At 32.4% G+C, this 72089-nt stretch overlaps 5 protein-coding genes and 1 long non-coding RNA gene across 12 annotated transcripts; 2 read left to right on the top strand and 4 right to left on the bottom strand.

Annotated features, from left to right (window-relative positions):
• Nucleotides 1-30342: 30342 nt before the first annotated feature.
• Nucleotides 30343-32782, bottom strand: LOC112287026 (protein BPS1, chloroplastic). The gene has a single exon (XM_024529620.3). The coding sequence runs from the start codon at nt 31954-31956 to the stop codon at nt 30880-30882; it is 1077 nt and encodes a 358-aa protein (XP_024385388.1). The 5' UTR covers nt 31957-32782; the 3' UTR covers nt 30343-30879.
• Nucleotides 32783-49735: 16953 nt separating this feature from the next.
• Nucleotides 49736-52464, bottom strand: LOC112286488 (UPF0496 protein At1g20180). 2 transcript variants are annotated; one of them, XM_024528414.3, is made up of 2 exons: nt 52061-52202; nt 49736-51159 (listed from the first exon to the last, which is right to left on the bottom strand). In XM_024528414.3, exon 2 carries the CDS (start codon nt 51028-51030, stop codon nt 49933-49935), a length of 1098 nt encoding a protein of 365 aa, XP_024384182.1. In that variant the 5' UTR covers nt 51031-51159; nt 52061-52202; the 3' UTR covers nt 49736-49932. The 2 variants fall into 2 exon arrangements, with proteins under 2 accessions (XP_024384182.1, XP_024384183.1); XM_024528415.3 differs by having other exon boundaries at nt 49914-51159; nt 51536-52464.
• A 2553-nt stretch (nt 52465-55017) lies between these two features.
• On the top strand, nt 55018-57396 carry LOC112286955 (UPF0496 protein At4g34320). Of its 2 annotated transcripts, XM_090253099.1 has the most exons (4): nt 55018-55156; nt 55380-56106; nt 56431-56922; nt 57084-57396. In XM_090253099.1, the coding sequence occupies exons 2-4, from the start codon at nt 55657-55659 to the stop codon at nt 57318-57320; spliced, it is 1179 nt and encodes a 392-aa protein (XP_090109225.1). In that variant the 5' UTR covers nt 55018-55156; nt 55380-55656; the 3' UTR covers nt 57321-57396. The 2 variants fall into 2 exon arrangements, with proteins under 2 accessions (XP_090109225.1, XP_024385204.1); XM_024529436.3 differs by having other exon boundaries at nt 55054-56106.
• Nucleotides 57397-57516: 120 nt separating this feature from the next.
• On the bottom strand, nt 57517-58209 carry LOC149988363 (uncharacterized). Its single transcript, XR_016504735.1, has 2 exons — nt 58013-58209; nt 57517-57665 (listed from the first exon to the last, which is right to left on the bottom strand). It is a non-coding gene; the product is annotated as an uncharacterized LOC149988363 (long non-coding RNA).
• On the top strand, nt 58179-62270 carry LOC112286956 (uncharacterized). Of its 4 annotated transcripts, none has more exons than XM_024529441.3 (7): nt 58179-58318; nt 59044-59485; nt 60010-60127; nt 60453-60718; nt 60888-61179; nt 61476-61535; nt 61796-62270. In XM_024529441.3, exons 2-6 carry the CDS (start codon nt 59315-59317, stop codon nt 61496-61498), a joined length of 870 nt encoding a protein of 289 aa, XP_024385209.1. In that variant the 5' UTR covers nt 58179-58318; nt 59044-59314; the 3' UTR covers nt 61499-61535; nt 61796-62270. The 4 variants fall into 4 exon arrangements, with proteins under 4 accessions (XP_024385209.1, XP_024385208.1, XP_090109227.1 ...); XM_024529440.3 differs by having other exon boundaries at nt 58235-58371; XM_090253101.1 differs by having other exon boundaries at nt 58262-58522.
• A 3823-nt stretch (nt 62271-66093) lies between these two features.
• On the bottom strand, nt 66094-69975 carry LOC112286924 (uncharacterized). 2 transcript variants are annotated; one of them, XM_090253098.1, is made up of 3 exons: nt 69181-69975; nt 66661-68753; nt 66094-66346 (listed from the first exon to the last, which is right to left on the bottom strand). In XM_090253098.1, the coding sequence occupies exon 2, from the start codon at nt 68414-68416 to the stop codon at nt 66926-66928; it is 1491 nt and encodes a 496-aa protein (XP_090109224.1). In that variant the 5' UTR covers nt 68417-68753; nt 69181-69975; the 3' UTR covers nt 66094-66346; nt 66661-66925. The 2 variants fall into 2 exon arrangements, with proteins under 2 accessions (XP_090109224.1, XP_024385102.1); XM_024529334.3 differs by having other exon boundaries at nt 66661-69975.
• Nucleotides 69976-72089: the final 2114 nt, after the last annotated feature.

Genomic DNA, 72089 nt, shown 5'->3' with positions numbered 1-72089 from the left:
TCTAAAAATCAAAAATTAAAATAATTAAATAAGCCAGACAAGTAACTTGTAGAATTTAAATTTTTATTATCTTGTATTCATCAACATGTATCCTATTTAAATACTCTTGTTGATAGGAAAGAGAAACATAATAAAAATAATTTAAAAAAAGAATACTTAGTTGAATATTATCTCAAGCAAGACTTTTCTTTTCTTAGCTTGTTATATGGAACAACCTTGTGTGAGGGTGGCCTTAAGTAATATTCAATGCAAAGGTATTTCATTACTGATGTGAGTCATTAAATCAACTCGATAGTTGTTTTAACATAAAAAGATGCATTTAGAGTACTTAGAATCATAATATATAGTGAATAGTATAGAAATCTTTAGACAAATAGAAAATTAGAATATTAGTTGTAGAATTGGAGTCTTAGTAAGTCATAGAGATAATTATTTAATTTATTTAGTATTTTTTTACTTATTATTGAGTATTGAAGGATATTTATTAAGATAAATATTTATATTAGCCTCTTATATATATTTATTGCTTATAAAAAATTTTAAAAAATTTTAAAAAATTTAAAATAAAAAAAAAAAAAAAAAAAAAAAAAAAAAAAAACTATTAATATTAGTTAGTAGCTAGAAGAAGCATGAGAAAGAACATGTCTTTCTAATTATTTACATAGAAAGTAAGATTTATAGTCAATTAAAATTGATTTTATTGCTATAAAAATCATAAAGATAGTAAAGTATAGTCTCAAAGTTATTTTAATATTATAAAAAATTTATACAAATTTTTAGAATTTATTTAAAATTCATTTAGAATGTTTTAGGAATTTTTACAGAAATTTTCAAGACTTTTGTAAAAATAAATTTTACCACTTCGTAATCCATTATGAAAAAATGGAGTAAGATTTGAAGGCCACAAAAGGTTCCTAAAATAATTAGGTATTTTAAAATACTATAATAAAGTCAGTAATATAAAATTATTGATTTTACTAATAGAAAATAGGAGGACTAGCAACAAGTGTAGTCCTTGTAAGAAGGGAGGTGCACAAGTTCCATATGGGTTGTAGCACCTTGAAGGTAGTTAGGAAGATAAGACTAAGGCTTTGTGGCCTCTCTTAAAGACCCATATATACTACTTGTGAGCTTTGGTGAGGCTCAAACTCTTCATCTCTTAAACAAGTTATCTTTGAAATAAAAATTATTTATTTAATTTTTTATTTATTTACTTATTATTTTAAATCTTCATAACTTATTCATAGTAATTTGGATTTATATATTTCTTATATTATTAAAAAGCTAAAAAAATATCTTTCTAAAATTTTTTTTATTTTTTATTTTTTACTTTTTATTAGATAAAAATTCAGTGAACAAATTGTAACTAGTTGTGATTGTTATTTTACTTAGTCTAAAATAATCTAATCAGAATAAACTTATATAGGAGAATTTGAATACATGAAAAGACTATCTACATGAGTTTTCACTTTAGAATCATACAATTAATTATCTCTTGATCAACTAAAATATCCAAGAATGCTATATGACTTCCACATTCTATCAAAGAAAATATTACAATTGATAATTTTATCTTATCTATTCACTATCTCTTCTCCTTTCTAAACTTATGATAATAATAGGTAATACTATACTATCTTAAAAGACTCTATGAAACATTCCACAATCCAATCATTACAATTTTCCAAAACTAATTATCATTCCCAATAATCTAATTCACACAATTCCAAACTCCACAGATTTTTTTTTGAATCTCAATATTTAATATATTATAATTCTCCCAATTATATCCATACTTCACAAACATCTTTAATTATTAACTTTTCAATCTTCCACTGATAATTCAATATGTATTAAATTTAATTTTTTATTTGACATCATCTAAATCAAATCTTTTTTTTATTCTAAAATTTCATTTCACGTTATTCAAATTCTATCTATTATTCTTCTTATGTAAGAAAACAAAGAAACAAAGGGGTAGTACCAAGCTTACCCTGACCTATGACTATCACAATCTAACTCTTTCTACTTCTTCTTCAAACTACGTATGTTTTTCCTCAAAATGCCAACCACTACATAATTGATGATAATTACTTTTTCTGGCTACATCATCCATCTTGCCTTCTAAACTATCTATTCATCAATTTACTAGCTTCTTTTAATCCTACATACTATATATTATAAAACAAAAAATATCTTATCCATTTTATATAGCTCCACTCTTAAGTGTGCAGCATCCTCGCAAACACAGAATTAATAAAAATAAACTTCTTCAATATAATCCTTATAAAGTTTCTAACCCTTTGTCTTGTTGAATTGATCAATCTCAACATTCTCTGTAAGTGGTTCCACTAATTCCGGTTCTAATCATAAGTCCTCATCCTCCTGCGATACTTCTATCAACTTTCTCTTCAATTGCGGTGATAAGTCCTTATTATACGCTCCCAATCCACGAACTTGAGCCTCCAATTACAGAATCTTAACATCTTTTGCTTCTAAATGGTGTTGCTAATGCCTCATTTTTTTCTTTTAATTTATCAATTATTGAAAAGAGTAGAGTAGATATTTGTGACTGACCAATACCGACTAAATCACCTTCCAATTTTGTCACTAAAGCCTTCAAGATTTCAATTTCTGTCCATAATATTGCCATTTCAATATGATACTGCTCACCTAATGTCCGCTTTTCCTATTCTAGTAAAGTTATCTTTTTTCATTCCATTTCTAACTGATACTTTGTCTTTTTTCATTCCAGCATTGATATACTCCAAATCTAGATTAGGTCTTACCTTTGGTCCTCCATGATATGTTGAATGCATTTTTTTTATTTTTTTTAAGCTTCTTATTCCTTTCCAAATTTACACTCCAATTACAACTTGAATTTTATATTTTCTTAGATAATTCAATCTTGTTGCTTAGTTTGGTAACTTTGCTCCCATATTTCTTTCCTACTTACCTCCAATTGTTACTTTAAATTTCTTTTTCCATCTAATTTACTCATTCTAAGCTGTAATTGAGAAATCAGAGTTAATATAACATCCTTGACATTCACTCTTTCCGATATTCTACCTTGTGAAAATGCTAACTGATTGATGTCTATCAAAACTGAAACTTTAGCTTCTATCTTCATTACCAAACAAATTAGAACTTGCTTTGGTAGAATCTTTGGTATAGCTTCCTCTCTCAAAGAGTTACTTGATTCTCTAATTTTGTGCTTAACGACCCCTAGACTAGCTATCAGTGCCATTAAACTCCAAATACTTTATTAAGGCACTAGAGAAGGCATATTTTCCTCTCTTACTAGCGATATTTGACTCAACATATATACAATCATTTAGTGCCCATAATTGGAGCAAAGTAAAGATGCAAATTTTTTCGTCTTCTGCCTGGTTTCTATCTCCGCATGGATTCTAGTAGCTACACAAGCTGCCCACTTAAATACTATACCTTCCAGCATTCCTACCATAGCAAACAATAGCCATTTAGACATGTACATGGTATGTCGATTTAAGCCCAACTTCTTCTGAACGAAACGCATCTATTCCATAAGCTCTTATATAAGTGCCTCCGCCTTTTGTCAACCTTGATTTTTCTCAAATGATGACATGCCACCTTTAAAATAGCTTTTCAATCTAAAATCACTAGACACTTTAGCATCCACTGTAAGTTCACCAATTGAGTGGTATAATACCTTTTGTAAGGTAGTTTCATTAATCTCAATAATATTCTCCTTGATAAGACTCGTACTATCTTTTGGATCATAATTGATTATATATTCTTTCGATAATTCTACATTAATTGATACTAAGTCATCAGACCTTCGCAAAAATTGGTATAACTACGTATTTCTAAAATCTCTCTACTTTTTTGCATTCCAACAGAATTCCAACTTCATTGGTTCCATATTGATAAGAACCACTAGGAACAGTGACTTCAAACTCCTCTTAGCTCTAACATTACAGTAGCTTTCATCTTTGTCCATAGTTCTCTTCATTCTTTCCATTGATATTGTGGAATACTTGCTTCTCTCACTCCTTGCTTATACTGACACTAAGTTCTTCTTTATTGAAGTAAACCCTATATTCCAAGATGGTACGCTCCAAACAACAATATTTGAAATATTAAAGAAAACTTCCACAAAATGCCCTACTCCTAACCATTTATTTGAGGTAGGGATCAAGAATCCCTAATCTTGTGTACCATAACTCTACTTCTGATTTTTCTTACTAGTCGATATTAGGATCCAAAAATAACCATTAGCCATCTTTATTATTCATCATATACTATAATTATAGATAATCTATCATTAACAAATAAGCCTTTTTTCTTCTAATTTTTTAAACTTGTCTCAGATTTATATATAATAAAGTTGTAATTGATTTTCGTTGATTTGTGTAATAAATTAGGTATCCATAAAATCTTTCAATTGAACTCAACTATTAGAAAAAACTTCCACTATACAATATAGTCCATGCCAATAAACTTGAAATTTCTCCAAAAAATTGTTAAATTCACTATCATAAAGAAGTACTATATCATTGGATAGAAAAGATTTGAAATATAATTTATTATCATAATAATTCTTATATTGATGTTATGTAGCTTCCATAGTCAGAAGAGCCATAGCCCTAATTTCATTCAATTTTTCCAATTCTCCTAATCAATATTGGAGGGATTCTTTCTTCCTAAGATGTTCATTTAATGTAATTCTCAAACTCAAAACTTCTAATTCAATTAATAATATTGTATCTTGCCTGTACACAAATTGAAATGGTATGAAATTGGTAGTTACTTTATATATAATATGATATGTCCACAATGCTGCAAACAACTTAGTATTCTAATCCGTTCCTACACCAGACACTGTCTTAGTTAAAATTTTTCACAGAATATTTTTGGTCTTTTCAATCTATCCATTGGCTCGAGGATGATATGGGATTATTTTTCAATGTTTGATCTCATATTTATCTGTCAAAGCTGTAATCATAGAATTAATAAAATAGATTTTTCAATTACTTACCAATTCTTTGGCATATCCAAACTGAGTGATAATATTCTTATATATAAATATACCTACTATATTGACATTATCAATTTTTGTTGCTACCACCTTAGCCCATTTTGTTACATAATTGATTGCTACCAAAATATATCTTTTCTGACCATTACGTGAAGTTGGAGCAATTGGTCCTACAAAATCAATACTCTATTTCTCAAATGGTGCTTGTGCCAAAATTGATACTAATGACATGGCAAAAGTACCAGTAAGGCAACCAATTTGTTGAGAAGGATCACAATGTCGGATATATTGGTGTGCATCCAAAAACATTGTTGGCCACCAATATCTAGCCATTAAAGCTTTATGAGTAGTACTTTCACAAGCAAAATGTCCATCACAACTATCCAAATTGTAGCCTTCTTATATGGTACATACTTCATTTTGAAAGATATAGTAGCATGAAATTCCATCCCTCCCTTGCTTATACAAGGCATTATCAATCATTATATATGGCACATTTTTTAAAATCAAGCATTTTTTAAGTTTTTTATTATATATAAGTAAAAATATTTGAAATATTAGATATTGAATCAATTTACTATATTTGGATATAATCATGTCAAAAGCAAATAATTTTGCATCAAATAGGGCATCATTCATAGGCTCATTATCTAATACATTGGATAAACAAGACATGTGGTCTACATTGGCATGTTTCTTTTTTAGTCTGATAATGATAGTAAAATTAAATTCTTGAAGTAATAACATCTATCAAGTAATTCATCCACTCAATTGAGATTTATTAAACATATACTTAAGAACATGGTAGTCGACGTGAAATACAAAATTATAACCAAGCAAATAATTCCAAAATTTTTGAACAAAATAAATCATTCTCAAAGCTTTTTGTTCAGTCATAGTATAATTTTGTTCAGTTGCAATCAATTATAAAATAGCATAATATATTAAATTATCCAAATCCTTTTCATCTTTTTGACTCAGCATGGATCCAATAGCAACATTAGATGCATCTACATAAATATGAAATAATTTCGTTTAACAAGATGCAACCAATACTGGTGTAGACACCAATTTTTGTTTTAATTTTTTAAATGCAATTGTACATTCTTCAATCCAAATTAGACTAGATGAAGGATATTTACTACTTAGCCATAATATGACTACACTGCTTCTCCTGGTACTATTTTACTATTCATTAACCTTTCCTAGAGATGTTTTTTAAATCCAATTGGTCAAAAATGGGTTAAAAATATATTTTTTAATGCCTTCCAATTAAGAAACTAGCCCACAAGCTAGTGGTTATACCATTCAAATGTTGTATCTTTCAAGATTGCTCGTAGCCACCTCAACCAAATATCTTCAATTCTACCATTATTGGCTATACATGCAGTCAAGAATAAAGACAAATGTTGATCTAGATCTACATTTGGAAAACCTCTAAAAGTAAATAATGGAGCTATACTAATTATGCAATCATCTAGTGCACTCATTTGGACTGTAATTGGAATTTTTGGGTTCCCTGTTGCCATTAAAGATGACAATGTTTCACTTAATTTTTTATTAAAATAAACATTACCTTCTTCAACTATCTTTTTTGGACTTTTAGGCCTCCTTAATTTACTGTTATTATCCACAAATAAATTTTTTGATTGAATTGGAGGTGAAAATGATAGATTTTGAAATACGCTAAATTGGCTCTTATTGACAAGCAATTTATGCCATTCTAAGGAATCAGTTTTACTAAAATCGGTTGTATCCACTATTGAAAAAGTACCCAATGGAGTATCCAATCTTTTTGTACCTCCTTCACTTTTAGTTAATAGGCTCAAGAGATACACTAGATTGTTGACAAAATTTTCTACGAGTATTGTTGCCAGTTTTCTTAATAGTATATATGACTGAAATATTAATGGTCTTTCAAGTTTTTGGTATGCTAAGATATGCCGACAAGCATGCAACTATGGTTTAAGCCAACTTTGTGGATGCTTCTTTTTTAAATTATGTTTTTGCTCGTCTCGCAATAAATTTCTTGTTTGCGCTCACTCTTGTCTTACTTTCAACTGGCATATTTTTTATAGTACAATGTTTTCATTCTTATTAACCATAATTTTTCATCATATAATATTAAAATTTCTTTCCATTTCTAATCTAACTATATATTTGGCTTTACTTTCAAACTAACATCAATTTTGTAACCTCTTTGTGTGACATCTACAACCACTTATTCAGTAATTAATTCCTAATACTTAATACTATTGTCAATTCTTTGATAGTGGTGCCAAAATGTGATTGTTTTTTTACTTACTCTAGACTAATCTAATTGGAATAAACCTATATAGGAGAATTTGAACATGGGAAAAGACTATCTATATGAGTTTTTATATTAAGGTCACACAATTAATTATCTCCTGATCAACTAAAATATCCAAGAATGCTATATGTCTTCCACATTCTATCAAAGAAAATATTGCAATCGATAATTCTATCTTATCTATTCACTATCTCCTCTCCTTTCCAAACTTATGACAATAATAGGTAATACTATACTATCTTAAAAGACTCTATGAAACATTCCATAATTCAATCATTGAAATTTTCTAAAACTAATTATCATTCCCAATAATCTGATTCACACAATTCCAAACTCGATAGATTTTTTCTTGAATCTCAATATTTAATATATTATAATTCTCCCAGTTATATCCATACTTCACAAACATCTTTAATTATCAACTTTTCAATCTTCCACTGATAATTTAGTATGCAATAAATTTAATTTTTTATTTGACATTATCTAAATCAAATCTTTCTTTTATTCTAAAATTTCACTTCACATTATTCAAATTCTATCCATTATTTTTCTTATGTAAGAAAAATTTATCTAGTTGCATTGCCAGCCACCTTATCATTTGTCAATGAATCAACACCAAAAAAAATTCTAAACGATCTTTTTAATTGATCACTGACTAGATTAAAAATATAGAATCTTAAGTATAGGTTTTATTCTAATCTAATACTCATAAGTCCTAAAAGAAAGAATAGATGAGTATTTCTTTTGCTTCTTCTTTTTAGGTTCTACCTTCCAACTCCTTATTCCTTATTCCATATGTATGCGCTAAAATTTTAAATAATTGAAATAATTCATAAATGCTAAGAAATTTACTTGAATTTTTTTTTATCATTATTTTTTTTTTCAATACCAATTTTTCTTCTTCTAGCTCCTTGCTCCTCAATCCACAAGCTATATTAATTTAATAAGAATTTAAAAGCTTAATTAATTGTCTCTAAAGAACTTATCTTAAAATGTAGCCTTTAAACTTGAATTCTTTTCTTTCTTCTTCATTTTTCTTTCACTTCTATTTCTTCTTTACTATACTTTTTTCTTCTGAATATTTTTCTTGAATTATTAATCAAAAGAATCTTGAAATGTTGATAAAATATTCTTCATGTACTATGCCTATGAATACAAGGGATATAATGGATAAAAAAGATGATTAAATCCATCTATCACTAAAAAATTACCGCCAATAAAGAATTTACAATTAAATAAAAATAGAGAATATAAAGAGTGGAGAAAGTGATTAATTCCTTCAACTATTATAAATAGGCCTTCAACAAGGAATTAACAAAGAAAGAAAGTAATAACCAACTTTGAAATGAGCTCCACCTTTGATAAAGATCCTTGTCTAATCTTAATTTAATTCTAATCTTTAAAATAATTCTAATTCTTTAATTAAGCATCTTTTTACTTTACTTTAAAATTCTTCAAGCTTCCTCTCTAATTTGAATTCCTATACATAATAATCCACAACAACACTAGGAGATTGTACTAGCATAAGATAAAGTAATTTAAAAACATACAATAATTAAATAATTTCCTTTCAAGCAATTCTAAGACTTATAAGATCTCTTTTCTAATAGATGCACCAAAATATGAGCTAAAATAAACCTCCACTAGTTAGAAGTTTATTTTGGTTCATAAAAAATGAATTAATTATGTGAATTCAAAAATCATAGCTATTAACTAAATTCTAATCAAATCACTCTTATTTTTTTGACTAATCCAAGCAATGAAGCCAAGGCTCAATTATCAATTCACACTTATATTTAATCAATCATTTAATAAATTGTATGAAATAAAATTTCTTTTTAATAATATTTTTATTTATTATTTTATTTTAATTATTATTTAATAAAAATTAATTTATTGATAAAAATTCATTCTTAAATAATAATTTATCTAAATATAATAATTCATCTAAATATAGAAATTTATTTAATTAATTTTTATCAAATTTAAAATTTTCTATTTGACTTTAATTATTCATTTTATTAACCTAATTTAATCCTAATCCTAATTCATCTATTATAAATTGATCTTAATTTGTAATTTTATTCTAAGGCTATCACTTTGGATGATTTTGTAAAAGAGTGGACATATTGAAAGGCACTAGATTCTACTTTGAAATGAGAGACTACTGATTTTTATTGGCTACAATTCAACAAGTTCCAATTCTTGGAGATAAGTTTCAAAACCCTCTAAATCCTAACAATTCTTAAAAATGCTACTCCAAGCATTTGAATCTTTGCTTCTAATTGCACATTGGAAAACACCATACATCTTGAGTACTTCCTCCATTTCTCTTGATCATTTAGATATGAGATTTCTTTTGCCAAAATAAACAATCCTTACAATTGCCTTTTATTTTTCACAAAAAAAAAAAAAAAAAAAAAAAAAACATGAGTCCATAAGTATAGCAAGCAAGTAAAGTTTGCTTCAATTTTTAATACCTTAGGCCTTGAATATCCAACAATAATCTCTCACAACTATGCCACAAAACCAAAAGGCAAAATAACCAAAAAGAAAAAAAGAAAAATAAGGAGAATTCAGAAAAACAACTTCTACTCAAAAAATCACAGTTCCAATCATTCCTTCACTTTAGGTAGATGTTTAAGTTCTCCTTTAATCAAGCGCTATTGACATTGGATTTGTTCAAACCAGTAGCACTCATTACTAAAGCTTGGATAGAGCAGTAACCAATGCCACTAAACCATAGTTTTTTGCAGACTGCAATTCAAACATTGTCATGGATTGCCATAGACCAGTCAAAATGAAGTCTAAGGCCATTGAAGCTAATTGCATAATCCTATTGTTGCCTTCTACGTTGTTGTATTATATGAAGCCTTACTTGAGAATGCACCAAGCACTTGGCTATAGAAGGTAGAAAGAAAATTTGAACAATAAGATTCTAACTCTAATAAAATCTTAAATAATTCTAATTAAGTCTTAACAATGGCAATCAAGCTTTAATCAAATCCAAAGAAACCTTAAAGAAATTACAAAAGAAGTATGAAGAAATCATAAAGAAATTTTTTAAAATTATAAAAATAAAATCCTAAATATATCTTCAATAAATTCTAAACAAATCTTAATTTAATTTTAGTTAAAATATTAATGATTCTTAATTAAATCATAAATAAAATCCTAATTAAATCTTAAATAATCCTAAACAATCCTAAATCCTAAACAAATCCTACATCCTAATCAATTCTTAAATCCTGAACCAAATCCTAAATCCTAGGATAATTTAGAACCTCAATATTTATTGATTATATTATTAATCTTACTTAAGATTTTACACACCTTTCAAAAAATAAGTTAGAAATAAGCAAACAAAATTTGAATAAGATAAAACTTATCAAATAGAAGATCAATCCTAAATTCCACTCAAGTATTGACCGGCCTTCTACTCCGATCAAATGTTGAACTTCCAGTGCCAATTTCTCCTTCAATAATTATTTAATTGCTACCAAAATTCATCTAAATTTTTGAAAATGAAGTCTAAGCTCTATAAAAAAAATTCACTTCAATCCAATTGATAGACTATTAAAGATCTTAAAAATACTCACTAATCCTCAAACTCCAATTTCTGACACCTCAACCTACAAAAATCTTTACACACTTCAATCCAACTATTTGATTGACTTCAAAATTTGCATACACACTAATAACTAAAATACCAACACATTGTTTGAAATTCACCTATACATACACCACAAAATCAAAAGACTTTCAATTTTATAAATATAATTTTATTTTTCAAAATCAAATCCAATTAAGAACATTATTAATTTTAAAAATCTCCCAAAAATTAAATATTAACTTGATTGACACAAAACTAATGCCCAAAAATCTCTTTATAAGTTTTCTTTCAAATTCCACTCTTTAATCTACCAAAGAACCTTAAAGTCGCTATAGGTGCATGGTTTTGTACCTTGAGATTTGATTTTGACCTAGGTTGACAATTGGTCCTCTCTAGATATCAATATTTGATAATTTGAGGTAATTTTTACTTAAATATATTTTTAAATTCTTTTAAATATATTTATATTAATTAATTTTTTTATTTATTTTGATTTGAGATATTTATGCTTTTATAAAGCAAATAGAAGCCTCTTCTCTAAAGGTAGTATTAATACTAAACCTTTTATAACCTTCCTATCATTTATCCTTCTTTTTTTATCACATCTTTCTACTAGGTTCTTCTATAAGAACATCTATGTTTTTATTTTTCACTATATAGTCATGTTACTACATGACAGGAGATACTTATTGTAAGGAGCAACCTCAATTCTACGTTGGCAATAAGATATGATTATTTTGTCATTATATTAAGACTAACTACCTTTGTGATAAATTGGATTATTATAGGCTTGAATCATTTCTTATTTGTGAATAAATAAATCCAATTTTTTATTAATTACATCTATTGGAATTTATAAAGATTTATTTTGTATTCCAAATATCTTTTTTTTTAATCATATAAAGCAAAAAATATCTTGAAAAAAAGACAAATGCCACCTCTTTCTTTAGAACTGGATAATAATCAAGAATTCAAGATAGAAGAAGTTTTAGACTCAAGGTGGTGTTGAAATAGATTGGAATATTTTATTCATTGGCATAAATATGATATTAATAAATAAAAATGGAAGCAAGAAAAGAATCTTATAAATACCATAAAAAAAATTGATATTTTTTATTGATGACATCTATCAAAATCAAGATGAAGAATAGTAAATCTTTGCTAAAAAAAAATAAGATCCAAAGAAGATAGCAATCTACTTTCTATCCTTATTTGTAGTTTTTGTATATTTGTGGCACTGAGGAGATAAAAAAATCAACAATCAGCAAATTTAATTCAAGAGGTATTATTTATTGATTTATTGGATAAGACATTACAATTGTCACAGCCTTAAAGATGACATAATAGACATGAAGATCCTCAAAAATAATATTTTTTTTCAAATAGATGATAAGATATAATATATACAATATCACAACTTTGGAAGAAACTCTCAATATTTGGTGATTTTATTGGAGGTAGAAATGACTCATTATAATGTTCCAAATGTTTTATTTGAAGGAGGTTATAAAAATCTCAATAATAATCAAATAATTTTATGGTTTTTTTCTTTTTTAGTATGAGATACTATCAATAGCTAAGAGGATCTATCAACCACCTTTGAAAGAAATAAAGATTAAAATATGTCACAAATATAATTTGCTACATCTTAGACTTCTTCAACATATAATGGTCGTTCTTGGTGGAACTCATCTTTAGAAAAGAAGAAATATCATGGACATACATATTTACCTAGATAAGAAATATTAGATAGAAGATAAATATAAATGAATTTGATATTATCTTGTGGCAAAGCTTCTTAAAAGCTTTATAGATCTATATTTGACTTTATAAATATTTATAGTTGATTGATAGATTAGAAACTTGGCCAACAAATTAGCCATGTGTTTCACATGTCGGTAACTTATGATATAAGCTAATGATATGACATACATATAGAAAACTTCTCTTGTAAGTTATGACATATGTCTTACAAGTTGGACATGTATTGGAGGTCGTATAGAACATTGTTACATAGCTTCTAGTTAGATAATAGGTATGGAGGCAAGAGTGAAGCCTTCTTTACTTTTTTCAATGTCTTTCTAGTCTTTAGTCTTATTTCAAGACTATCTAGTCTTCTTTTCTTTTGTAGTAATTATTCTAATTTAATATTATACAATCTTTGAGTGATTCTTCAATCTTTTTGAATAACACAAGAGTGTATTGATCTTTTAGTTCTCTAAGATTCATGTCCTTGGCAGGTCCATAAATATTAGATTATAGCACCTTAGATGTAAATAGGAAGATAAAATCAAGACCTTATAGCCTCTCTAAGATATCAATATACACTACTTGTGAGCCTTCATGAGACTTAAACTTTTGATTTCTTAGGCAAATTACTCTTGATATAAAAATCATTCATTGAATTTTTTATATTGTTTACATTTTATCTTTATACTATCATAATTTATTTATAATAAATTAAATTTATATATTTTTTTATATCATTGGAGAGATAAATATATATATATATATATATATATATATTTTTAAAATTTTATTTTATTGTATTTTATTTTATATTGGATAAAAATTCAATGAAGAAAGTATAATTAGTTCTATAATATACAATTGCTTGATTGTACTTATATGACTTATTTTGTATTTTTTTTCTTTTATTCTTATTTATTACTTCTTCCACTTTACACCACTAATTATAAGCAACTTTTAATTAAGGACATCTTATAATTGAAATGAGAGATGATTTTTATTCTCTGTTTTGCACATATGCTTTTATTAACAAATAAAGTATATCCAATTTATTAACATGATAGATAATAATTATAATACAATTCTTAATTATTATTATTAATATTATTAATATTATTATTTTATCTTCTTGGTTTTTATATGATTTAAAAATCTTTGATCTTAGATTCTAATCTTTTACAACCTTCAAATTTTATTTTTTTATATATGTGCTTATATAATATCTATTTAATATGTAATTTAGTTTTATAAATATGGCTTTAAAAAATTAATAATTTTTATATATTATAACAACTTATTTATAAAAAATTAATTTTATCTTAATATAAAGCATCAAATAAGAAATTATAAGATTGATATTTTAAAAAAATTAAATACATTTCTTTTTATAAGATAGTAATTTAATTGTACTTAAAATATAAAAAATTATTTATATCCAATAGCTAATTTTTTTAGCAATCTCAATCTTTACAATCACAAAGATCAAATAAAAACTATAATGAGATTAATAAAAAAAATACAAGAATAATAAATTATATAAAAAATAATAATAATAATAATAATAATAATAAGCTTATAAATATAAAAGTACTAAAAGAATCTATTTAAACCAATTCCTAAATAAATTTTGTTGTAACGAATAATTACTCAAGTATAAACAAAGATAAAATTTTAAGTTCTTAGATCCTGAAGTCAATCAAATTTCTATCTATTATAATAAAATTAGATAATTCACATTATAAGTTTTATTTTATTTTGATGCTTATTCTAAAAATATATTTAAATAGTTTTATAAATAGAATAAATTCGTAATAAATAAATCATGACAAATAACCACCAAAAATATTAATATATAATTTAATAGATTGGATTTTTTAATATGCTATCATATTCAATAAATAGATATCTCAAATTTCTATTGATTTGGATTATGAGGCACCAAACAATATTAACTTGATAAATCAATGCATTAAAAAATGGAATTGACTTATATAATATTTATATATAGATATTTTTATGGATAGAGAGAATATAAATTTAAATAATTTGATTGTTGGTATAAAAGAGGTATGTTATAGAAAAAATGTGTCTATAGAAAATATTAAAGTTGATTTTGAATTTAGATAGCAATTAACTTATTTTTTAAATACTAAATAATAATTAATATTACTTCTTTCTTAAACTAGAGAATATGATATTATTCCAATATTTAGAAACTATTGTTAGTAAAAATAGAAGATATAAATACAAATAATAAAAAAATTCTAAATTTTTTTATTATCATTTTAAAATTAATCTAATTTAATATAAAATAAAAATATAAAATAAAAATATGCATAAAATATAACATACAATAAAAAAAATTTGTAAGTAGGCAATAGAAAAATACCTTTTAAAAGAAAAAAAAAAAAAAAAAAAAAAAAAAAAATCTTAGATATCTAATAACATATTGGATATTAAATCATGTCTAAAAAGTTTTTGAATCCTGTAAACTCCATCATAGGATTTCATTGTTTATATAGAAATAAGTACTTAGTATCAATAAGCAATATAAATTTGGTTGGTTTTATACTTATCTTTTGCTATTAGGTTTGTTATAAATTCATGGTCTAAACACCAAACATACATTATATCTATCTTTTTATTTATTAAAACCTTAGATATATCTTACTTAATGTCAAAAAAATCATATACTAATAAATAATCTTAAAATACAATTATGTAGAACATATGTTCAAAAACTTTTTTTGGTGATGATTGCCTAAGTTCCTAAGTCCTTGACTTACATCCAAGTAAAAACACCTACTTTTAGTTACTTCAAAATTACTTTTGTTGATCCAACCTAAATATTTTGAGATATTGTGTCTTCTCTTGGGCTACTCTCAACAGCCATTGACCAGGGATGACCATATTAAACTAATGCATTGAAATTGTTTTTCCCTGCCCAAACTCTTCATTCCAAATTTCATTCTTCCCAATACTCAATGTGAGGATGGATTCTCTATGGCCATCCAAAAAAGGAATAACTGAAGAGGTAGTCAGAAAAGGGAATGATGCTGAAATTAACAATGAGAATATGTATTCGTGTATTCAGCAACGTTTCATTATTATTCAGCATATGGGAATATTTCTGAAGTTGTAGAATACGTTTCTGGCAACGTACAAGTTTATCAAATAAATGAAGCGACTAAAAAAATGCTTATTCTCTGGCTGAGTGTTGCATTGACTCAAAGCAGTGCTGCCAGGAGACTTTGAACAAGGCCAGGAGCCAGTGAAAGCAATCTTATGAATGGGCTCTATCAATGAACGAGTAGCTGAATGAGAATCTCGCAAATGCGCATGCGGTTATCACCATCAGATACAACCTTGTGAAGCAAAATGTCAATATCGCGGAAGATGCTGGCATGGGCTGGGAGAAGGCGGAGGCATGAGCAGTGGCAATGAAAATGCAACTGAATGTGGCTCTACAGCAGAATTTGGCTGCTGAGGATCCGGTTGCGGTCTTGGATAGAGCTTTGAAGGAGTGCATGGAGCAATTGAGGCATGTGAGAGAAGAGCAGTAGTAGTGCATCCATGACACTAAGGTCAAGAAGACAAGCGTGAGTGATAAACTCTGCGCAGAGTCGGAAACAAAGTTGGCTGAATCATCCTATTTTCTGGCCTTGAGACGAATCAGATCTCCTGAAGTCACAACTAGAAGTGGCAGACCTTAGCCACACATTGCAGGTAGAACCTTGATCAAATCCTAATTCTCAGCTCTTCGGGTTTCAATTTAATTTCATGGAGTTGCCAAGAGAGCCACAGTGGGGTGTCCCCAGGAATTAATTTTTTTTGTATGTATCATTTGAACAGGAAAGCATTACATAGTTTAGTGGAGCAAAGGGACGAGCTCAGATCAAGATCGAAATGCTCCAAGTAAGCATTTTCAAGCTGTTTCAAACTCGTTGATAATATGCTTCACTTAGAGATGAAACTAGACGTCAGTGTCGACAAGCCAGTGAGGGAATGTGGATTGAATGATTCGTCCTAGTAGCGGGTTTAGGTTACACTAGAAACTACTTAGAAGGAGGACTGCAGGGTCATTTATGAAGTGCATGCACTCAACATGTAATTCGAGATTCGGAGTGACGAGAGGGAGTACAAACTTCAGGCTGTTGACATGGCTTTCTAGCAACTCCTTGAGATTGCGAAGAATACTGCGAAGCTAGAAGAGAAATGATATCGACCGCGTCTCCTGGTTCGCACAAAACTGCCAGGTGGGTTCCTTTTCCATCGTCATTGTAGTCATCAGACTCCAAGAATCTGGTGCTGTGGGAAAGTGGGCAACTGAGTACTTAGTGTTGGAATATGTGAGAGCTGGCTTTTAGGCATCACCAGGCTTTATCAGTGGCAAAATCCTTCAGGAGATGCATAGCTAAAATGATGGATAGTATTCGTCGTTATCAGGAGGTGAAAGAGTTGGTAGCAACACCTGCATGAAGCTGAACAATTTGTGCTATCGATAGAAATTATGCTCGGTTTCTTCAGACCCTGTAGCAACCCAGAGGATACGCGTGGAAGTTGAGGGCAAGGTAAAGGAAATACTTGCATAACCATGAGGAGCTCCAAAAGGCTCATCTTACGTGTTCCAAAACTGCGATCCGCCTCTCAGTTGTGGAGGAGGAACTCAACAGAACCAAAATATGGTGTGGTGCTTACCTTCGTCTGACGATTTAGTCCCAATCTTAATGAAAATGTGTGTACCTTCAAATTTATGTGAACTTTCATGATGGGCTCTCGTCTGGAAGACTTCACAAGTCAAGTTTTTATCATGCAGGGTCAACAGAAAAAGTGGCTAAATTGGAACCTCGGAAACAAGGAATTGGCAAAAATGATGTCTTCTCCGGCATATGACGATGTTTCCAAAACTTGCAGCTCATGAACGACTTCGCTCAGATGAAGCATTTGGCAATGACATAGGTTTCGATCGGATTCGGCAAGGCCACAAGAAAAAAACAGTATTGGTGTCACAAGAAATGGATACAAAACCAACACCCAAAGAAGTGCCAACACACCAGCAAGACTTGCGTTTGAACGAGTCTCAGACACCTAGACACTGTGAACTGGAAGAAACTACCAGGATCGCAAGTTGAAGCTCACCGCTTCTGAGAAGCAGATCGGTGCGTTGCTAAACCGATATTGCCAACGAGTCAATTTTTATAAGACTGCAAGACCAGCTGAACAAAGTACGTCTTGAGCAAAATAATGTCAGAGATCAGGCTTCAGCAGCAAGTGTATCCAAGGGAATTGTTTGCGTACACCACCAAAGACACCCTCGTCAAGGTCATAATTCTAGATTGGTGTACCATTTAATTAGAATACTGAGAATGAGTTTTCGCTTTTGTTTTCTGTTGAAGGCAGGATATTGAATCCCGATATGCTAAAACAGGAAAAGGATCTGGATGTATTTTTCACATTGATTTTGTCACAAAACGGGGTTATACCCAATGCTTTAGATTAATTTAGTATAAGAGCCGATTTGGATGATATAATTGAAGAATTGGTTGATTTCTCGTCATTAAACCCTACCCTTTAAACTGCAAGACAAAGTGGTTGCTTTAGAATGGGAGTTGGCGCTTTAATAGTGTCATCGCTCTGCAACAGTGCGTCAACAGCATCTCCACCGGTATTTGTCATCACAACTTTAATGGAACCTCTATTTGCGGCCTCACATTTTACTTGTGGTTACCTATACGGTGCGTGAAAGCTTACTGCTCACAGCTGCTTCCTTGGGAGGGTATTACAAAGGAGGGCATGCTTTCAATGGGGAAATATCTTGTCTCACAGCACAGGACGAATACGATGACGGTATAAATTCCAAAAGGTGATGCGGGTCACAACTCATCCACTTTCAGTGCTTTCCGTTTTGAAAGCTGAGAAAAGTAAATCTACCATGTGGATTTCAAATATGTGTTTCTTTCAAATGGCACTCAATGAGAACCTACTCCCACAATTGTACTTTATGAGGATAAATGTTTGTGATAAATGTTCATCAAAATGAAGAATTAAAATAGATCCATTTTTATTTTGTTTTTAATGAGCACACTGAAGTTGGTAGTCTAAAATAAATTAGAGTACCCTAAGGGCATTGCCACTATTGTTGCCAATGGCCATGTTGGCTGCCTTTGCCTTAGAACAATCCCCACCATGGCCTATTCATTGGCCCCAGCAAGACCAACCTCAACAAAATAGTGTTTTCTCAATAGCCTACTTTATCTTGCTATGGCCAAGGATCAAGCTTAGAGTGGGGAGTGGGGTCTTTATGGAACTAGTATTAAATAGGTAGGTGACATCAGGTAAGGCTTTTGTCTACCACACTGCTCCATAGTAGTCTCTTAGATGTAGGACAAGAACAAGTGGCTTTTTGGAAGGAAGAGGGCTTGCAATGGGGCCCCAAGGGAGCCATTGAGGGACATGCATGTGATGCCGAGCATGGCTTATATTGGCCATCCTATCCTATGGCTAGAGATTGCCCTTGGGCCACCTTTATCAATGTGCTATAAATCCATGGCATACATCCATTGACTATCTCCATTGGTGCCAATGAGTGGCAATATCCTGAGGTAATGAGAGCATTGCCAGAATAACAAAAGTGATGAAGGTGCTCCAAAGGTATTTAAATACAGATGCATCATCTCACAACAATATTACATGTATAAAATACAATTAATCTCTAATTGTTATCTATAATTGATTCAAGAACCTTCTATGAGCCATTAATCATTATTATTATTATGCTTGAAAGACTCTCTTATATGTATAAATCTAATAAATTATAAAAATAGATATCAAAAGAAAGTTTCTATATATGAAAGAAGGAAGTAAAAAAAATCTTCCATCTAGATTTAATTATATAGATAGTAATTTATAACTTGATATTCATTTTTAGGATTAAATATATAGTAGTTTGAAAAATCATTAAATAATTAAGAATATCTTGATTGATCGCAATATAAAAAGACAAGGCAAGAAACAACAAAAAGAATAGAAAAAATTAGTTTTAATCTTAATCAAATACTAAAGAGTTATTTGAGGTCTTAATAAGGAATCTAAATATGTAGATTCTATCACTCTACCATTTTTAGAGTTCTCTTCATCAAACTCCTACTTTGATTGTTTTATATCCATACAAAAGATGGCTAAGAACATAAATCTCATTTATTAATAAATTAGGTTTATTTTGTCTTTGAAATTACATTTCTACACATCAAGAGTCTTTAAGATATCTTTATCTTATGGAACTCTAAAGAAAACTTAAGTACTTGTCTAACAATTTGTTGTCTCAATTCAATTTCCAAAAACTATAGTATTAACTTTTAACTTTAGAAAAGAAAAAATAAAATAAAATAAAAATAGAATCAGTTATAAGAACAAAAACAAATGGCTTAAAAATAATTCTACTTTTATATTATTAGTATAATTTTTATAAGAATCAATATGATTTAATTTTCTATCTTAAGACTTTATAGAAGATTATAAGTCCAAATATAATACTAATATCTTTTGAATAAAGCAAGATGCAAAAAAATTTAATTACTTGTATTCAAGGCATTTTAGTGCAATTCAATCTTTTTTTTGTTGTATAATTGATCTACTTTTTATAAAGATCCACACTTATATTTTATTCCTTCTATATTAGATGTGGGAATAGTTTGTATTGAAAGCATTTGCTAGAAGTTATGCCAAAGAATTTTAAATAAAATTTCTAATAAAAATTAACTACATATTAAAATTTTGATTTATTTTTTAGCTCAAAAATAATTTAATTTTTTTTTTGCCATAACTTTTTTTTAATTAAAATCGTATTTTTTATTAAATAAATTAAATAAATGGTTTAAAATTGATTATTTTGGTACCATTATTGTAAAATTTATCATTTTTGAATGATACAAAATTATTAGTTGCAGCTTCTAAATAATTTAAAAGTATCTAAAACATGCAAACACAAAACTCTTTCAACTTATATCTCCACTCTATAAACTTTTTTTGTTTTTGCATTGCATCCTTGTACATATTTTTATTTTTATTTTTCTATGCACACACAAATGTTATTTCATTTTTAATTATAATTTAAATTTTTAAATTTTATTTTAGAACTAATTTGGTTTTTATTACACCATGTTTTTTCTTTAAATTATTTTGTTTGTTTTTTTTAATAGCTTTACTTTCAATATTGCTTATTCATATAAGATTATTATTTATTTTTATATATTTTTAATTTCTTATTGATTATTTCTTCTTTGATCACTTTTAAATTTTTCTTAATCTTGTTATTACATTGCTTCTAAAAACTATTTTACTTTGCAAATCTATCACCACTTATCAAGTTCTAGTTTTGGCTACATCTTTTTACTAGATCTCATCTTTTTTTGTTGTATATTTTGATTTAGTTACTTCAAAAGTCATTTTCTTTGTTTACAAAACTTTAATTTATTTGATTAAAAACTTATTTTTATTTGTATGTAAAACTTCTATATATTTTGGTTTTTTCACAAGTGATTTACTTTCAACGTAAACATTTTCTAATCACGTTTTCTAATCACATTTTCTAATCACATTTTCTAATCACATTTTATTAATTTAGCTTTGTTTCTCAATTTCTCTTTCGTGTAATATTTAAAAAAAAAACAAAAAAAAAAAAAAAAACAAAACAAAACAAAACAAAACAAAACAAAACAAACAAACAAACAAACAAACAAACAAACAAACAAACAAACAAACAAACAAAAAAAAAAAAACAATCCACCAATATTTCTTTTAGATTTTATTTTTTTCTGAAAATGGAGTTGGATCGTATTGATTAAAATTTATAAATTTTTTGATATAGTTAAAAATTCAATAAACATTTACTATTATGAATAAAAAAAATGTCAACTTATTTTTCAAACATATTAAAAATTGCACATGCATTGCAAGGTTTAGTATAATTGCATAAAAAAATAGAAAGATCTAATTTGAAGATGTATAATATATCAATAATCTTAAAATAGAAATTAATGATATAAATATTTTAAATAAAAGAATTATATTAGTAATTGGAGCAAGAAGCGACTAAAATTGGTATTCATTGAGATTTCAAAAGGATTAGAAAAACATTAGTTTGATATAGAAAGCATAAATTCAAAATATTATCTTATTGATAATATTTAAAGCTTGATATCAAAAAAAAAGTCTTAAATATAATCATATTAAATTTTATTTATTTCACTTAAGATTAGATAAGATTTGATGAATATAATTTTAAATACAAAAAATAGATTTATGAAAAAAAAAGAAATTAAGTTTTAACATTTGAAAAAAATTAAGATTAAAAAAATAGAAATCATCAATAAAAAAACAACTTTATGAAATGATATATTTTTTTAGGATTGAAAAAAATCGGATATAATTAAATAAAATTTTAATAAAATACTAAAATATATTTATATACTATCTAGCTAAATAGAAGGAAATAGAAAGAAATATCTAAATATTTGTATATATTTTTAGTATAAATATGCTAGTTAGATAATACTTTCATCAAAAATCATTAAGAAAATTCACTATATGTAGATCGGATTTATAAATGTCTTTAGATACATGTGGTTCTAGTAATTTCTTTTAGATTTTTTCTAATATACATATATCATGTTTTTTTAAAAGAATTAAAGTGTATTATAAAATAAAAAGTATCTTTTATTATATTAATATTATTTTATTTCTAAATCATATCAAATTTATTCCTTATTCTATAATTAAAATTAAATTTCTTATTTTATCATAATTATTAATACTTATGTGTCTTATGAATCATAAAAGTTATAGTGGAAATATACAAAAAAAATTAATAAAATATTTACTTTCAATGTACGAATTTAAGATAAATTTATGAAATAAAAATAAATTATTAAACTTACAAATGTTATCTTTTTAATTTTATATTTCTTTTAAAAATAAAATTATTATCCAAAATTATGTACAATACAAGTAAAATCAATGAAACTTACTTGAATCTTAATTTTATGATACTATTATGTATTTGAAATGTTGTTAAGCATGTTAAAGCATGTATTTATAAATATTTGTATTTTATATCAATTAAATATTTTTAATTATCTTTTTTTCAAAAAAAATATTACGTATTCTATCTAATTGTATATAATTAAAATAAAAAATTATTCTATCTAAAAAATTAAAAAAAAATTATGAAATTTTTGATAATTAAAAGATTATTTCAAAAGTTGATAAATTACAAAATTTTATATTATGTTATTGAAACTTTTGAAATACTAATCCTTCATTTTTTTCTAAATCTTATTTAAATATGTCAAGAAGCCATATTAATATAAAGTTAACTATAACTTTTATATTGATTTATAAAAAATTATTTTAAAGATAATATTTTATGTTTTAAAAGATAATTATATGTTTTAGAAGATCAAGCCTAATTCTATGCACAATATGCACAATATAATTTTTTAGGAATTTATTAGTTTGATTAAATCAAAATTTTAGGCTATATATCTAAAGATTATAGATGGTGTTAAATATAAAGAAGTTGTGAAAGAATTTGCACAATCTTATGATATTTTCTTTATAATAAAGACTAAATGTTTTTTATTTGTTTTAGAACAGTCATGGTCATTTTTTAAATAAATTATATGAAAAACATATCAAATTTAAATTATTGAAAATAATTAATTTAATAATAAAATCTTAATTAAATCCTAAAAAAATTAATTAAAATTCATATAAAGAATTTTTTTCAAAATATTATTTGAAGTACTCGAAGACAGATATTGTAGGCCTTTTATTAATAATTATAAAAGAGCAAAAGACTATGACTATAGATTAGAAGTTATACAAATATCATGTGTAGAATTCTACATTAAAACATATTATCATAGAAGAATATATTCAGAAGTTTAATTTGTATTAATTTCATACTTAAAAAAATCTTTAAATTATCTTTTTTATAATGAATTCAAATAATCAACTTAATAAGCCTTATAGAATTCATTAATTATAATAAATTACATTTTTTATATCTATTCTTGGTAATATAATGGTAATAAATTTATAGGATTAAAAGCCACAAATTGGTTTATTTAAGCACAAGAAAATCTAAAAAATAAATCTAAAAACATGAAAAACTTCTTCTAAAATTTTATAAAAAAATATAATATTGGTGAATTTTTAATAAGATAGTTAAAAAAGTAAACTACACTATTGATGCTTTGTAAGATTGAAGGCTTTTAAAAATAATTAAAGATAAAAATATTTTAAAAAATTTGAAAATTAATCATATTCATACAAAACTTCAACAAGCAAAAAAACAAACAATCAAAAGAAAAATAAATAAATAAAGCAATCAAGAATAGATTTATTTATAAATTAAAATGATAATAAATTAATTATTTTAAGTACAAAAATTTAAAAAGACTAGAAAAAAACCCAAAATACAAGAATGATCAAATATAGCTTTAATCTTGCTTCTATTTTTACTAGCTTATAAAAATAGCTAAGCAGAATCTTTTTAATGATAATAAGACTCGTAAATAAATCTTTTAAGTTTTAAGATACTTCTATAGTAACTTTGAAAAGGCATAAAACTTAAATAAAAAATAGCCATATAGCAAATTTTTAAAAAATCTATAAATATAATCTACATATAAAAAATAAAAAAACAAAAATCATAATTGTTGAGAAAGATGTTATTTACCTATCTTGTTTCCATTTAATTCTATTTACTAAAATAAAATAGAAATTTATTCTTAAAAAATGATTATAATAAACATTGTCTTCTTGTCTTTGTTTTTTATTATTTTTTCTACTAAGAGAGTTTGTTTAAAAACTTATAGTTATAGTAATAAATATTTTATTTAAAATATATAAATTTTTTGAGTTGCACCAAAGTTGTATTAAACATACAAATCAATTTGTCTTTATTCATTTAATTTAATAATAATAATAATAATAATAATAATAATAATAATAATAATAATAATAATTCTATTATCAAAAAATTAAAAATATCAAAACTAAAAGAATTTAGCATTTAGATTTTCATCAAATACAAGAAAATAATTTCTAGACTTGTAATACAAAAAAAAAAAAAAAAAAAAAAAAAGAAAAAAAAAAAAATGATTATCTACTTTCATAGAAAATATAATTTAATTTATTTATTCATTTATTTATTTAAAAATAATAAAAAAAAACTTGTATAAACTTATCTTATTATTTATAATTTTATATTATTAAAAAAATACTAACAAAATAATCAAGAATAAGTTTGACAATAATGACATGTTTTTAAAATTATAAGACAAATTATAGATTTATAAAAGACATTTCAATCTATAAAACAAATTAAAACATATTTTAATTATGAAATATTTATAAAATTCTAATTATGCATGCACCATATGGAAAAAAAATGAAGATAAGATAGAACATAATGTATACTATAATTTTAATATTTTTACTAATTTTAAAAATAATTATACTAAAATTTAAGATTTTTTATGTTTTATACGAACTAAATATGTTCTATAAAGAATATGTCATTTTTTTGTTAAAACAATAAAAAAATTAAAAAAAAAAAAAAAACTATTATTTTCTAAAATATTAGAAAAATAAATAAATAAAGTAAACCAAACATATTTTATAAAATATCTTAATATTAACTTCTACTATCTTGTAATATAATAAATCCATGATAGAAGTAATGTAGTATCTTTTATAGAAAAAATATTAATTATTTAAGATAGATAAAATTTTCTAAAATAATATTTATATAAGAAGAATATTTAAAATAGGATTTTTTTACTAATTCATGAAATTTCAATTACTAGCTAAAACTTGGCCAACAAAGAGGCCACATGTCGACATGTTGACCACTTGTAGTATAAGCTGGACATATGGCACACACCTAAGAAACTTGCCTTGCAAATTAGACATGTGCTTTACAAGTTGGACACGTATTAGAAGTCCTATAGCTTGTCGCCACATAGTTCTTAGTTACGTAGTATATATAGAGGCAAGAGTGAGACCTTCCTCACTATTGTCAACTCCTTTCTTGCTTTTAGTCTAATTTCAAGAGTCTTTTGTTTTCTAGTCTTTGGCAATAGCCATTCCAGTTCTTCCTTGAATATACATATTTTCTTCTATTTTGTCACTTTTCTTTTGACACAAATTCTACAAGTTTATATATCTTCTTCAAGTTTGTGTTCTTGACAGTATCTTAATTAATCATATTAATATTATTATAAAAATCAAATTATACATACTTAAACTTAACTATTTTTTTGGTAATATTTTTTGATTCTTCTAAATATGTTACATACAAAACTATGACAATAATAGTTTATTAAGATAACTCAATAATATTTTTAAAATTATATATATATATATATATATATATATATATCTTTAAAATTGAGGAAAAACTTTGAATTAAAAATTCTAGTTAATTATCATTAAAAACAACATCCCAAGGTATGCTATCAATTTCAGAAATTAATTTAAATCCAAGATATTTTTTTAAACATTTGATTCTCATCAATTTACATACTAATTTTATATGTGCTTTGATAAATCTCATAAAATAGAATTAGATATTTATATCATCAAAAATTTAAAAAAATATTGTAGATATTATTTTTTATTTAAAATATATTTATAGATTTTAATTAATATAAAAATTAAAAACCAAATCCTATAAATTTTAATTCAATTCATTTCAATTTTTTGTAAATTAAACAGACATAAAAATTAATTTGAAAGATAATAAATAGAAAATAAATTTAAAGAAAATTAAATATTATTAAATAAAAATAATAATAATGGTTGGAGTTTTTTGTAATGTCTTAAAAGCTTGATATAAAAAATCAATTGTCAATTTTATGTTCAGCATAATTAAAGCTGAATTTTAATATTAGTTATAGAATTCTATATATTCCAATAATTAAATAGTGGTGACAATAAAAGTTTTAAAAAGAAATCAATAATTTACTTGGATCATCTATTGATAAGTAGCTAAAAATAATTTATTTGAAAATAAAATTAAAAATTAAAATAGATTTATATCAAGAATAATAGCATCATTTGTGTATTTTAGGTGTAATGCTATTGTCTTAGTTTTTATAATAAATTAAATTTTGTCAAAACATTAGCACACATAAGCAAATACAAACATATAATTTTTTTAAAAAGACATTTATAAAAATAGTACATAATTTATGTATAAATAAAGCTAAAAACATTATTTTTTTATTACCTATTAAACATATTCTATTATTTGTATAGAAATATTTATTTATTTATTTATTTTTTTATTTATACTTAACTTATCATTATACTATTATGTATTTATAAAGTTTATAAAATAACTATTATATATAAAACGTAAATAGAAATATAAATTTTAAATAATTAATTCCTTAAAAACTAATAACTTTCAATAGTAAATAAAAAAATTAATAAAATGACTCCAACTAGAATCTAGATATCTAAATTTTGTTGTTGTTTTTATGGTTAACAATCTTTGATAACTAATGCATTTTTTCTAACAAAAAAGATGACAATAATTAGTAGGAAATTTTTATTATATATATATATATATATATATATATATATATTCTACTTCTTTGCTTCAAATCCATCTTCCATATCAAAAAATTGAGAGAATTTTAATGAATATTATTTATAATCTATTTCATAAAGGATATTATATTTTGAATGATAAAAGTTTTAGTAGGTAATGTTTGGCATTCTCTATTTTGTGCTTAAAATAATTAGCCAAAGTTCTCCATAATTTTAATTTTGATCTTATAAGCATAAAGTGCATGTACTTTTTTCAACTATTTACATTATTTTAGAACAATTTATATCAACAAAATACAATAGGCATGACAAGACTTCATATCATATAATTTTTGTGAGCATATTTAAACATTAAAATTATGTTTTATCACTTTTTAACATGCTTATCCTCAAAAACTATAGAAAATTAATATAATCCAAAATATTTTAAAAACAAATTAAAATATTTCTTAAATAAAACAAAAAATTCTTTGAGCCATATGTTCCACAATAAAATAATTAGTTAATTTATATCATTGAATTAAGTAAAGTTAAAATCAATTGATTCAAAATAAAAATAAAATGAAAAATATAATATAATATAAAATGTTTTCTAGGTTCAGGAAGTGATTATAGAAAGATACATGAGGTAGAATCCCACATCAATTCCATTCCTAAAAATGTTTTCAAAGTATATACAAGAAGGGGTGGGGATGCATGGGGAAGACCACCAGCACATGGTGGGTGTGGGGGGTCCTTTTGTTCCATTGCGAAGCAAAGGACACATGCCTGCCTGCCTGCCTGCCCACAACCCATTTTGGGCCCCATTAATAGATTGATAGAGTGGAGATGGATGCATCCATGGCTGGCCCCTCCCTCAGCCACCACCACCACCACCATTCACACTTGCACCCACTTGCACTCTCTCACTCTCACAAAAGAGAGAGTGCCACTCACAATGCAAAAGGAAGGATATGAAGAAGAGTATGAAGAGTGTGAGGAGGAGGAGTATGAGGAAGATGAGGCAACCACCACCCAACCCCACCTTCCCTTCCCTTCCCTTCCCCCTGTGCCCGACCCCTTCCACCCACCAGGGTCCTGTTACCGTGTTATCATCCATCTACCATACATCCATTCATACACATCGAGGAGGACTTTCTCAGCGTGTAATTACACACATGATTGCGTCTGTAGTTGGTACGGAGGAGTAATCGTGGAACAAGGAAGGGTACCCCCACCACCGTCACCAGGATAGCTAGCCATGAATGTTCGGGCCGACTCATCAGGATTCTTATTCTCCCTTGGCAGGGGGCCATCGTCATGCACAGGGACACGAACAGAGAAAGAGATATTATTATTATTATGTCAAGGGAGAAGAACCCCAACAAACAAACAAACAAACACACATACACTGATGCTGATGTGGCACTGACCCCCCGATATTGGGTGACACGCTGGCACTCTGATTCCCTCCCTCCCTCCCTCCCTGTTCAGCCATCCAGCCAGTCAGCCAGTGCGTGTGCAGGGGAACGGTATGTTCCCATGACTTGGGTGTGGTGTGGTAGTTGTGATTGTTGTTGTTCCCATACAGGCTGGCCCTTGTATAGCTGGACACAGCCTGCTTGCTTGCTGTCTTCTAGAGGGGGGCATGCACTCTACTTACCTAGTCTCTTCCCCTTTGCAGTGCCCTCTCACCACCCAAGCAAGGTGAAAATTGAAACACATGTGCTGCCTGACTCTCTGAGTGTGAGGAATGTTTTTGGTCATGTGTTCTACCTTCCTCTGTTTGTTTGTTGGTTTGTGTGTATGTTTCTGTTTTTCTTTTTTTTGGCATGAAAATTTTAGACCTATGTTCTGCTTTCAATGTGTGTGCCAACATGCATTGACTTCCCAAAAAGGTTACCACCTACTATTCTTCTTTGGGTGCCCTTGTGGTCCCCATGAGTCCCCATGTAGTTGTTACAGTACAGGTTGTTTTTGACAATAGCAAAAGGTTTGAACAATATGTGATTTTATTTTTAATCTAGCAACTAAACAATTAGTCACATTTGTGTTTGTTGTTCCATCAGCAAAGGACTACTTGAATGGGCAGAAGTACTTTGTAGTATCTTCATGTGTAGTCTATCAGAGCCTTAGTAAATAAACAAATGCAAACCAAGGAAAAGATTACTGGTGATTTTTGTCAAAATCTATAAGAACCAGTTGTGAAAAAATGTGTTTCAGTTCCACTTACAGTCTCCAACGTAAGCAGGTGATGATAGCAGTCAGTTGGGCATCTTGCTGAAGAGGCTGGTTCAAACTTATGATGCCTGTTTGTGAGATGTGGCTACATTGTCCTTAGATCCAAATCCATAGGTTAAATTTGACCTCTTACTTGGTTGCTCTGACCTTTTCCATTTTTGTACACCCATAGACACACACGAATGGAATCCTATAAGGATTTAAAAAAATTAACCCGACTTTGCTGGAAATGGAGCCCAAGTATCTAAAAATGGGAGTTCCTGCCTCCCAAGCTCAATGCAGAAAAGATGGCACAAAGAGAATTAAGATGCCAAGAACGGAAGCTGAAAGTGGGTGCATGAGGATTGAGATGCAATTTCACGAGCCCTAGACCCTTCATTTCTCTGCTATCAGCAGAGGCATTAATGGCTGGATGCAGACTGACAGACAGACGGTTGCTTCTTCAGCAAGCTAGAAGTGTGTCGTGATTACAGCATCTCCACTAGCTTGGGAATTGTCGAACTCTGAAGAATTTGGAATAATTTTCAGTAAACGCCTTCAGAAGAACTTGCGATTGACTAAGAGGCGTCAATCCACAAGTGCTCATCTTTTAACAAACCGAAATTCCATATAAATTCCAATTCGTAAGGACTTCTTCGAAAAAACCCTGACGAAAGCCTACACTACGAAGGCATGAAAAATCATCTTCCAGTCAACATTGGGCAGATAGCACTCATTTCAAATCACTTACATACTAAGAACACGAATTACACATAAAAATCAACAATCCACGTTCGATGTTAAATGGTTTTAGAAGAAACTCAACGGTGAATCAATGGTCTATGTTGATTAATATTGTCACAGATATGACTACCATAACAGCCAATCTGTCACATATTTTACATGAATTCCTCAGTTACCTACCCTTACAAAACTGCTTGTATGAGTAATTCAGATCTGCCCTCTGCTATAAGTACATGAGATCTAACATCTTTCTTGCTGCCTGCGTATATGCAAATCTACAAAGAAGCCAAGGATCAACACAGTATACGAAACCTCGTAAACGAGAGCATTCAAGGGCTGGCCGAAGCCACCCTTACTGTGTAAACTTCTCTGAATAAGAAGAAATGGGCTGACGCAACTTCGGAAGATTAGCCGGACCAACTCGATACGACTGTTGCGGGACAGACCCGATGATATATTCATAGCCTCTTTGCGCATGAAAACCGCAATTGGAGTTGTCGCGTGAAGACTCGTTCGAAGCCATGGAACGAAAAGCCACGGGTTGTTCGTAGTCCTTGCATCAGGATCACCACCGCTAAACACTTGCATCACATCTATGGCACCACCACGAGCTTTACGTTTCTATTTTTCCTTCGCGCTACTCAAGAGGTCAAGAAGCGCAATTCGACTGGCTATGAGCAGTCTGAAGAGCTCGTTGACGCATTCCTCAAGTGGGGCCAAACCTCTGCCGAGATTCTGAGACGTACACGCTAGCTCCTCCACTAAAAAGCTGAGCTGCTCGGAGTCTTGGGTGTTGGTGAAAAGACTCCTCTCGTTCACTTTCTTGTCCACAACCTCATACAGCCTTCTCACAAGGACGTCTACATTGTCAAGTTCACGCAAAAGAGCAATTGAGCCCTTATTCTTGCGCTTATCTGTCTCCTCCTTCACTCGCTGCTGGAGGCTGAGAAGGGAGGAAGCCCATAAGCATTGGTTGGACACATGAAGATTCACTAGAGGTCGCTTAGGCTTGCAAGCAAGTGCAATGACAACTAAACCGCACAAGAAAATGGTCGTAACCTTGGCACCATAAATGGCATTTAAAAACCCGTTCCCTTTCACAGCCTCCATAACTTTAGGATTCACAAGTTTCTCGCCCATTGTACGCAACATAGAACTGCAACTCTCAAGCTTCGACCTCGCATGGCCTTGCTTGTATTCTGTGTCTTTCATTTTGATCGCAGCCAAGCAATCGTGGAGAGCGTTCCTAGCACGATAAAAATTGGCATCCTTGCCACATTCCTTCACCTGTAGATTTCGAATGGCAACTTGCACAAGCATCTGGTACTGCTCAAGCTCTGAAATTCCCTCCTTCAAAACGTTGCACACGTCCAGGAGCTTCGCGCTATCATCCAGGTACTCGTCCACCCATTTGTCGTCACGGTTAGAAAGGGGAAATGTCAGGTTTGGAATGAGGGCCTCAACGCTCGAATGCGTGCTAAGAACGACCGATAACGCCTGTAAAAGCCAATCAATGCTGAGGAAGCCAAGTTCTTCTCCAGCTTCTTTCAAGGCGTCGAACTTCTCGACTAATTTAGTTTCGAATTCTTGGAGCACGGGATGCCGTTTAGGTGACCCGCTGCCAGAACGATTCAGAGAAAAGTGGGGGATAACGGCACCAAGTGACCAGAACGAAGACGAGGATCCTTGTTGCATCATCTTGAAGTAGCAGTATGAAACCTGTACTCTACTTAATGTTCTGGGCCGGTGGCCACCAAACAAATAGGTAACCTTCTTGAGGAAATTCTCTAAGTGGCAACGGACGTAGAGAGCGAATGTCTCAGAGTTTTGCACACCACATGAATCAAATAGAAGCAACAGAGAACTGGAAGCATTGACATACAACAAATCAACAAGGAAACTGTCGGAGACGAAAATTTCCTGAACACTGCAACTAAAGCTCCTGCTCTGCGAATGACTCGCAACCACCGGTTCAATGCGAACAATTCCCCTCCCTTGTATCCGCCAACGACGTTAATAAAAATGAGAAAGCAAGATCGAAGGTGCAACTCCACTTTCTTCACGCTCAAACCCAAACCCGCCGCCAACTTCACTCAATTAGAGCACAAAACAGAACGCTACCCCAACCAAACCTTCCGATTCTACAGGCAGGAGGTAAGAGGGCCTGAAGCACACACGAAAGATCGGCGGAAGAGTCTTCTTGACGCCGCCTCTCTAACCTGCTCCGACGAACTCCGACAACCTTCCTCTCTCACTGCACTTCTGCTTGCAAAGTTGGAGAAAACTTGAACAAGAGAAGGAAACTCTTGACTACTCGTATGGAAGCAAATAAACCAGACGAGAGAGAAGACCAGCACAAGGGCGAGAGTAAGAAAAATACAACAACGGCAACGATGAGACGAGAAAGGACTTATGATGCGGTCTTCTTCTTCTTCTTCAGCTACAGCAGCATCATCCTTGTAGAGAGCGCAAGCAACAAAGAGAATGACGACGAGTAGTGTGGACAAGGGGGGCATGCCCTGCCTTCTTCATCTATAGAGCCCTTTGTCCAGATCTCGGACCATGTCCTGATCCAGGTCTCGTCTCTCCCTCCCCAGTTCACGTTGAATTGTCGGTTACACCTTAAGCGAGTCCACTCGTTACCAGTTTTTTTTTATTTTTTTATTTTTTTTATTTTATCATGAGTGTATATCATTCTTAATTGTGGGTGAATAGCTTTATTTCATGATTCCATTGTCCCCTGCCCCGGCTATAGTCACCTCCACGCAATGGCCATTTTGGCAGAGCTCAAGCTTTTGGACTCTATCTTTGCCTACTTTTGTCTTCATTGGATTTGTATCCGTGTGAGCAACCCTAGAGCTTCCTTTATTTCTAACAGTTGGGTTCCTGAAGGACAGAGCTTGGTGTTTGAACGAGGGTAACGCTTGGCAAACTCGAAAGCCAATTTTGAGAATGGTCATACTACTGTTATTAATATTAACATTAATTAATTCACTCATGTGGACGAGGGGTTCTTTTATATCTTTCATAACTTTTATCAAATGTACATCTGAAGTTTTGCTAAATCATTGAGTCATTCAGTTGTAGATTTCCATTGTACAGAGATTTGGTTGATGTTTCAGTAAATCATTTCCTTAAAACCATATAAAAACAAAGTTGTTCCCAAAACACACACACGCACATATATATATATATATATATATATATATGTAATTCATAGCAGAATTTATTTATTTCTACATCTTGAACATTAAAAACCATTATATATATATTCATGGCACGGTATATCTTAAGTATAGGCTTTACATATGGTGCATGCAAGTTATTGGCACTTGTAAACGCCAATTGAATGCCCCCATCTTTATTCTTTTTTTTTCTTCTTCTTATATATATATATATATATATGTAATTCATAGCAGAATTTATTTATTTCTACATCTTGAACATTAAAAACCAACTGTCATTCAGCACACAATGATGTAAGAAGTCTGTGAGTGTGTGTATGTACATGAATAAATGTGAAGGTCGTGAATGAAAACATTCTTCCCCACTGCGGGAATGAAGGTCGCAATGCTTCCGATTCTGACGACGATAGTGTGAGTCGGTCAGCATAAGAGGCACGAATGTGAACGACGACGCTGCCACCCCCGCCCACCTAATTGTGGCAATTCTGCCACTGACCCATTTCTGGTAGTTCTCAGGTCCACCTACAGCATCGCCTGGATCGGAGCAGACCCACCACCCATTCTTCTCCCACTAGCAGTAAAGTTCCACGAGGAGAAGCCACAAGAACACACATTCGCTTGAAACGGATGCTTCCGTTATGTAATTTCTGGCAGCTTCTTGTTTTCCATTTGTGGTGGGTTTCCACTGTTCACGGTACTCCCACTCCCACTACGTCCACTCGCTTTTTAAAGCCTCTAAGGTCTACAACGCACGTTTAAAAGCTTCCATCCGCCACTGAGTAGATATGTATATATTTTCATGTACAAGAATAGGACTGAGTCAGCGGGAGGTCAAATTATGAGGTGAAGTGGTAGTGGTGGCGTTGCGAATGACGATGATAAAGTTTCCAGACAAGTGGGGATGGCCGTCAGTGTCTCCTGACAAGCTAATTCGGGGAGGAGAGCTGTTCAGCGGCGGTCCCAACTGCACAGCTGCTCCCAAGTTAACGTGAAAACATGCGCAATTCCATCGATTCCCGGTCTCAGGGATTCATATGAATCGATAAACTTACCGACTGGGAGGGGTGGGGGGCAGGAGGGGGAGTGGCAGAAGCTGCCAACACCAAGCAGCCGCTGGGTGAGCTGGACAACGATGAACGTCGAATCCGCCATTTCCACACGCCATTCGAATCATGGTGTCCAAAAACCACTTTCCGACAGCCGTGCCGATTTCTCGATGCATTCGCCATTCCATCAGGGAGTTACGAAGTGGGACCCGCGCGGATGGCGTGGGGAAATCCCATGCCCCTGCTTCAGCCAGCCAGTCTGCTTCAGTCATTCATTCAGTCTGCTTCCTGAAGGCGGCATGACAGGTGCCGCCAACTCACCGACTGGGACTGCGGTAAGGATGGCTGAACCGAGAGGGGAGGGGGGATGTTACGGTGTAATTGTTGTTGTTGATCAAAAATTATGTTTGGAATTTGTTGCTGGAGATGGGTGGCATTCACATTCCTCCGCCTAGATCCTGGCGTGGGGGCTCTTCACTGGCCTTTATTGTTAGCTAGTGAGTGAGGGGTTCTGTGTGTTTGTGTTTGAGATTTTTTTAGTGGAATGTTAAACAGACCCATGCATTTACTGAATAGACCCATGCTTTTACTAAATTGACCCATACTTGATGGAGAATATGGAAATGATGATGAATGTGATTGGTTATTATTGGCTGCATATGTAATAGTGTGGAAATGAATATAGAGATCATTATATTTTTTCATGATGGTTAGAATACGTAGGTTGATTTAGTAAAAACATGGGTCAATTTAGCATTCCTTTTTATATAATAATTATTTTTATTATTATTTTATCAAGTTGAGATGGGGCAAGGTTTGCAAAGAAATCATAGTACCACTCAAGATCACTCTTCTTTCTATAAAGGTTTTTATTGAATGAAGGTTATTTTGCATGATTGTACTGGATTTTTATTCCCTTTTATTTTGGCATTAAAAAACATCTGAATATTGGTTCAAACTTTGATGCATAAAAATTCAATTGTGAAGGAGAGTCAAAGGTGGAGAATGAGTTAGATTTTAATTTATAATATAAATAAATAAACTGCATCTGCTCCAATCTCTTAGTATTACAGAATTTTATCTATGTGTCTTTTTTGTACTTTATTGTCACTTAAAATTGATGATTCATTAGTGGCCAAATTGGTAAAGCTTTGCAAGTAAATAATCAAATGAAGATTATATATATATATATATATATATATATATTATTTAGACACGTAAATGATATCTTTTTATAAAAGAAGTTGGGTTTTCTATTTCTTTCATGCAACTGAGCTTGCCTTACTTGCAGCGTTTGTTGAACATCTATTCTTTCATCTGTTTTTTCTATTTTTGGTTCCGTTTGGTGATCAAATTTGACACAGAATTACATTCTATTTTTACAATTTATCAAAAAAGATTTAGATTAAGGCCTTTGAATTGAAATTTAAAAAGACCTTGTTTATGAAATAACGTTGTAATTTTATTCCTTCATAAACTCATCGTCTTATAAAATCAATCTAGTTGAAATCAAATACCAATATAGTATTTTTAAGAATTGTGTTTAAAGTACAGTAACATATTTTCAAAAATAAAATACACAATGATAAAAAAAAACAAAACAATAAATAAAAATCATGGATAAATAGTAATGATGTTATTAATAATCAAACTTGATTTTAGTGGTATTTCTAAATTTTCTTTGTGGTTGGTTAAATAATTATTTAAGTAAAATTATAAAGAAAAAAATATAATAATAATAATAATAATAATAAAAACCTCATAAACCAATCAAGAATTTAAGTTTGTATTTGATAATACTTTCATGTTTTATACATTTATATTGTAAATCACGAAATAATATAATTTAATAAGTTTTAGAAAAACATAACTTAGAAGGTTTAGTTTTTTATGTTTTAATGTAAAATCTATGTTTAATAAAAGCTATTATTTTTTAGATACTTACAAATTTTTGCCATGTCTTTGTAGTCGATAGTTGTTAGTTAAAATCTGAATATAGAAGTTAATAGTTTGAAAAGTTTTACTAAAAGCACATGACAATAAACAAATAAAATTAGAGGTGCATAAAGCCTTCTTGGATTTCATCATTAGTCCTTAATAAATGATATTTACATTCATCATAGACTAAACTACTAGTAAGTTTTATGAATATTATTGTTCCTCAATAAAAATAAAATAAAATAATATAAAAATTAATGATGCAAACTTGTGAAAAATAATTTGCTAATAATGGAGATTACATAAGGTTTCTTAAATGACACAGATTTAAACAAAAGTCAAAAAATATATTGCATGAAATCAATGTCTTGGATAGAGTTCTACAAGAAGAACACAAAGCTACAATAAAAAATAAGAAATAGAAACATCCCTATCCCTACAGCATAAATTCAATAACTCTAAAGTGTAAATGAAATGTCACACTTTTAAATTTTCATTTACCGCATAACCAATTGTGTTCATAAGAATTTAAAAATAAGTACACTTTATTTATGTTGTTTTAATTTCTTTAAAGTGCATACATTAAAACCTTGTGACATAGTTGATTACAATATTCAAATGAAACTTTTGAACAATTTTTTCTTCATATATATATATATATATATATATATATATAAATTATTTTTTCAAAGCTCTGATTTTGTTTAAACACATGGAAGAAAGAGTAAAACCTTGTTGTAGTGAGGCATACCAAATGAATGAATTCGAATAAGAACCCAGATCCTTTTACAAGTTATCTTGCACATGATTATTTTATTAAAATTATTTTGCATTCAAGTCTAATGATGACCTGATTGTAGACTCCAAATTTATTTATTGCTCTGCACTTATCATTGCTCTCTACTACTAGATTAAAGAATGTCAACGGAATAAAATGAATAAAATAAAGATGTTTAAAAAGTCCTACCAATAATAATAATAATAATAATAATAAACCACAAAATACAACTTCTTGCAGAAAAACCAAGTTAATTTTCTAGCACTTTTCTTTTCTTTTTTAACTAACATGGCGAGCTACCGGTTATTGCAACTGTATTGTTTTACTTGCCATTGGATCCTCAATTACAATAAAATATAGTGTGTAAAAAGAGGGTGTTACGAAGGCTTTAAGTACTGATTTTAAAAAAACAAAAAACAGAAATAAACATAAATAAATAAATAAATAAATAACGAATGACACATATTATTCAAAAAAAGAGAAGTAACAGAAAGAGAACCCCAATTGAGTAGGCCTACCATCCTCTGTGTACCCATTTATGAAACATCTTTGCACAATCCAATGCCCAAATTGAATGGTTCAATTACACTCGGGTCCTCCATTGAAGGACCGTTTATTGCATGTGTCGGAAACCTGAAGTACCGACAACTGTTTTCCAGATGTAACAATGAAAGGCAACTGGGTCAAGGGGCATAATCATCCTGCCCTAAAACAGGGGCTGCAATGCAACACCCTTTGTTGGTGGGGATCAGACCCAGAGTCTAGTTCACGTAATAATAGGAAACCCCACTTCACAGCAGTTGGTGCAGGGAAGTCTTTCATCATATTTAATTTAAATATAACCCTACGAATGAAATGGAATCAAAAACAGTTCCTGGAACTAAAATTCCGTCCTCATATCCAGAATTGGTTTATTTGTCCTGAAGTGTTTAGCAGGATGAATGACACATTAAAAAAATAAAAATAAAACGAACGTTTCACAGTAAACGATGAGATCTTTGAAGAAGGTAAGGATTGTCGCAGCGAGATTGAATGTCTCGCTGTTTTTATGGTCTATACTTGAATTATGCATCATGAATTGTATCAGTTTTTAATTTGAAATAATCCTGATCAGGTTTGAATGTATTGGTACATTATGTTGAGAGCAATTACTTTACCCATCCACACTCCTAACCAACTCAAAAAGTCTTTTAAAAAGTGAATCACAACAATGTAAAAATTCAAGTTGAGAATTCGAGACTTGAGAAAAAGGCAAGGTTCAACTCATTCTAAGTCACAAAATACATAAGCCCAGGCACTTTTTTGGCTTTGTTCATGACACCTCAGAAGCACACGGTGGTTAAATTCATTTTGCATTTTCCCCACGATGTTATGACCTAATTTGGAGCTGGGCGGGCTTGGGGTCCCTTTCTCGTTCATCGTGTATGAGGCTCCTGGTGTAGGGTAGGGTGTAACCAAACCCCGCATGGGTACGCAGAAGCCACCACTTGAAAGAGGGTACACGGTCACCGATTCCCGTATCGCGGTGTGGCACTCAAGGGTGTGGGCAGCCACTCCCTCACTCATTCCCCCTGGGCACGTTCAACGGAGCACAAAGCCGTGTACTGGAGAAAGATGCCCTTTCGCATATACGAATGCGTCTCCGTATTGTACGTGACACGGAATACGAGGAAGGCACTGGTGAAGGTTCCGACGCGTGGAGAGCAAAGAGTTGCTTGCTGACGACGTCAACGTGATGATGGCGTCATGTGACGTCTGCTGGGTCCAGCCTGGCTCCTAGAAAGTTCCTGCTGCGTCGGGAATGACGATTGGGAAAGCTGGTTCGGTGTGAAACGGGATATTTGAGGTGCTGAGACTCCCACGATAACGTTAATGTAAAAGAGAGAATGTTTTTGCCGATATAAGGCTCCTATGTACAAGAAAATGCTTTTATAAAACAAGTGAATTTGTTGTATCCTTAGTTTTTGATTTTTTTTTTTTTGTGTGTTGAATAAGTGTTAATTTAATTAAATAACTCCAAGAGTCACACTCATAAATTCATGAAATAAAACACATCGAAATTCCCTGTCTTTTTATAATTTAAATTTTTGCACTTTTAAAGCTCTTTTTCATTAATTTTACTTTTCAATTGCATACTGATTTTTTCTTCTTATGTCTTTCTGTTTTTAATCTTCTTTCTAGATTTAAATTACAGTTACTATTTGTCATGCCTTGCAACACTAAATTTTATTTTTATATTTATATGTTTTTTCAATTATTTAAAAATATATTTAATTTAATTTTAATTATTTTTTATCTTTTATTATTTTTCTTTGATATTTTTTACATATATTGGTTTTTATCTTTTCTTGAATGAGCTTCAAGTTAATTACAAGTTGAATTTGGTCATTGTTATCCTTTTGTTTTGCATTACTGGTTGCTTTGGATTAATTACCCTCACCCTTGTTATGTCATAGTATTAGTTCTAAATCTTAAAGTTAATTAGCATATTAAATATTTTTCTTGTTTATTATTCCACATTTTTTCTCTATCTGTTCTTTGAATTTACTTTTTTTTTTTTTTTTTTTTTTTTTTTTCTTAATTGTCCTTTAGTTTTAATTTTTTTGGCTTTGTATACTTGTACTTATTGCTTTAATTAAATCCTATTAGATAGTGGTAGTCTTGCATTATTTTACCCTCTTTTTGCTTGTCATATTTGAATCTGATTTTTACTTCTATTTGTTTCTCATCATTTTAATATTTGACATAGTCTTTGCTCTTTTGTACCACTACAATACTATTACTATTGTAGATATTTCTTTTGCACAACAATATTACATTATTGTCTATTTTTCCTCACTATTTGATTTGGTCTTGGTTCTACATACACTTTTTAAAATTATTTAATTTTGTCAAATTCTTTGATATTAGTGTTATTATTATTATATTGAATTTATTTTTGTATGTTTTTGTTTTTATCTTTCATAGTTTTTTGTTTTATTCTATTGGTTTGGTTTCTTTCCAATATTAAAATAATGTTATTTTGTTTGATTATCTAACTTTCTTACATTATTTAATTTGTCTCTTTAATACTTAATTTTTCTCAAATGTCTTTGTTTTTTTTTTTTTAATTTATTTACACTATTACTATTATTTCCATCTATGAATTTTCTTTAACTTTCTTCATTCCAATACATACATTGATTATTTCCCTTGTATTTTTATTTGATTAATCTTACTTCTATTATATGTATCTTTTATCTTCTTAGATTCAACATGCACTTCTTTGCCTTCATGCTTCTTTTTTGGTATTCTTGCAACTTAGATACCACTATTTTCTTCATGATCTTCATTTAATTACTTTCTTAATACTTTTCTATCACTTCTTTTATTTATAGTACTAAATCTGATATCCAAATATACCATTGAGTTGATAATATTTAAATATTTATATTTTTTTTACAACCATCTAAATTAGTTTATGTAGACATATTTTTTTATACTTTAGCTACTACAAATAATATTCTTTCAACTAAAAAGTTATATTGCATCTAAGATTACAAGAAATATTTTTAAAATCCTTATTATAATATTATTTTATATCTTAGTTTCAATTTCTCTTCTTCAATCTTTAACACAATAGAATAAATAATAACACAATAACAAAATAACACAACTTTTTTAGTAATCTTAATTTTTTATCTATTTTTTAAAAATTAAAAATATCCAAAATAAATTAATTGGTTTACATTATTTTGTCTTGCTAAACCAAAATTTACAAAAGCATTACAAGTAGATGGAAAAAATCATGAGAATAAATATTAAAATTTTAATATTTTGTATTGTTTATTAGTTTATTTATTTTTGGTTTGTTAATTTTTGTGTAGTACTGATATTATTAATGGCTAATATTTGATTTAGATAGATGTTATAATAAAGAACTTGGCTTTATTTTAAGATCCAATCACAATGTTCTTCTATGACTCTTTCATATATTTATTAATGTCATGTTTGAGTCAACATACTAGATGTTTAAATTCATATTTAACTAAAATCAAATTTAAGACTTTTTTTTCACCTCATTTTTTTGTTAGTTATTACCATAACATAATATGCTTAAAAAATGTATTAACTACTCATAAAAATTAAATTACTTTCATTTTAACATAACATATTTACCATAATGCAGTACCATAACATAGTATGCTTCAAAAATTATTTTTTATACATATATATAGAAAGTTACAAATTGTTAATAAAATACTTAGTTATTTATTGTATTTTATAATAGTCTTTGTATATTACATACAATGGGCCAGTTTGGTAGAAAAAATCACTATAAATATTGATAAGTATAATAAAATTATAATTATAAGTTGTAAGATTTATAATAAATATCAATAAAGAATATAATATATTTATTTCAATAATCAAAGTGGTTGGACAAGTCTACATAAAGAAAACTTTAAATTTTTAATGTTCTCAAAATGTTCCATTCTAAAGAAGTAATAGAGTGTTTCAAATGCATTTAACTATGTTTATCTTCTGAAGAATTTATTTAAATTTTGAATTAAGAAAATTTATCTATTGAAATATATATTTTAATTATTATAAAATATTAGTTTTATTTAATTTAATTTTTAATTTTATGATTCAAAAGACAAGAAAAGAAAAAATTACATGTCACATTGAAATAAGATGTGTAAATATCTGAATCAGTTGCAATTATAAATAAAATTAATTGAAATTTATTTTCAAAAAAAATTATTATCAGTTATAATGTATTCTTTTTAATGCAACTTAAGAACATTTAGATATAACATCTAAAATTTATTAGAATTTTACTTTGGCATTAGTAAATGTTCAATTCAAATTGAAACTAAAAAAACTCTTTAATAAACTCAACAACAACTAAAGATACATACTTTTGTAAAATATTGAGATTGTTTTGATTAATGTAAGCTATAACTAAAAATAAAAATAGGTAGATTATTTATTAAGTTACTTATAAAAAATTAAATTTTTCATTAAAATTATTTTTAAAATTCAAAACTTATCTTATATTAGAAACTTTGGTGAAATAAGTGTAAACTTTTAAAAAATAATATTTTTTTATTTTATTATTAATAATATTATGGTTGATATAAATCAAGTGACTCTACTAATATTAAAATTAATTAGTTAGTTCTAAATAAGATAAAAACATTCATGACATGAAACTCTTAAAACCTTCAAAATCATAGTTTTACCATCATTTTGAAATATTTTTATTTCAAAATAAATTATATAGAAAATGGTACTACTTAAAAAAAACTGTAAATATATTAAATTTTTTATTAAGTATTAAAAAATTTCAATTTATGAATCTTTAAAATTTTCAAGATTTTAATTAAAAAGTAATATTTTCTAATTTGTTTATTAACACTTTTAACAATAGTTTCTACTTTTAGTTATTATTTATATATATAATTTTTTTATATTACTAGCATAATCATATTATTTATTGCAAAATACTAAAACTAAATAACATATTTTTCATAAGCCATCTAATTTATTCTACAATAACTTTTGTATTAGCAAAACTAATCACTGCATTAGATAGTTATTTTAAATGTATATGAAACTTTTGTGTTATAATAATTTCTTAGATAATATTATACAGTACATTTAGGTTATCTAAAACATAAGTATTAACCTTCTTATTAGTAGAATTTACTATATTATTATGAATATTATTGTTATTACTAGTATTTAATTCTTTGTATGAAAATAGATTTGATAATTAAGTATAAAATATTAAATTAAAATTAAATTCTAAAAAATAAAATAATATACTAAATTTTATTTTTTAATTTTAAGATAAAAAATAAGTTGACATGTAGAAATTTGGTATATTTTAGTTTAATTTAAATTATGAGCTAAATTTGGTCAATACTACTTAAATATAAAATTATTGGTATTCAATATTTTGAGAAGATCAAAACTTAATTTGTTATTAGGTATGAATAAATTTCTACAATAATTTATAAAATAATCCATTATTGAAGGATTTATACTTATTAAAGGATTTTATGTTATCTTAGTATGAATATAATCAACCAAATATTATTATGAAGGTAATAATGAAACTGATTAAAAGATTATAAAAGTATTTTTATTGTCTTATTTAAGTCATCTATTTATAAAGTAAAAAGTAATTCTCTCTCTATATATCTTAAGTACAAAAAATACAATATTTTTCTAAAAAATTAATAAAATAATAAAATTGACTTAGTTTAAAAAATAATTTCTATTTATTTTAGGATTTGTTTTAATAAAGTATTCAAATCTATATATTAAAATAGGGAAAAAACATTTTGAAAATTTGAATTAAATTATTATATATTTATTATTTTTTTCAATATCAAATAATAAAACTAAATTAAAAATTAAAAATAATATATTTAAATATCAAAATTCAAGACATATCTATTGTTTTCAGTCATTTTAGCACTCGCTAAATCATGTGGTATGTATTAATACAAAACTAAGCATGAATAACAGTTTTACCACATATCTTTATATTCAAAATATGTAAAATATTTAATTTTTAGTGGTAGGTGTTAGATTAATTTTCAACTTTTTAAATTCAATAATTTATATTAAAAATTTATTTCTAAATTTTTATTTTATAAATGCAAGTAATTTTTTTTATATGTTATAGAAGTAGAATCTTTTTTTTTTTTTTTTTTTTTTTTTTATAACTAAAATAATATTTTTTATTGCTGTTATAGTAAATTTAAAAGATTATAAATACTACATCCCTAATTGGTATTGCTATATTCCATGTGACCTCGACACAATTGATTAAAAAGCAAGCTTTTATGCTTAAGACATATTTGACAACTCAATATTTAACTCCATTATTGATCCAAAAATAGAATGAACTATTTTATAAGTTTTTGTGTATTTATCAATCAAATAAAGAAATGAACATAATTTTGAATGATATAAGTTTTGAAGAATATAGTTTGATTTCTAGAATACCAACTTACAACATATTTTTTTTATAAAATATTCATTGTCTCTTTCTGTCAACCACTAATCTTTTTCAAAGCAAAGAAAGAAGAAAACATATGCCATAAATAGAGACATATTATTAGATGAATATCTACAAAGATGTCATGTAGAGTGTAAAAATACCAATTAGAGTTGTAGCTTTAATAATCCTCTAAATTATTTATACACACACACACATATATATATATATATATATATATATAGAGAGAGAGAGAGAGAGAGAGAGAGAGACAGAGAGAGAGAGAGACAGAGAGAGAGACTAAAGTTTTCTAAAATTTTGATTTTGATTTTTTTTATAAATATAATTAATAATATAACTTACTATAACTTTAAATAAATTCTATATATTTTAAGATTCATGTATATTACTTAATAGATAGCATTATTGTCTAATTTTTAAAAATGTGATTATACTTTAAATAAATTACAACTTTTTATAGGAAATTTTTATCAACACATATCAAATCAATCTCAAATTTATCAATATGAAGTTTTAAATAAATATTCTTAGGAATTTGTCCTCTAAACTTTATTGATTTGTTATCTATTCTAAATATACAAAGTCTTATATTAGATATCTTTTAATTTAAGATTTTTATGATTAATTTTTATTAAAATAAATTAATTTATGATTTATTTTTTATAAATAAAATATTGCTAAAATTTTCTTTGATGGTTTTTCTTATTATCACATATTCTTTAATAAACTTTTATTGGTGTAAGGCTTTAAAAGCATTAATGCTTTTATTTTGTCTATTAAATATTATTTTGTGCTAGTTATGATTACTATATGTAAAATAATACTCTTAGTCATTAAAATTTTAATAAGTTTTACAAAAAATTATAGTAATTTAATAAATCAACATAGTAAAATTAATTAAATACACATTATTTTAATATTTTGAAAATAATTAAATAAAATGTATTATTTTGTACATATATTGAATTAATAATTAAATAATACATGTAGGAATTACTCAATATTTATACACAAATTCTAAACAAATTTCAATATTTTTATCAATAAAATGTATATAAGTAAAATGATTCATTATTAATAAAAATAATCATATGACATTAAAAATTTGTAAAATAAATCTTAATAATGATCTTGTGTAGTTTTATATTACTAAATTTATAAGAATTATTTTTAAAGAAAAGATAAAATTATAGTATTTTCTTTTTAAAATACTATAGAAACCTACTTGATGCATGTTGGATCAAAAAGTGCCTTAAGATTTTCCATATGGTTCTAAAAGCTATGTAAAGAAGTTTTTTGGACCTAATAAGCTACAATGTCAGTGTCTAACAACTTATATATATATATATATATATATATATATATCTCACAAGCCTTGTGGTTTTAAATCTGCAGATTATTTTTTTTAAAAAGGAGTACATGCAAAATTTAAACTGAAGCCAATTTAAACCATGTTAACACTTCTCTTTGTTTTTTTTTTTTTTTTTTTTTTTTTATTTCAATAGATTTTTTTTTAATTAATAAAACTTAAAAGCAAAAAAACAATTCTTATTATTTAGAAATATTTATATATTGATTTTTGATTTTTTCATTGTTTGTGTATTAAATGCCTTTTTAAAATATTAAATATTTTATATTCTTATTAGTAATTTAAATGCTGAAAATTTATAAGATTTAATAAATAACTTTATATATATATATATAAAATTGTAAATGCCACATATCTAATTTATCACTACATCTTACATGACCTCCTTATAGACAACTAGCTTAAAACATGCCTCTTTCTTTTAGGCATTTTCCCCCTTTCTTTGCTTTAAAAAAAGAATGTATTTGAGAGGGAAGCAATGAATGTTTTATAAAAAAAAATGGGTTGTAAGTTATTTTTTTAAATAAAATATTATTTTCCACAAAAAAAAATTCATTCAAAAATATTTTATTATTTGTTTATTTGGTTGCTAAAAACATAAAAAAAACTTATTTTTTGATTTATTCTATTTTTAGGTCACTATTAGAATTAATTATTGAGCTATGAAATACATCCTAAGTATAGAAGCACACTTTTTAATTGATTTAAGTTGCATTGAGGTTATATAAGATATAGAAATATCAATTAGAGATGTAGTGTGAATATATATATATATATATATATATATATATTGAGAGAGAGAGAGAGAGAGAGAGAGAGATATAAATTACAATAGCCCAAATAGAAATATAAAGTATCTATTTGTAATAATAAAAAATTTAAGAAGAATTTTTATCTTAGTATATATAATATCCTGTTTTTTTATAATGTTATTACCTAGGTAGAGTTTTAAATTATTATATAATTTCTATATTGCAATGCTAGTGGGGCTTGAGAATTTATAAATTTAGAATAAAATTAAAAAATTAAAATAAATATTACTATATGTTATCGATTTAAAAAAATTAAAACTTTCATATCTTCTTAATTTTAATGACATTTTAATTTTATCTTTAGTTTGGTATAATTTAAATGTAAATTATAATAAAATTATTATAATTTTAAATCAAACTTTAAAAACTTTGTAAGATTTAAGCTTCAAAAACATATTATATATATATATATATATATATATATATATATATATATATATATATATATATATATATATATATAGTGTATGATTATTTATATTATAATTATAATTTTATTCTTTTTATATCTTAAATTATGTTAATTTTGCAATTTATGACTATAAATTAAAAGTTATAATTAATCAATAATAACAATCGAGACTAAAGTTGTCTGAGGATTTATAAAAATTTAACTAGTTGTTTTTTCAATGGAATTTAATTGCATTGTTTTCTGAAGAAATTATTGATTTTTTAAAAATAGTTATGAATAACTCAATTTTCGAATGTAAAATTTTTATTTTATTTTATATTTTAGTAAACGAAATTTTAATCAATGACTTTAATTAAATTTTCTGTAAAATAATTGTAAAATATTTTCATGTTAGTTTAAATCCACATATTTTTTTATATTTAAATATTTAAACATTGCTACTTATGAAACACAACAGAATTTGAATGTATTCATTACAATAAACATTAATTCTTTAATAGTATGATATATATATATATATATATATATATATATATATTCTTTTATGTAAATAATGTATTTGTGAACCTTTTTTAAACCTTGTATTTGATGTTAAATTTTGAAAACTATAATGTTGTTGTTCAAAGGGTTTTGAAAAAAATCTCAGTAGAGGTGCATCAGTTTAAGCAAAATGACTTTAATTTATAAATAAGTTCAAAACTAAGACCTCAAGAGTTATCAATTTTCGACATTATTTTTGGATTTGATTTCTTCAGTATGTGTTTAGTAATGAATTAAACTAAACAACATCTTATTTCTTTGATTTTTGAATTTACCACAAAACTACTTCAAAGTCAAACATATTTATAAAGAAAAAATGTCTTAAGTATAATTTTTGACACAACCAATATGTTTAATTAGTTTTTTAAAACGCATATTCACATCTGATTTTTCCAAAGCATCATTTTGAATGAAAGCATTGCTGCGATGTAAGCTAGTTACACATTAAAAATAAGTTGTGCTTGTGCTCGTTTAGATTTAGCCACAAATAAGAGTATATTGCTATCAACAAATTATATTTTTAATATGTGTTATAAAACATTATCAAGAACCATCTTTTTAATTGTAAAAAGAAAGTGTATTTTAAACACCATCCAAAGCATAAACACACAAGGGCACACACACACACACACACGTATATATTTTTATATATATATATAATATTTTTTTGATTATTTCACAAAATTAAGTAGTAGTAGTAGTAGTAATAATAATACACATTCACAGACAAGGTAAGATAGCCACATGGATTAATAAGAGTACCCAGAGAATGAACCATTCCGACTCAAACACACTTCTCCAAGGACACTAGGATTCTGAATATTGTTCAAAATATTAAAGTTCATTCCCAAATTGATTCTTGCCCTTCTAGAAGATAGTTTAGAAGCATGCAGCTAGCTATCTGAAACGTGAGGCCCACTATGGTCCACGTCTGCACGACTTCATCCCGCATTCGACGGATGGAAACGAAGACTTGTCATCCATCCTCCTCATCCTCCCCCCGAATTCCCCCTAGTGTCAACGGAGTTCGTGTCAAATTTACAGCCGCTCGGATGGTGCCTGCCATTCCAGCAGACTTGGAAAAGAAGTTTTCCTGTCACTTAGCGTGTGGGGGAGGGGGGGGGGGGGGGGGGCGGGGGGGTCCCACGAGTGACGCCAAATGCCACAGAAGGCTGAGCGTGTATTCTCCGGCCCAAGTTGGGATGACCTCCTTCTTGCGTGTCGTCCTTGTTCAGCAACTGTCATGTTTCATCATTCCGCAGCTTAGTGTAGCCGAAAAAACTATATCCTTGAACAGAGGTCGGGTACCTTTTTCACACTCCGATGTAACCAACCCTGTCAAAACTTTTGGCTGAGGTTTCGAGGTGAAATAAGACTTTCGCAGGTGCTCTGTTGAGGTTTTCATCCTGGAACCATAGGTTGTGGTATCAACTTTTGACTCGAAAGATTGCTTGGTCTGGGATCTGAAATCGCGTTGTTTCTTCGCAACTGTGAACGACTGATGTTGTCTTTATTGGAAATCGCTCTGGGAAGCTCTGTCATCACATGGGCGACTGTTAGCTTCGTGAATACAAAGCTTCCATCAGCACTTCCGATGAACTATGTCATGTTCTTTGGACACGTTAGCTTTTTACAGACTCTGGAAGCGTGCTTGTTTGACCTGTAGGTCCAGATGTGAATTGAAAATTGTTGTCGACATGTAGGACCGAGGCATTGAGCAAGAAATGCATCCCTTGGAAGCAGCATTCAGCCTGCCGATCTTCAAGTTTCGTTTGTCACTGATATAGTGACCTCTTTCAAATGGTTTGTTTACTGAACATAATGCTTCTCCAATTCACTAAAATTTCAGTCGTACGGTACCTGTTTAATAGACAAATCTAACTTGCCATTGGCTTGTTCGACCTAATGGACTGCAAAATACTTTCGCAAAGGCTTTTGTGACCAGCCTTGAAGGTTAGTTATAGGCTTCGCTGATAGGGAACCGGCTGGACGACCCAGGGTCAAGACTTAGAGAAAATCTTCCAGCTTCACAAAGTCTCATTGCGGTGCGACGCTTTCCATTCTCAAATTTTCATGCCTGCCAGTCCTAGCCGGTAACTCGTAATAAAGATTAAATAACACAGTCCCTTGCAGATCATTTTGTGTGAGTATTGATTGCTCCAGCTCTAAGAGTTTTCAATGTAGGGGAGTTCACAGAACCTCAAATACCATCACCCCTAGTAAGGTTGCACAGATTGGAAAGCTTTATAAGGTTTTATACTTGGAATGTCGGCAGTGAAACTCTGGTCAAGGTATCTAGAAACTATCCTAGTCGAATGCAATTAGTCTTCAAATTATTCCAGGAGTTTCGATGCAGAAGGTGCCGAGATTGAGTGATTCTAAAACTTGTAAAACCATCGTTGAGATGGACGTAAACTTTTTTCATAAATTTTGGCGCTTTGGCACGTAGTAGACACACATCATCCTTGATTGGCCCAGGTCGTCATATGTTCCTACTTTATTGTACATTCCCTGCTTATATAATGTGTATACAACATATAGTGAGTCATGTAACAAGTCCATCGAAATAGGCCATTTCAAACATCATCATCTGAAGAACTTACACTTCCAGAGAAAAATTGCAAGGGTCCATCCCATGGTTGACCTGTAATTTTCTCAAACACGAGTTTACGAGCCTTCTCGATTGTTCTGCAACAAAACACAACCTGCTCGCTAAATTCTTTCATCTGCTGTTCAGAGTTAGTTGCGTTGATTCGTAACTGGTGCACAATCACACACATGCTGCCATAATTCTGCATTGCTTCTTCAAAAAACGATATCCTTCTCTTTGTACAGTCGACATCGTTCCTTAGCCGTGTTACCAACCGTTTGCTTGTCATCAAGTCTTGAATGATAATATAGTTTCCCTTGTCAGCTGCGTCCAACTGAGAACATTGAGCTTCAAGATCACTGTTGCTGAAACGCTCCCTTACAGAGAACCACCAGTTCTTTAGAGTGGACATAGCATCAACCGTGGCATTTGATACGATAATTCCTGCCAATGCAACAGGAACTGCCAAACAGAGCAGGATCGGGCTTCCAGCTGCTAGGATGAGGTATGGCAAGACCTTGCTTAGAGCTCTCTCTTTCCGAAGCTTTAGGCCCAAAGCATGCTTCATCTCTCTGAGCTCTCTTTCCAATTGCTCCGAGCACTCTTGAACATGGCGAAACTGGTCGAGTGTTTCCTGAGTAAACGGATTCTTGGAGTTTGCAAATGTTTTTAATTCTAGTAGTATAGAATTGTGTAGGCTTTGGCTTGGTGTATTCCCTTCTTGCTGTAATTTGTGGACAATCTGCAAAGCCTGGTTAATGCTGCTTTGGCTCTGCCTCGCCTCCTGAATGCTCTTGAGCAACGCCCTATATAGTTCACAGGCTTTTACCGTGCTGTTGAAGAACGTCTCCAACGCATTTCGGACTTCAGGTCGTAACAATCCTCCTGTTCTCAGGAAAAACGTGTTAACAGCGTCTTGGTCTGGACTTAGAAATGCAGCCTCGGGCCTGGAGGAATCATAGCCACTCACTTTGCCCTTGAATAGAGTGAAAGAAACACTAGAGAAAATTTTCTTGAACTCATCTTCAATTGTGAGAGCCAAATCTCTGCTGTTGCGTCTAATCGTTGGCATTACGAGACTCATTTAATGCACCTTCCTCCTCCGGAGCATTAGCGCGGACTTCTCTTCCGAGGAATCTTTCAGAGGTTCAAAAATGTTGCGCTAGTCGTTGATAAATGAGCAGCCTCCTTCAAACTCGAGAAAGGGGTAAATCTGGGAATGACATAAGCAAGCAATGAATGAATAAATAAACGTTGAAGTCAGCATGGGGCTACATAGATAGGTTTACTCGAGGTTTACGAGTATTGAATGAAAAGGTCGCAAACAGGTACTCTCGCAAACGAGGAAGACAATATATGAAATAGCTACAAAACAAATACACGAAATGAGTTTAAGCTGTCGCATGGAGAACACGTGACAAGCCCAATGACGCTGTACACACCATACAACCAACCAAGATGCAGCGGAAATACAGTCGCAAAATGGTGAATTTTTTCAAAACTGGAAACGGCAAGTATGAAGGAGCATTGTCGAGCTTGAGATTGGACAGAGCTAGATAGTTCCAGAATAGATTGCATATACTACCTACCTTGTCCTCTGACAATAAGCGGCACCGTTAATGCTTGAATTACCTCCACTCTACTGAACTGAAAACTAGACGACAAAATCTGATCCAGTATGAGAGCTTACTGGTCGTCAATCACAGCGATTTTCGCTAACATTTCTATCTGCAGCACCTAAATTGATAGTGAGAACGCAACTCTACAGTACTAACTCGGAAGAAGCAGTTGAGGGCGAGGCAGCACTATGCGTCCATATCTAACCAAACATGTATGCAATGTCATATATCAAAGATTCGAATGGGAATCCTAATCTTCCCTGCTCTTCCGAGCCAAATCGCAGCCACCGCGCAAGAAAGCTATGTGTCTTCCGCGACCTGATTCCTTAGTATTCCTCTCTAAACCTCCACTATCTCAAGCCCTTCTTATCCAAAAAGAGACACAACCATAATAAGAACCTCTTTTCAAGCCTCTTCCGGCCCGCATGAGAAAAATAAATAAATAAATAAAACAGAAAAATCAGAAAAATAAAACCTACAGTAAGAGCACTACACCTGACGCAACATTCAGCCTCATCGCAACGCACACAATGCGGGAGCCTGGGCGCTGCACCGCGACGAAAGCAATGGCGAGAGAAAGCCTTCAATCAATGTAACGGACAAGGGCAAGAGTGGACAAATTGACGTAAACACACTCCAGTTCCCAAGGAGTAGAAAGAAGCTCAACGACGAGGCTGGTCGTGGCCGATGAAGCAGACATCGATTCGGCTTCAATCGATCCTTGCTTGCATGGAAGCAAGAATTGCGGGGGGGGGGGGGTGGGGTGAGGAGTAAGCGGCGGCGGCGGCGGCGGGAAAAGCCTGACGAGCCCTTTTAATCGGTGAACTCCGAACGCAGACAGCGGCGGAAGAATTCTAGCTTCGATGTCACGGATTCGCGTTGCTCCTCTTCGAAGCTCTTCCATTTATTCACGTTCAAACCCTTTGGCTTCTTTCTTAATGCTCGTGTCCCATGAAGGTAGCCTTCGCTATTGTGCCATGTGGACAGGGAAAGAGCACGAACGTTGCTCTGAAGCCATTCTGTTGTGGAACCTTTCTTGAAAAGCATAATCAGACAAATTGGCTAGCTCATCTGAAACTTAATTGTGGAACTTAAGGTAGATTCTAATCCTCATCAGCAGCAGCCCGTGCCCATGTGGCAGGATTAAAGCGTGCTGACTAGATTCCTTATGAAATGGGGACATACAGTCATTGAGGGCCATTATTGTGAAACCCTAACTGGGAGGGCAGCATACTTGTAACTTACCCACATGAGCATGAAGAATGCATGAATGTGACTTTACTGCATGGGAATGGACAGTCAATAGGTTGTGGTGGTGACATGGCTGCTCCAGCTTTCCTTTGCCTCCATTCTTGTAGAAACTTGTAACTGGGCTTTTATTAGCTCACCAAATCTAGCTATAGGGTGAATATACATTTTCATATCCATGTTTGTGTATATGTATATGTACATATACATGTACTTACATACGTACATAGTATGAATTTCCATCTGATTTGTCTGATAAGCCATTTGCACACACAAAAAAACTTGAGATATTTTACATAAATATCCTCTTTTGTGGACAAGAAATTCAACCTGTTTTGCACAACAAAATGTCACCTTGACAAAGACCCACCTTATGTAGCTATCATTGCACCCAATTCTGTCAATCAACACTGAACTTTCCATCAACTGCATACCTAATAACACATTCCTTGAGTTATATGTTCAATTGGTAGCACTTGAGACAATTGTAGGTGGGTGAAGAGCAACTTTCCAAGAGAAAGCAAAGAAAGAACAAGAATAATAATTTAAAAAAAAAAACAGATTACTGACACCTTGCTGTGGTAGGCAAATTTGGCTCCTCCTTCCAAAGCCTTGGTCATCAGCTAGCAAAGCAGCAACCCCCCCCCCCCCCCCCCAAAGTGTATGTGGCCTCAGCACCAACATATAGTGATCCTTAGATTTGTAGCAAGTCATTATTTTGAGTATAGATAAGGAATGGGGTTGCCTTCTGTGCAGAAAGCTGGATGAGTGCAATGCAAGGCCTGTAGGTGGAGGCCTATGTGGGGAATATATTGCCACAGTGATTTTAAAGGGGACTGAACACTTCTACCATTGACAAAAAAATGTGTCAAAAACAAACAAAACAACACAAAGAAATACTTAAAAAAAAACAAACAAACAAACAAACAAAACAACACAAAGAAATACTTAAAAAACAAAAAAACAAACAAACAAACAAAACAACACAAAGAAATACTTAAAAAAAAAAAAAACAAACAAACAAACAAAACAACACAAAGAAATACTTAAAAACAAACAAACAAAAACAGAAACAAACTGCAGTGTACTTAAACAGCCTTTTCTTGTGAAAAACTATTTTGTGGGCATACTTTAAAAGGTTATTCTTATCCGCATTGCTTCTATATTGGACAGGCAATCAGATTATGTATCTCAAAGTTCAGCAATTATAAAGGTAAAACTCAATGAATCTCTTTCCTCCTATGTGAAGCTGAAACCTAGGAAAATTGCTTGCCATTCACTCCTGACAGCTCATTTCAAGCCATGTAGTGGGACTCATGGGTATTTCCAGAATGGAAATAATTGAGGGGCATTTATCTCGAGTACCACATTATGAGTCAAAATATATCTATCAACTATAAAAGCTCACAGCACATTGATGAAAGAGCTTCACATGTCTATACACAGTAAAAAATGTCAATGCTATGCTGGTGGTGTTGAAGTTCTCACCTGCTAAGCCTGAGTTTCATGAAAGATATGCATGGAATTTGTTCATGCTTGAAGATTTTGAATGATCTATATATATATATATATATATAATCACAAACATACATATTTTTAAATACAAGGAAGAGAACAGTGAGGTACAAATTTAATGATTTGAAGAATACACTTTTACAAGCATCTCAAATCCAGTGGTTAGAAAGTGAGGCGATGATGATGCAGAAGATCACTCAAACTGTAGAGATGACCTGGAGCTCGTTTGCTTCCTCCTCAATTCAGGCTACAGAGGGAAATCAACTAAACTATAACAAAATGGTTTCTTTGAGCGTTGGGTATCTGGAGGCAGTTGGAGGCTGAAGAAATTCGCACCTAATATCCCGGAATATTCGACCCAGGATACGGACACAGCGACTCAATTGTGTCGGAAGGGAGTAAAAGCGGATACGAGGTCTAGAGAATAACTTGCAGGGAGGTTCTAGGCACCTATTTTTCTCACCGGGACGTGATGGCAGAAGTGTTGCAGGTGCCATCAATTGCACTGGACAAGGACTTTTCTCAGGCTGCCGCCTGCCTTAACGCTCTTACCACCCCATCTCCGCCATAGCCATGCCTTGAAGCTAGCTCCAGCTTCAAGTAACGTTTGTCCCTTTCCTTCAGCGGGCTGGGGGAGGAGTAATTGTTAATGGAACTCAATGTGCCGCTCTTTACTTAATCCATGCTGTCTTGTTGTAAACTCCTGCCGCAGGGATACTTTTTCCTCTTCATCGTCTGGCAATAGTGCTTGTGGACCTGCGTGTGTGTGGGTGGTATTGCAGAGCCGCCGATTGGGGTTGGTGTTGGCGTTGGTGTTTCGATAGCTAAGTGCGTTTTTTCTCTGTTTCGAATAGGAGCTTGTTTAGAAACGTAGTCTCCTTTGTCTTCTCCTTTTGTCTTTGCTTTCTATTGGTTATTGATTGATGTGAAATGGTTCCTTTTGTGTGCTACTACATTGTTAGCCCCTCGTACGCGATCGCTCTCTCCTTCTTTGTCGACTGGTTTGTCTGAGAATCCATTTGATGTATTTGAACTCTCAATATGTGTCCAGTCTGCGCAAGTGATCGATGCTTGAATCCGTTGTCGTTGCTGTCAATCCCGTCGGACAACACTGGCGGAGATAAAGGCAAGGACAGCTCTGGGTGCTTACTTCTCATGCACGGTGATGGTCATGCGATAACAGTGCCATCGTTCAGCTACGTAAGTTTTGATTGAATGTTGTAGTATAGGGGGAAGTGCGGGACGTAAGCTTCTTATATGAAATATCGGTCTCATACACTATTCGTCCAAGGTCGATAAGAAGACGCCGTGAAGGCCGTGATCCTGCCATGGGTAACTCATCTAGCCGAAGTTCTGGGAAGAAAATTAAAAAAAGCGTCGCCGTTACTAGCAGAACAAGCTCCTCGACCGACCCTCTACCCCAAATTAATCTAGAGGATTACGAGGCTGCTTGCAAATCCGATCCAGACGTCAAAAGATTTGATGACAAGCTCCACACGCGTACACAGGAAGCTCTCTCGAGTCTTGCAGAGGGGGTGGAGATGCCAGGACAGGGAGTTTCTTTTAAGTCTCTGAAAGACGTTACCAAAAGCTTGCTTGAAGTTGACAACGAGGTTGTGCACGTTATTCTTGAGTACAAGGAAGATGTGTGGGCCAATAAGGAGTTGATGGATTTGGTGACGGAGTATCTTAACACCAGTCTTGAAGCGTTGGATTTTTGTGGTGTTCTAGAGAAATGTGTGCAGCAGACGCGCGACAACCTAGAGCTTCACCTTCAGGTACCTGAAACGCTCAAACCCTCAAAGATGTGTCAAGCAACGCATCATGAGTCCTGGTCCCCTAACCTAATTGTTTGTTTGTTTGGTCTTTCAAATTTGGAATTCAAAGATTCTGAGATTCAGTACGAGGACGTCACCAGGGGACCAGCATTGTCTCCTGTCTAGATGTTATTACGAGGTTTTACAACACTGAGCAACCGTGAGTTCTGTACGATGAATGCACATCGGGTTCGTCCTGCTGTGAAGAAAGGTGTCGTGATCAAGTTCGGTTGCATTTTCATTGAATTGAGTGGTGACATTGATCTGTTGCCAATTGCAATGCAGGTTGCCATCAACCACATGCCCGCGGAAGGCGAACCGACTCAGGATCAATGCGACACTGTCTTGAAAGAGTTGCAGGGTTTCGTGCGCGCTGCGAATCCATTCTCCGAAGATTTTAGTAAGCAGTTCGTAACCGTATATCAACGTCACTTGGAAATGCAGAATAAACTACAAGCGAAGAAGAGGAAATTAGATAGCAAAATGAGAAGCGTGCGAGGGTGGATGAAAGTGTCGAACATCATTCTAGGAGCCACTTGTGCAGCTGTGTTGCTCTGCCGTGTCATAGCTGATGCTATTGCTGCACCAAAAGTTGCAGTAGATCTCGCCGAAGAGAGTAGAAAACCAGGGAGAGGGATGGGAAGCTGGCTAAAGCCACTGTGTAGACGATATGAGCAAATCAGAGCTCAGGCAGCGATTATTGAAGATGCTTCCAAAGGAACTTTCGTGGCCATTCAGGACTTGAACAACATCAAAGCTTCAGTGGAGCGACTAAAGGTCTCATTGGTTTAACTCTTTGAAATTCTCAATTGATCATGCTCTGCAAGGGACTCGAGAGTTCTGAAAGTTATATCTGTGACGAGCTAAAGAAGGATTCTTCAGTGATTAAGCCTCAAATTGCTGACTCTCTTTCTTCCGATTGTACCATTGCTTTGCAGAATGACACTTCCGCAATAACGCGAAACATTCGATTTGGGGAGGATCGAAGGCATGACCCATACTCGCTGCAAGTGGCCGTGGAGGCAATCAGGAGGAAGCAATCAGCATTCATAGATCAGTTGGAGGACCTCAGAGAAACGGTAAATCAATCTCGTGGTCGCATCAACAAGGCTAGGACTGTAGTGCTAGTGAGGATTTTAGAAAACCGTGACATTATTTTCAGGCAAGGAATCTAATCCTCTGAAAACGTTGCTCTCGTCATATTTAATTGGTTTGTGCTATTGAATATCTTCATCAATTCTTGCACTTCAATGTTGAGACCGACGGTAAATTATTCCTTATCCATGTGAACGATGCATCCAAGAAGGTATGGTAATGAATTGATCTAATGTCTCATTGAGTCAACCTCGCGGAGCACTTTCTTTTTGCACCATCGTGTCGGAAGCTGGCGTGTCTGCAGTAAGTTTTCTTCTAGAAAGCTGAAGCCTAAATTTGAGTTTCAAGCAAATCCATGACAGAAAGTTGCACTCGTAAAGCTCTCATGGCTTCTTTGTCCCAGGAACATTCTTCGTGAGCGATGGCTGTCATTCAGAGGCACGAGGGAGAATGCTAGTGAATGTCATGGTCTTCAAAGATCTGCTCATCTTTCAAACGCATTCCATTTCAACCTCAATTCTACAGGTCAATAGGACACTCTAAATAGAGGCGACCAAACGTAGGGCGTAGGTCTCTCGATAGACACGAAAAATTCATGCATGAACTATATTTGAACAATGGTTTTTCAAAATCTCGGAACAATGTCAACACAACTCAAGTCACACAACGGTGAGAATTGTGGCCCAAAAACCCTTTCACAACATATCCCATGCTTGACTTTGACTTAGACTTCTCAACTGCTTCAGCTCCACCACAGCAGTCTTTTTGATACCTTTTTGGTTGACGGTTTTGGACGCTTCACACACCACTCACGTCCGAATTTCGAACGACGTCCGTCCAAACCCAGGAACGTTCGCCCATGGAATCCACCCCAAGCACCATGTTCACTCACCTTCGTTGGACGGGCATTCATCCATCCATCATGTCCGCAGACACGCACTCGTGGTTCTCGCTATCCGAAGCAAAGGGGAAAAGGCGCTTATTCAAAACCTTCGGAAGCTTTACCATCTATCTGGCAGAGAGAGAGAGTCCTAAGGAACCTTCGCCGATCGACGCTCTCCTCCCGGGACGTTGTGATGTAGGAGGATTCCTCACTCTGCTCTTCGTCTCGGGCTCGTGGTTTCGTTTACGGTGTGATTTATTTTGCATATGTTTTTTGTTTCTTGATTTTTTCATCCCATGCTTAGAATTTTTTCCAGGGGTTCTGATACTTGTGAGGGTTAGGAGCGGTGTCTAAAATCGAAGGATAGTCGACGGCACATTTGTATGTGCGTTATTCGGGGTGTGGTTTTTGTTTTTATTTTTATTGTTTATATTCCATTTGATGATGTCTATGGGTTTGTTTGTCTTATGTTGGGGTTTGGTAATGCGGAGTGATTCGGATGTGGAGTGACAAGGGTTACTGGGAGATTTCAATTGCACATGGGACTGGATTTGAAGAAATGTTTCGATTTTTGTGGTTGTTAGATTAGCTCTGGGTGACCTGGAATCAGGCGGAGGATGTCGTAGATCGTTCATTGTTTTCCTCTCTAGTTGTGTTTATTCATTTGTTTGACTGTATGCGCGACTAATGGTTGCGGGTATTCATCGACATTGATTTTTTACAGATAGGTATCAATTTGATTGTCTTTGAAATGGCGTTTCGACTTTATCTGTTTGGTGCCGCTTCGTTCCTCTCACTGTAATTTTCCTCCTGATGGGTAACGGTGATGTAAAGAGTTGACAATGGAGGTTGCTCTGGTTGCGTTTGATGGGAAACTCTATTCGAATGACTTCCTAAATTTGTGGTTATGCCATTCTCAGGATTGATCTCGTTAAATTGGACTGCACAAGACAGGCTAGAATCCAAGTCGGTTGCATTTTGGCGGTAGGGTGTTTGTATCAAGAGTTTGCGATGGTTCCAGCAGCGCGACACCATTTGGGGAAAGGACCAGTTTCTCCTCAATAACGAGGAACATCTGCAAGACTAAACTTGTGCAATCATCTCACCCTTTCTGAAGGGCGGTGTGTCGTTCAAAGCTCTCTTCTCAATTTTGACATTTGACCCCATGTGAAAGTTCACAGGGTAAAACACATGCAGAGCAACGGGATGGAACCTGAATCTAGGTTAGGTCGAATGATGGATATGTCTCCTATAGGGTCGGGATTACGAGGGCAGCCTGTTTCTGGTGGAGCAATGCTTGGTGTCGGGCCTTCCTTGGAGAATCCGTTGCCGCAACCCATGTATACTCGGGGATCTGGGCAGGTCAATACTTGATCAACGCTGTCTTCCTTATATTTGTCAATTTACGCCATGTCAGGAGGTTGTAACATGTCGATGTTTGTTGGACATGTCCTTCGAATAGAAATAATATTGATTACATGACATATTTTCTGTTCGTTGCCCAATTACTGGCTAGTAGTTGTACTACATCTTCAATTGCGAGCTTTTGGGCCGATATTTTGACCAATCTACTGGCTATAGATGATAAAACTGAGTAATTTTCCTGAATGTTGATTAACGAAAAGTAAGTCGCTGCTGCGTTGTTCTTACGTAGAGTTTCTTCTTCTTCAACTTTCCCGTCAAGTTTTGTCTTGTCAGAGGTGTTTCTACGGCTTCGTCTACAATGTTGTGTACGACAATAAATTCGTATTGAATTTTGTACTACACGCACTGACAGTCAACATAATCTGATTTTGTTATGTGAATCGGTGGGGGTTTTTAAAACCCTTTTCTTATAAGAAGTAAATTGTGTTAGTGACTCGCTATATTTGGTGAACAATGGTTAGGTGATGACAGAGGAGCAGCTCGAAACATTACGACGACAGATTTCAGTGTATGCAACGATCTGTCAGCAGCTTGTTGAAATGCACAAAGCGAGTGTTTCCCAGCAAGCATCCCTTCCGGGTCCGTCAAAGACCTCTCTTCGCACTCTCCATTTATTTTATTTTATTTTTTGTAAGAGGGGCCCTGGTTCGCCTATCTTAGTAAGTAATACACGTCTTTTCAGGTATTATTGTTCCTCTGGGAAATGTCCTGTGTTTCGCCAAATACTTGATAGCTTTGTAAACCAATCGCATAGAGACGGTATCCTGTGGTTGTTAAATCTGTGATCAAGAACATCTACGCTAGTGTAAATTGGGAATTTTTATGTCAAAAAGTCTCATTTTAACGAAATTGGAGATGGTTTTGTAAAATCCTGTTTTAATGCTGTGTTATCAATGTATCACAGGTATTTTAGCAGGTGGTCAGATCGTATCTATGGATCAGATGACTGGAACACCTACTCATAAGTCGACAGCAAGGCAGCGATGGACCCCTAGTCAGCATCAGCTACAAATACTGGAAAAGTTGTTTGAGCAAGGCAGTGGTACGCCCAACAAAGTGCGCATCAAAGAGATTACTGCTGAGCTCAGTCAGCATGGTGCTATCTCGGAGACCAACGTGTACAACTGGTTCCAAAACCGGAAGGCTCGAGCCAAAAGAAAACAGCAACTGGTAATAAGTTTTTCTCGATCCTATTACCTTTGTTGTGTTACTTTCTCAATCGTTAGATAATGCCAGGTGGCCCTCTTGAAGTTGGACTCATATCCTCTGACGTAAGTTTTCTATTTAGACAATCTAAACTGTGTCATATCAATTCTTCTTACTCGGACCATATTTGCAGGTTACCCCGAAGGATGGTGAATCTGAAGCTGATTCAGATGGGGAGTCGCCGAAGGAAAAACGTACAAGACAGAAAGGTGATCAAAACCAAGATGAATCAGTAGGTATCGGAGATCCACATGGTGGAGGAAGTTTTGATGGAGCCGGTAATGGGGTCCCTGAGCAAAAAGCTGTTAATTCTGACCAACAAGATGCCACATCATCTGCACTGCTGCATCCACAAGCAGATACTAAACCTGATATATCATCATTTAACAGGGGTGCTGGGTTTGATCCTTATAATATGCCTCAAGGTAATTACATTTCCCTGTTTTGAAGTTGTAAGAGATGTGACCTCTTTCTGCTTGAATGCTTTTCTAGTGAGCTCAAGTTTATGATACTTTCTAGAACCTCAACAATGTGGTGCACTAAAATTTTTAATTTTTTTTTGACAGTGGAAACTATCTCAAACTCTAAAATGTAACAATCGTCATATTTTTGGTGAAATGTAGTACGGGGAGAGATTGTGAATGTGGGTTGTTCCTGTGGAGATTTTGTTGCTGCATGTACTATGCTAATATTATTCACGGTTTGAATTGTTCTTGGTCAGGCATTCCTCCCATGATGAGTTGAGTGGCATGCTGCTGGTCTTGTAACTTCGGTATTAATGGTGAGCTCCTCGCTCATCACCAGAAACGTTCTATTCCTTTTTCTGTCCACTGGTTCTCGCTAGCACTTAGTTATTCTGACACTTGTAGCTATTTCAGTTGAAACAGTATATCAGATACCTACTTAATCTCCTGTTTAATGTGTAGTGATTTTCAATATTGTGAATGTCCCTCTTGATCTTTTACGAATAATGCAGCGTTTCTGATGGGCTTGTCAAGTTTGGGGCCAATGCGACTAATGCAATGTGTTCTCATTGTATAGGTTGGCAAGGGACTACATAAGTCTGAGAATCTACAAGACATGGAGTCTGGCTAGAAGTGTGTTTCGCTTTGCATGGCCTCTGATGTGGTGTGCTCTCAAGGGCATTGAGCCACCCGCGGATAAAGCAGTAGACTTTCCATTGCAGCAGTTGTGCTGCTCCCTTGGGTGTATTAGATAGTAGTTATTTATGAATTCATCGTGTGGTTTTGAAGCACATCGGTCTATGGAATACACACGTGACTGCCTGTGAAGGGTTGGTCAAATTACAAGACTTTGTGGCACCATGGACATTGCTGTCATTTGCTTGCTATTGGACACAGATGCATCTGCTTCCGAGTATGCACCGAGCAGTCCTATTGAGATTTTCCATTCTATTATTGATATAAATCTTCATTTGTACTTGAAAAAACGTATTATTTGCCTTCTACTTCTAAATTGAAAATAAATAGTAGTATTTATTGATTTTCCACAAGTATAGACAATTGTGTATTAGCATTATACTAATACTTTGTATTAGTATCACAATCATGTTATTTTCACATATGTTTTTTTATGTATAACAATACAATTAAAAATAATAATAACAATAATAATTAACATACGTACAGTGTGACTACTCTTAATCCGTCGGAATCTGTATGGGCAAATCTCTAGACTGCATCAGAGACGATCCATGAGCTCCAAACAGAAAAATTAACAAGTCTCATAGATTGATAGAGCTTCTCCTTCTTCGAAAAGTTATGAAAACAAAAATCCAATCTGAACTTTTTTTCGAGCATTGGTGTAAGTCAAAGTTGTAAGGGAGCAGCATTTTTTGAGATTTGGCTGGTGAAAACACATAGCTATGCAGAATGTCCGCAGGGCATAGATCGTAGTGGGTCTTGTCTCATGAGAATTACACAACAATGTCACTGCCCAACAAGAGCAAACATCATCTCTAGAAGGTCCTAAAAGAACAAATGCTAGTGCAAGATCTTCACAGCATCAATGATTTGCTTCACAATGAAGATGACATGGACACAAATGTTGTGGACTTCTTCATTGGCCATTTGAATGTAGTTTTGGAGGAAGAAGGATTTCTATTTGATCTCATGAACCTATAGTTGGAATTAATTGATTCAAAATAGAAACTATTGCTTGATTAGAATGATGATGCAAGCAATGCATTACATACTCCTTATTCTAGTACAAGCATGGCTTCTATGTATAGAAAGTAATTGACAAAAGACAAGTACTCTAACATGCATGTCAAAATCACATCATACTTTGCTTCAACAAATAATATTGCCTCAAAAGACATTGGTAGAACAAACAAGTTCTCATACACCAACAAGTGATCAAAATAGCAATTAATATCTTGCATGATATAAATCTAATGAGCAATAATTAGCACAACATGCAACTTAATTTGTCCACTAGTCCTTTTGATAAGCTTTGACTTATTGCTATTAAAAGATTCTTGAAGCAAAAATTGGCATATGGTTGGCTATGTTTAAGAAGATTGTTGAAATCATGTTTAGAAAAGCAAGTACTACTTACCACTCTTGAGCAATTTGTGATTGAGCCAATCACTTTATTGTCAATTTAGAATTATCTAAGTTACGGCAAAAAAAATAGAATCTTTGATTGATGATGAGGACGTGAGGTATTCATGCCGCATATTTCTTTGGAGTATTGCAAAAAACCTTTGTGATTCAATGTCTTTCATGTAGTGGATGAACTCAAATTATAAAAAAAATGTAATATTAAACATCCAGTTACAATTTCCAAGTCAATAGCTAGTAAATAGTTGTTCAGATTGAATTATAGCTATAGAAGCTACCATCAAGGTAGTGCATATATTGAATGTCATGAATGCTATGGCATTGTTAAGTGTTAAAAAGAATTTTTTAATCAAATAAAAATTTGGTAATAATAGATGGAGAGATACTATGGTGCTAAGTTGACTGAAGTCATCTTGCAAAATAATCCTACAAATTCAGAATTAGTATTGATCACACATGATGAATCAACCTTTGTTGCTTATGATGGAAAGTGTTTAATTTGGCAAGACAAAGAGAAAAAAACTCTAAAGCCTAAAGGAGAAGAGGCATGTATAATGATTTTGACCTTCTTGTGTCTATATCATGATCTAATATAATATGGTGAGGATGCAACTACAAACAATATCATTATTCTAAATGCAAGAAAAGACAAAGATGGTTATTTCTACAATGAGGATCATTGATTCTAAGTTGCAACAACTTAGATGTTAATACTTGATTGCGTGCACCCTCAATGCCAAGCTCTTATCACATTTGAAAATTCAGTCACTCACCACACAATGGTTGCCAATGCACTTGTAGCAAGTAGGCTCAATTTGAAGAATGGAGGTAAGAACACACACCTACATGTGATGGTTGATTTTTTTGCAATTACATTTGTAACAATGAAGTAATACAAGGCTGTGGCATTCAAAAAGAAATCTGCACTATCCTCTATACATAGTCTTTGGATTTATAGGATGATTCTAAAAACTTGCAATTGAGCTTTTTGCTTTGCAAGCAGACTTTCTTGAGTAAAAGCCACTACTTAGGAAAATTATATAGGGAATGAATCATCTAATTGCATTTTATTCTAAATTTCATTACAATTTATTGAGGCATGTATAAGTCACATACCCACAAGCATTGCAATTACTTCTAAGTAGGAATTCAATGGATTGTTTCTTTGGCTTTGAAGTTAGTCTGTTTGGCAATGATCTAGCAATTTATGCACAAATCAAAGTAGTACATTGATGCATGTTGTAAAAAAGATGGATGCTTTCTTACAACCTTGCAAGTCAAGTATGCTATAAAAAAACATGTCACATCATAGGATCTTTGCATTAGTTATGCAAGAATTATAATTATAAAAAATAAAATAAAATAAAATAAAATCTAAATTTAGACTACTCTTGGATTAAGACTAGTCACATTGTATATATATAAATTTATTATAAGTTCTTCTATTAAATAGATTTTTTTTAAACTGTGTTTTGTTTATATATATATCAATAAGAAATAGTTTTGAACAAAATGTAGATTTAAATATAAAAAAAATTTAGTTTATTAAATTCTGTTTGATTTAAAAGAAAAAATTGAATGATTCTTTGTTGTAATTTTTTTCTAATTTTTTTTTATTAAAATTTAAAATATACAATTATTTTTTTAAAAAAGAAAGTTTTTTTTTTTTTTTTTTTTTTTTTAATTAGCTTTAAAAAGAAAGTTCAAATTAGTTTCCAATATATATATTCAGAAAGATGCTATAAATTCTAATAGCTTTATAGAAAATAATAATATTTGTATTATTATAGTTAAGATACATTATTAACAAAAAAATTAAAAATAAAAACTCAAATATGTTAATTGATTTTAGATATGTATATGAATATATGTAATAAAACAAGCTTTTCTTATTTTTTTTAAAAATAATAGATTTAAAACAATACATGAATTATTAATACCAAAGTAATATTGAATTCTACAATTTAAAAATCACCAATTTGATTTGGTATATGTACAAGCTTTTGTTGCTTATATCAAATATGTCATGATTTTATTTTTTTTCATATTAAGATTAAAAGATTAAAAATTATTTATTATAAATTCAGAGATAGAAATAAATTATATATTAAGAATTATTTATGTAATTATGTACTATTTTAAGTATATATTATTTAAATATTTAGGCTTTTCTTTTACTTTTTTTTTAAGTTTCTTATCCCAAAAAACCATAAAATATTGATAATTGGTATAAAATAACATAATATAAATAAATTACAATCTATCTTACAGTAAAATTAATATGTTTTTTGAGACACTTGAATACTCAGTTTAGCTGAATTTGTAACCCTGAGTTGCATTTCTTTTCCCTTTCTTCTCTCTTTTTTTCTTTTCTTCATATTACACTTAATTTTGGATGTGTCATGACTAATCGTATCACAATGATTTATATTTTTTATCTTTTTTTTTCATTTTTTAGTCATAACACTGCTTGATGTTTCGATTTTTATGGTAAACAGCATATTCTTCGTCGGAGCAGTTCATCACAACCAGTGGATATCAATCATTCAAAATTTAAAAATTCAACTCTTTGTTGTAAGTTCAACCCATGGTCTTCCTTCCTGCCATTATAATACATAATTTGAATAGACATAAATTTAAGTCATCACTAATGTCCAGTCTCACAGCCAACATCAGAGACAATTCTGCACCTTAACAATGGCAGACATCCTTCGTTGCAAGCAGTACAGCAATGAAGCCACAAACAAACAAGAGTTTAAAAGCCCGTCTCGATAACTTACATTATATACAAAAGAATGTCCCAAATGATAGCGGGATGGGGTAACAACCCAAGCTGCAGGACTCGATAAACTACACTAAACATGAGTGAAACGAATCCATTTAACAGGGAAAACATGCCACGGCTAATAGACTAATGCTTTCTTTCCACTGAGGGGCTCCTTACAATCAAGGTAACCCAACCAATGTTCTTCCCACCGTGTGATATGCTTCACAACCATCAGCACCCCTGCATGCAGAAACATAACACATTGTTACCTCTCCCTTGTCAACGCAATTGGAAGAATGGTGGCCATCATTCTAGGGTCAAGCACTTTTTTCCAGCAGGGAACAGTGGGGTCTCTCAGGATTGTTTGAACATACGAGTCTAGTTGTTCTGGAAACAAGTCAAGAGAATGCTCTCGGTATCAAAAGAGAATCAAGACTGGAATGGAAGGCGAGATTCAAAACTCAATCAAAACTGAAGTTCACCGAGTGAATCAGCAGCTCTGATGCAAATTAGCAACAGAAACGCTAACAAAGAACCTGAGCAAGTTACTGTACCTGTCAATAAATTCCATAGCTGTAAGGCTCCTAGTAGTCCGAAATTATTATCTTTGCCAGGCGGAAGTTAAACACCACTAACGTCGACAGCTTCAATCACGTGATGTTTTTATGCACTGCATGGCTGAATTTTCATGGAGCAAAATGTCTGAGATCCTTGTCAACCCATTCAACGTTTTTGCATACCTGGTTAGGTGGGTCTCATCCAAGCTTCATCTCCGTTCTATTCGTATTGGTAGCGACGGGGGAGATAGCGCAATCTAAATCATGGAGCTTCAACTGGGCGGCCAAGGATTGCAGTGAGTTCAGAATAGTAGGGGCTCTCTCGCTGATCTCGCTTTCCATCCGTGACATCCTTGTACTCGGCCATAAGCTTGTCCCACTTCTCTCTGCATTGCTTACCATCCCGCTTGATTCCTTGCACCAAGAGCCGCTCCGCAAGCCCGTCCCAGAGAGCTGCACGGCGGGTGGAATGCGCAAACCGGCTGTCCATCTCCCCGCGCAGTTTGATGAACTGGAGAACTTCAGTCCGTTTCCAGTTCTTAGAGCGGCGCTTGGGGACGCCCAAGGGGCCTTCAGGGCTGTTTACTGCTGGAGGGAGAGGTGGGGGGATCTCCGTCTGAGGGGCAGCGGTGGCAGTGGACGCCATCGCCAAGCTTGCACCCATCTGCTCACCCACAAGCTTCTGAGTAAGAACAATCATTGCGTTGTTGAACACCCCCCGGTGAGCTCGTTCCTCAGCCCGCCATTTGTCTTCCTTCTCCTGCCGCATCTGCTCCCGCATCTGTTCTTTCCGCTCCATAGCGTCCAAAAGCTCCCGGAAAAAAATTTGCTGCCGGGTGATGACGGTCTCGAGCACTCTCTGAACAGATTCAATGTCTGTGACTGTCACGAACTTGGGCTCGGGCCGTCTCTTCTTCCGAGCAGACTCGTCGCCGGCTGCTTCGTCATGATCCTCTTCGTGCGTTTCGCTAGTCTTCGGAAGAGATTCCACTTTGTCCTGCTCTATCACAGTGACGGTGTCTTGGGTTGAAGACTTCGGAGGTTCCTGGACTGGCAGATCGTCGCGCTCCTTCTCTCGGTCCCGCTTCATGGACTTCCCGGAGAGAAGAGAATGGAGCTCGTCGTAGAAAGGATTATCTTCCTTGTCCTTTATCCCATCTCGCACTTCCTTGTACCCAGCGGTCAGCTTCTCCCATTTGTCTCGGCACTGCTGTGCGTCGCGGGTGAAATTCTTCTTGTGCAAGGCTTCCGCAATCTCGTCCCAGAGCTCGGTCTTGCGACCGCTCTTGGAAAATCTCGGTTCAAGCTGTGTGCGGAGGCGAATCAACTGAAGCGACTCTGGCCGCGTCCAATTCTTGCTCCTCTTCTTGTGATTCTCCCGTAGCTTCTTGTCCTCTTCGTCTGCGCCCTCACCCATGGCGCCCGAATTACTTCCATTTTCTAGGTTCTTCGCGGACGAGGCCTGCAAAGTGGACATGGATTGGTGGAAGGCGACCAAAGGGGAGGAAATTCGCGAGTGCGGGGAGTCTAAAGAATGGCTCAGCGACACGACCGAGGCTGACTTGTCAATGATGTAACGCCTCCCTGGCGACGCTGTCACTGGTTTGTCTTTGTGTTTAGGGGCAACTAGCTGCTTCTCGCTCGACGACGAAGGAAGAGGCATTTGATGGTCGATCGAGAACACGTGAGGCTCTACCACGTCGGATGCTTTCCTATCCGTGTGTTCTGATGCTCGAGATGAGGCGGGAAGCATTGATAATCCTTTCGCAGTCCGGCTGTGCGTCGAGATCGACGATGTCTGAGAGCTGTACAGGCTATTCCCTCAGCAGAACAAATTTCAAATACCAATCTTGGCACTCATCTCCTCTAAATATATTCGTTCTTCCTCGGGGATTTAATAGCGAACTTGCTTATAGTTCCTCCCTGCTTTAGAAGCAGCTTCCACTTCTGCAGTTTCTATGTGGGGTGTCTTGAACTCAAAAACCGATTTCTTCATAAAGCCCATATTCAACTCTCCGCAGAAAATCAACTGCGGCGACAATATTCTCTGGCTGGGCGCATTTCAGCAGCTGTTTCCACTCTTTACCTTTCTTTTAGCACTCTCACAACAGCAAGCAATGTCTCAATGTCTCGCAACAATTCACACAATCCTATCATTCTTGAACCCTCAAGATCAATCACAGCCCAAGGCTTGAGCGAAATCTGAAAACGCTAATTATAAAAATAGTAGTCTACTTACGACACGACACACGGCTCAGAGATCCCAATTTTCACATCGTAAAAACGGTTTAAAAGCCTGGGAACAATCTGTTCAGGCAAATCATCAATACTAAATTATTCTGTGCAATCCAGCACGTTCATGCCACCAGTTAGCAAGGGGAGACAGAGGAGGCGATTACTAAATCAAACCACGACGCAGTAATCACCACAAACTGGGAACGGGAGGAAGAGAAAGTTTGTCTACGGCTAAATATAGGGAAGAGAGAGAGAGAACATCCAGGGCGGGAAAGCGAGTACCAGAATTCAATTCTCCATACGCGGGGTAATCGACAAAGTTCAGCCTCGGTGTTTACACGCAAGTGGTCGAACTTCACCAACACGAACAGCCCCGGCGTATAGGGCCAGAAAGAGGAGCATAGGAAGAAATATGGATACCAAAGAAGTTTTGAAAAAAAACTTCCCTCCTCTTTCAACCAAATCCCCACTTAACCAACAAATCTCCCAGCTCGGCCAGTGATGCCCAAAATCTCTTCACATCGACAAAATTGCACTTCCACTAGGGAAAAATTATTCTCCTCCTCCACGACGACACTCGGGCAATACTCGATACGCACCACTTTCTCTCCAAGAAACCCGCCCGGCGTTCTGTACACAACACCTCCTCGAGCATCCCCAAATTGTCTCCCCACCCTACCCCCCTCGAAACCGAACCCAAACCAGAGCCACCAACCACAGCTACTACCCCCCGACGCACTCAGACCATCCAAGTATCCAACTCCTTGGCTTTCAACACACCACACACATCGCCGCACATGCTGCTCACCCGCAAGTGCACTCTCATCATCCTCCACTCAGGCGTCGAACGTGCACGAAAAGGCGACCACCAGCTCTCAAGCAACCCTTAGCACGAATGAGACCAAAAGAGGTGAAAGAGAAGCGGGACCCAGTGAGAGGGAGGGCGGGGCAGGGGTGAGACGAAGGGAGGGAGATGTAAAGGACGCGCCCAGGAGGGTGAGGAGGGTAGAGAGCGAGAGGGAGAGGGAGAAGGGAGAGCTTAAGGCTTGGAACGCACTATGCGAGGCACGGCGACACAAAGCGAAGACAGGCAAAGCGAGGCGCAGCGGAGGCCAAGGGCAGCGCGCGACGCGAGCAGACACTACCACAAGCCTGGTGAACACGCGGCACCAGTGTCCCAACACCACCACCACCCCTGTGGTGGGTCGAAAACCCTGCGCGTTGCGACCTACCTCCCCCCCAACGGTCCAGTCGGTAAGGTCAAACACCGCCCGGTCGCACGGCCGCGCGACGCCTCCGTCACCGCGGAGCTCGGGGCGGTCGGAAGGGAACGTTGATGAGAACATATGTTCCCCAAGTTCTCTATCTGCCGTGCTTGCTGATTCCCCACCACAGCCTGCTTCTGTTCCCAATCCCTCCGACTCATCTTCGGGAACTGGTCCTTTTCATCCATGTGTGGATTTGATTGTGAACATGGTCGAATATATCATCCTGCTTTCATCCATGTTTGATGCTCCTTGCCTAAATTAGCTGAAATGGGGTCTTATCACAAATTGCTATTACAAAGTTAATGGGTGTTATTAATGGCACACTCTGGCAATTATCGGCTTGTGCTACTTAAACTAACTTAGGGTTCCTTTCCCCCTGTTTCATTTGGAACTGGAGTCTATGCTTGGTACATCAGGTTGTGGGAGCACACTTGTTTGATCACATTTACAACCCAGAATAGTGATTGGCGATTACTGTTTTGGCTTTTGAGGGTTGAATTCAAGATTCATTGATTGGGGTGTCCAAAGTTTGTTCAAAACTGAAGATCTAAAAGTAGGTTCCATTGGAGTGAACCCAAACCTCAAACCAACTTTACATTCTTCGACAACGTTTCTGTTCCTTCCATAGTGGTATCATTCATTCATCCATCCATTCATTCAGAAACACACACACAGGTATTTATGTATGTATGTATGTATGTATGTATGTGTTTGTTTGTTTGTTTGATTGTTTGTTTCTTTTTTCTTTTTTTAGTTGCCATTTTGGTAGTTTTTGAGTGTCCTATGCAAAAATACAAGTGCAATGAAAACCCTACTTTGACCTTTAACAGAGAAATTGCAATTTTGGACATGAACATTTACTTCCGCATTCTCTTACTTGGACTTGTTCCCATTATTTTCCTCCTCACAGTCCTCTCCAAGTCTCAACTTTTTCCTTTTCTTTCTTTAAATAAATATATAAACAATAATAAAATTAACAATATAATGTTTACATTATCACCAATTGATTCCAGGTAGTATACAAGTTTGACAAGACAAGTGGCACCAATGCGAGTAAACAACCGACTCGAATGTCAATGCGAGTTTTAGAATATCACACATTCACACAATTAAAAATTACAGGAAAAGAAGAAAAAAAGAGAAAGAAATATTTCCAGTATTCAATATCCTCATGAAAACATTATTTTTCCAGTCATTGGTTCTTTGGCTTTTTTAAGTTTATTATTTTATTTTCATTGTCAAATTTATTTATTTATTTGTATTCTCTTGTTGTGGAGTGTTTTATTGGAGAACAAGGAAGAATTCTATGTTCAGGGATCTTTTTTGGGGGGAGGTCGTGGTGATGGATGGTAAGTAGGTGGCAGGTTTGCTTGCTTGATGTACTTAGGGCAAACAAAGACATGCCAATGGTATGATACAAGCTCCACTCCTGGAGCCACTTTGCCTTTGCCTTTGCCCTTTGTGTTGCCTCCTTTGCCTTGGGATACTTCAATTGCCAGCTACTTTGGGACTGTTCCCAAAAGACCTTTTGGGCAAGAGCCTCATGTGTTGTTTTCACCATCATCCTCCTACACACCCAAGTTGGCTTCACCTCTAAAATCATAGACTCTCTCTCTTTCTTTCATATATATATATATATATATATATATAATACATTTACATGTGCACACTCACACACACAAAGATATTGGTCACACCAAAGACAATTTCCATCCCTGCCTCCCTCCTCCCATGTGGCTGCTCTAGGCTCCATTCACAAAAAGAAGAAAAAAGGTTGACAAGATGATGACTATTATCTAATTTGCAGTTATGATTTATTTGATTTATTTGATGTAAAAGGTGAATACTATTATTTGTGAGTGAAACTTTATCTATATATATATATATATATATATATATTGGTGTTGGATCATGTAGTTTGGT

The sequence above is a fragment of the Physcomitrium patens genome, chromosome 9 (genome assembly GCF_059467195.1).
Source record: "Physcomitrium patens ecotype Gransden chromosome 9, ASM5946719v1, whole genome shotgun sequence".
Lineage (NCBI taxonomy): Eukaryota > Viridiplantae > Streptophyta > Bryopsida > Funariales > Funariaceae > Physcomitrium > Physcomitrium patens.
This window is presented reverse-complemented; position numbering and strand designations above follow the sequence as displayed.

Excerpts from the sequence above, each read along its gene's own strand:
- LOC112286956 (XM_024529441.3), top strand. The coding sequence starts at position 59,315 with ATGCAGAGCAACGGGATGGAACCTGAATCTAGGTTAGGTCGAATGATG. Across the intron at positions 60,719-60,887 it reads CCAAAAGAAAACAGCAACTG|GTTACCCCGAAGGATGGTGA; the intron begins GTAATAAGTTTT and ends CCATATTTGCAG. Across the intron at positions 61,180-61,475 it reads TCCTTATAATATGCCTCAAG|GCATTCCTCCCATGATGAGT; the intron begins GTAATTACATTT and ends GTTCTTGGTCAG.
- LOC112287026 (XM_024529620.3), bottom strand. The coding sequence starts at position 31,956 with ATGATGCAACAAGGATCCTCGTCTTCGTTCTGGTCACTTGGTGCCGTT.
- LOC112286924 (XM_024529334.3), bottom strand. The coding sequence starts at position 68,416 with ATGCTTCCCGCCTCATCTCGAGCATCAGAACACACGGATAGGAAAGCA.
- LOC112286955 (XM_090253099.1), top strand. The coding sequence starts at position 55,657 with ATGGGTAACTCATCTAGCCGAAGTTCTGGGAAGAAAATTAAAAAAAGC. Across the intron at positions 56,107-56,430 it reads ACCTAGAGCTTCACCTTCAG|GTTGCCATCAACCACATGCC; the intron begins GTACCTGAAACG and ends ATTGCAATGCAG. Across the intron at positions 56,923-57,083 it reads CTTCAGTGGAGCGACTAAAG|AATGACACTTCCGCAATAAC; the intron begins GTCTCATTGGTT and ends ATTGCTTTGCAG.
- LOC112286488 (XM_024528415.3), bottom strand. The coding sequence starts at position 51,030 with ATGAGTCTCGTAATGCCAACGATTAGACGCAACAGCAGAGATTTGGCT.